This window comes from Macaca mulatta, chromosome 1 (assembly GCF_049350105.2).
Source record: "Macaca mulatta isolate MMU2019108-1 chromosome 1, T2T-MMU8v2.0, whole genome shotgun sequence".
Taxonomy (NCBI): Eukaryota; Metazoa; Chordata; class Mammalia; order Primates; family Cercopithecidae; genus Macaca; species Macaca mulatta.
The window spans coordinates 169,428,159-169,500,247 of NC_133406.1; the positions used below are offsets into that span (position 1 = coordinate 169,428,159).

At 37.9% G+C, this 72,089-nt stretch overlaps 1 long non-coding RNA gene and 1 other non-coding gene across 2 annotated transcripts; one reads left to right on the plus strand and one right to left on the minus strand.

Annotated features, from left to right (window-relative positions):
• Positions 1 to 4,458: 4,458 nt before the first annotated feature.
• LOC144332849 (uncharacterized) lies at positions 4,459 to 30,257 on the minus strand. The gene is made up of 3 exons (XR_013401036.1): positions 29,953 to 30,257; positions 5,574 to 5,700; positions 4,459 to 5,121 (listed from the first exon to the last, which is right to left on the minus strand). It is a non-coding gene; the product is annotated as an uncharacterized LOC144332849 (long non-coding RNA).
• A 36,099-nt stretch (positions 30,258 to 66,356) lies between these two features.
• LOC114675095 (small nucleolar RNA SNORA24) lies at positions 66,357 to 66,487 on the plus strand. The gene has a single exon (XR_003726193.1). It is a non-coding gene; the product is annotated as a small nucleolar RNA SNORA24 (small nucleolar RNA).
• Positions 66,488 to 72,089: the final 5,602 nt, after the last annotated feature.

Sequence of the window (72,089 nt, forward strand, 5' to 3'; positions counted from 1 at the left end):
ACTGGTCAACTCTAGTTGATGTCCAGATTGCATAGGGAGGAACTCATTGATTATGGTGTAAATGCTCACCTATGATTCAAACAAATTTAAAGGAGATACGTTCGCACTTTTCTAACATAGTAACTCTTGCTACAACCGTGTGAACAGTCAGTGGGAAAATTCCTGGAAATGGAGAAACAGGTAGTAAAAGCTATAGATGTTCACTAGAAGGAAGAAAAAGAAATAGGAATTTTAGCATAGATGTGTGAGATAGCACAAGTCCTGTGAAAATAGAGACCCAATGTCTCAGCCAAAGAGTCTGTCTCATAGGGTTTGCTGAACTAATACTCTAACTCTCATGAAAGTCTCACCAACCTAATCAGTGTCCTAGTTATGTTTTTAAATCTCTGACATTCTCGACCAAAAATTTTAAAGTGCTAAATTTCTGGCTAATTAAAGCCTATCTCTCAGTCAAAGGAGAGAATGCTCTTTGCATGAGCATCTACTGTATGCCTGGTATTCACATATATTTATTTATTCAACAAATATTTGTTGAGTGCCTCACATGTGCCATTTACTGTGTTAGGCAATGAGTATATGCATCAGCCAAACAGACTGTTATCCTGGCCATTGGGTAGATTACACTCTAGTAAAGAAAAGTTGACCATAAGCAAAAGGTAAAAGGCAAAAAAAAGGAATATCAGCAAGGAAGGGAGATAGATTCTTTGAAAATGAATGTCAGAGTAGGTTTTACAGAAGAGGTGACATTTAAGCAGAAATCTGAAGGAAGTGAGGAAGTGAAATATTGGGGGAAGAAAAATATGACAGGAAAGAAAAAAACATGGACAAAGACTCAGAAACAAGGCTGTGTTTGTTGTTTTAGAGTATTTGCAAGAATGTGGCTGAAGAATAAGCTTGGAGAAAATGAGGAGAAATTGAGATTGGAGAAGAAACAGAATTCCAGGTTCAAAAGTTGCTTTGTAGGTGGTTTTAAAGACTTAGGGTTTTACTCTAAGAGAAACCATATCAATTAGAGCAGAACAGTAATGTGATTTTGACTTATGTTTCTAAAATGTCACCCTGGGTACTCTGTTGAGGACAGACAGTGGGGGAACAGAGGGATAAAAGCAAGGAAATGGTTGAAAAGCCATTGAAATAATCTAGGCTAGAAATAACCATGGCGGCAATGGTAGAGCTGTTGTCAAATTCTGGATATTCTAAAAGCAGAGCTAGTAAGATGTACTAATGTGAAGTATAGGAGAAAGAAAGGAGTCAAGGATGAGACTATGGTTTTTGACCCTACAACTGGCACTTCAGAGTTGCCATTTACTGAGATGAGTTAAAAAACTGATTTGGGAAATTGATTACAGAGTTATGCTTTAGGCATGTTAGATTTGAGCTGCCTGTCAGCTATTCATGTAAATTAGTCTGGATTAGAGAACAAGGACAGTTTAGAGATGTTAATCTGGGAGTCATCAGCTGTAGGTGCTATTTAAAGCCACAAGACTAGATGAGATCACAGAGTGATTAAATGTGAAGAAGAACCAAGACCTGAGCCCTAGGACACAAACAACAGCCCTCAAATTGAATATTATTATCTCCATTGTACTGATGAGGAAACAGAATCCCACACATAGTAAATATCTTAACAAGATCATACAGTTAGTAAACTGCAGAGCCAAATATCAAACAGAGACTACCTTAGGCCATTAAATCACACTGTATATGGTGGTAAACAAATCTGAAATCTATCAATGGAAGCAGCAACCCTAGCAACACATTTCCAAATGATTCTCTAGGTCACTGCCTCTCAAATGTTTTTCCACACACCAAGTGCTTACTGAGGAGTTTGTAAAAATGCAGAGTTCTAGGCTCCACTTCCTACACTTGAAAAGGAATCCATGAAAGATATTTTTAATGTTATCTAGATGAAGGTAATGCATAGCCAACTGTGGGACAACGTCAAAAAATAATGTGACCCAAAGGGAAAAATAAAACCTCACACCTTCCCGAAGCCTAGTGGAGAGATGCCATCCACTCTAGGCTGAGGAAGTGATAAGGTGATAAGAGCTGAAGGAAAAGCAGGGCTGGCTCCAGATACCACACCTCTCCAGGAAGAGAAGTGATGTTGTTTCTCGAGAAACACTTCACTTATGGCCATTCACACAGAGGAAGATCATTCTGCTAATGTTACCTGAAATCAAATTGCCCTTTTGATTTCCACAGGTGAGTTCTATGAAGCTTATTGGCCAGTAGTCCCCAACCTGGACAAACTTAGGACTAATCAATGATTTTTTATATATATAAATATAGATTCTTAAGATCTGCTCAAGACTCAATGATTCAGAATCTCAGGAATCTCAGAGTATGTCTTTTCACATTTTCCAAGGGATTCTTACCAGTATCATTATCAGTTTGTGAACTCATGTATTAGAACCATTGTTGTAGAACATTAAACATCTCTAGGTGTTTTTCCAATGTTCTTGGCTTAAGCTAGGAATTCCTCATTAAATAGAGCACAAATACTTTAAGTCAGCACTCCCCAAACTTTTTGGCTGAGGACTGGTTTCAGGGGAGGCAATTTTTCCACCAACTGTGTGGGGAGCAGGGTATGGTTTGGGGATAGTTAAAACACATTACATTTATTGTACACTTTATTTCTATTATTATTACATTGTAATATATAACGAAATAATTATATCACTCACCATAATATAGAATCACAGGGATTCTTGAACTTGCTTTCCTGCAACTAGAGAGTCCCATATGGAAGTGATGGGAGACAGGGACAGGTCATCAGGCATTAGGTTATCATAAGGAGTGCACAAAACCTAGATCTCTCACATGTGAGGTTGACAATAGAGTTTGCACTGCTATAAGAATCTAATGCCTTCTCTGATCTGACAGGAGGCAGGGCTCAGGTGGTAATGCGAGAAATGGGTAGTGGCTGTAAATAGAGATGAAATTTTGTTCTCTGGCCCACCACTCACCTCCTCCTGTGTGGCCTGGTTCTTAACAGGCCATGGATCCATACCAGTCTGTGACCTGGGGGTTGTGGATCCCTGCTTTAAGTCTTTTTGAACGTAAGTGCAGACTTATGGTTGCATTGCTCAACATAGTAGTCGCTAGACTCATGTGGCTACTGAGCACTTGAAATGTGGTTAGTCCAAATTAACATGTGCGATGGTAGAAAATAGACACTGAATTTCACAGACCTAGTGAAGGAATGTAAACTATCTCATTGATTGATACACTAATATCTATTTATGTTGAAATTCTATTTTAAATCTATTGGGTCAAATATATTATTACGGTTAATTTCATCTGTGTCTTTTTACTCTTTTCAATGTATTTCCTAGAAATGTTAAAATTACATACGCAACTTTCATTATTTACAGCACTGACTAACATGTATACTTATTGATCTTCTCATTATTTATTTAATCGCACTATATTCTGGACTTCCACAGCCCTTTGCTCATAACTCTATAAGAGACTTATCATAATATATTCTAATTATCTTTTTTCCATCTCAGTCTATACTACTAGTGTGTTAGCAGTTGTAGGGGGCTGGATCCCAGTCTTGTTCACCTATCTCCTCTGGACATGGCACAAGGCATGGCACCTGACAGATGTTCATAAACACCTAATTTCTTTGTTTTCTGATCCTGGACCACACAGATTGTTCATTGCAGAGCACAGGCTCTAACTAAGGTTGCTTGACTTCTGCTCTCATTTGCTATCCATGACTTCCTACTGTCTTAAACCCTTTCTCTAAAGATTAGCACAAGAAACAAATCAAAGTAAAACTCAAATCCATCCAATTTACCACTCATTAGCAGTTTTTATGAAGACTGGTTGTGGAAGAGATTGAAACTCAAAGCTAAGGTGACATTTTGAATTATCTCAAGTTGTCACTTTTCCATGCTGTGCTTCACTTTCATTAGGAAAAGCAATCAAGATCTGGGACTACTATTAAACTATGTCCCTCCCCATTATTAAAGCTTAGCACTCGGAGGTATCTAATTCTCATGTTGCTACTACCCTTTTCTTACTGGCACAAAAAGTTGTCTATTCGTTTTTTCCCTGATTAATTTTTGGAGTTTTTTCTCCTTCAGACTATGCCCTCAGCCTATCAATTAGGAATACATATTGATTTTCTCTGAAAGCATTTGTGTTTCCATAACGTGATGAATACATTCAGGTCCCTTTATAATAGAGACATCCTATAATACCTTCTATTTCCTCTGGGACTGTCTGCTAATATCAGGGCACCTCTGGGACATGCAGGACCCTGAGAAAGTACCTTTTATATACATTATAATATAAACAATTTAACCTTAAACTTATTTAGAAATTCACAAGCCTGTGTTAGGTATAGTCAGTTATCTGAATAAAGTTTCAAAATAGTGGATAGAGAAGAAATATTTATTTGTTTATGATCCAATCACTGCATGTAAAGATAATTCATCGTGTGCACCCAAAACCTCTTCCTGTTCAGGTCCAAGAACAATCTTTTTGTGTTCTTTCTTGTCAAAGGTTACATTCCTGGCTAATTTCATATCTCCTACTAAAAGAAAAATGCAGCAATGCCGTTATTACTCACAATGCCATGGCTCTTTGGTAACTTTTGTATTGAAACATGATAAATTTTCTTGCCTCTGCAGTTCTCTAATACCATTTATTTAATGCTGGTTACATTATTACTCATGTAATAATGCAATCATTCATTGTGCCACCCATGAACATTGGCTTCCAATGATTCTCTCAAAGGTTGGTGCTGTTTCATTAATGATGATCACGAATGCAGCTCTTACCCAGGTTATTGAGGGAAACATGAATCACAATTCACTTTCTGATTATTGAATTTACTGTTTAGATTTTTTTGCAGCCTAAACACAAGAAAATATTTCTTCCAATTATATCTTCTCTTGAACTCATGAAGCCATTTTCACTGCATTCCTGAAGTGTGATCTCTTTTTATGTCGATCATCCCTGCTTTCTGCATACCACCACCACCAGCAGGGAGAATACATGAAGGGCCCAATGGCATGGTTAAAAAAAAAATCTCGTTCATTGAAGGAATGGTCATTCAGAAGGCACAATTTAAGATCATCCAGGAAGAGCAAGCCATTGCCATATCTGTCAGAAGCAGGAAAAATCCTTGATTAGAATGGCCCCCTAGTGTTGCAAAACAATGATTTCAAAAGTTCTCAAAAAGAGGGTTAGAGAGTTAGGTGAGGCCATCCCAGAAGTGCCTGATACCTGGCATAGAACCTGCAGAGAGGTTGGGATGGTGCCCTGGTTGTCAGTGGTAGACTATGCTTACAGATTTAAAGATACCTGCTGCCTTCATCACAGCCCTTTAGTGCCATGGACCACATGTGGCACCACAATTAGAACCTAGTTGGGCCTGAGTGGATGCATGGGCCCATTCGTGAAGCACAAGGCCAAGGACTGGAGTTGAATCCCAACTCTTTCCATAGCCAGAGCCCTGAGCTCATCCTATCTCATTTGTGAATGACAATCATCTAAAATCTCACTTGATCCTGCAAAAGAAATACCATGCTGGCCAGCAGGAACAATCTTCTTACCATGCCACTCTTCTGGCTCTGAGTCCCAGTCCAGGATTCTAAGATGATCTCAGAGGCATACATCCCAGAGCTCCTCAGGGAATCTGGGTGGCCACGTCATGAGGTCAGAGAAGAGAATAGGAGAGCACTGCAAACGGGATAAAATGGGACCAGGTCAGAGGCACATACCGATCCAGTAATGGGGCATTCCTCCCTAATGGCACTGCAACCCTGGCCAGTCTCAGTATTGGGAGAAAGAATTAAAAGTTTCAAAGGAGGCCCCCAAAGTGTTAAGTAGTCCCTGAGGGATTTGGGTGGCACTGGCTACAACACATTGAATTCAGGGATAAGGGGCTGTGAAATACTTTCAAGAGTAGACTAAAGAGGAAACAATATATTTAACGGAAACTATAACATCTTAGAGGAGAAAGGGAAATTTACGGGACATTCCAGGTGATGACACATTTGTAGCTACGTCCCACTCACCACCACTGTGGGTGTATCTTAGGTATTTTTATAATAATCAAATAAATGTAACTGTGAACCTCCAGCTTCCCACTGTGAGAATGTTCTAAAACTCTTCGAGTCACCTCCCCAGGGTTTATTCATGATTTTCAGCCTCGGTCCCTTTTGTTTTGCATTGTAATAAATAACACTTACACATCCACATGTGTCTGGTGCTGAAACCTGGCTTGGAAATTTGCAACGTTTTCTCTCCCAAAAAGCACTTTGGGCTTTTATGAAAATCTGTAAACTCCCACTCTATTCCTCTGGGGCTTGTCAAATCAAAACTACATCTTATCTTACATTCTATTTCATCATTGCTCCTGATTTCCAGTCTAATAAAATTGTGTAGTGGTGCGCAAGTATTTGTGACATAAAATTGTGATGTGTCAAAGTTTGTTTGTATCACCTCTTTTTCCCTTCTAGGCTGTATAATATGCTAGTAAAAGTAGGGTTTTTGAGTCTCCAAGAAAAGGATTCAAATTTTGCCTTCATGATTTATTATCTGTGAAACACTAACAAGTTACTTAATCTCCTAGATTTGCTGGGGAGTTTAAAGGTCACCTCGACCCATCCTTTTTTTTTTTTTTTTTTTTTTTTTGAGGTAGAGTCTCACTCTGTTACCCAGGCTGGAGTGCAGTGGTGCCATCTCAGCTCACTGCAAGCTCTGCCTCCCGGGTTCACGCCATTCTCCTGCCTCAGCCTCCTGAGCAGCTGGGACTACAGGCGCCCGCCACCAGGGCCAGCTAACTTTTTGTATTTGTAGTAGAGACGGGGTTTCACCGTGTTAGCCAGGATGATCTCGATCTCCAGACCTCGTGATCCACCCGCCTCCGTCCCCCAAAGTGCTGGGATTACAGGCATGAGCCACCGCGCCTGGCCTACCCGTCCTAATTCTTAAATGGGATCTTCAGCTGGGTCTAGGAATCAAATGGACACGAGACAAATTAAGAGAATATCATGTAAGTGTCATTATTTTTACATGTGCACAGGGATCATTAAGAGAGTAAAGACCTGAAGAAAATGGTCAAAGCAGAGATCTTTTATACATTTTAGACAAAGAATGAGAGATTTGTGAAGAAATGACAGGACAAAAGGATCTGGCGAGAGGCAGTAAATTCTAGGGAAGTCATTAGGAGGCCTATGGTAGGGGTGTGTAAAGCTAGCGGAAGATAACAGTTTCTTCAGTAAGGTCATTTGTACAGGTCCATTGCAGCAATAATTCCCAGTCTCTGGTGATATAGGTTATTTTTGTAACACTGGTACAAGGAAGGCACTCTTCTCAAAGGAATTTTTATGGCTTACTATATGTAGGGAAGGACAGGTCTGATAGCCCTTTCTGCAAACACAGCTTCTCAAGTGCTTTCAGCTTAAAATAATTTTATCCATGTATTTGTGGGTGATCATCATTAACTCCTGCAGCATTTTTTTCCCTGTAAAATAGAGTTAATAACATCTTCCTAGAATGGTAATTGTGAAGATCAAACAGTTCACGAAAAGTCCTTGGCAAATAAGAGGTAAGCAGTTCATATGAGTTAATATTCTTCCTACTTTACTCTGCCAATGCCTTCTGGCCTTCCATATCCAAGCACAGAGCCCTCCAGGTTACCCAGTGCCCATTGATGTGGTATCTTGGCTTCAGACAAGTCCATGCTCACACTTCTAGCTATATAGTCCATTCTTCCAAAGCAATTTATGGTATTTGATTCTCTTGGGAATTCTATGTTGTTCATGACAATGTCAGGAATAAAAGGTTAGTTTAGAGGTTAGCCAGGTTCCAACCTATGCTAGGAGCAAGGTCTGGTTTCACCACTGATTAGTGATTACCTGGGTTAACCACGTAAATCTTGCAATTCAGAATATAACATGGTCTGGATCTTTTTGTCAAAAGCAGTAGCAACAAATAATGAATATTTGGCTTTGACCTTTCACCCAGTGGACTATCTGGGATCCCAAGAACTCCTAGTTCCTTTTCCCAACTCAATCACATTAAAGTGAACTTGCTGCAGCCAATGTGCCAATATCCATTCCCTTGAATTTGGGGATGGAAAATTTGTAGGGAGTAATTACTTGGGACAATTCTGGTCCTTCAGTCTTCCTTGAGTCAAACATTGCTTTGAGACCAATGTTTCTCAAACTATACTCCTTATTACAGTATGCCGCACCACCTTCTCAAAATGTACATGCACACTTCCCACCCACTGAGATTCTGAATTAATCCATCTTGGGTAGAGCTTGGGCATTGCTATGTTTTTTCAATTCAAAGGTGGTTCTGATGTATACCAAATGTTAAGAACCATTGTTGGAGACTGACGATTATATCTGGAGATAACGATATCCCTGCTTTATATCTGGATCTAATTCAGATCCCAGCCCTTCTAGTATTTTTTTTAACTATTCTTCCATTATTCAAAACTCAGTTGCCAATTCAGACACCCTATCATTTGGAGTACGTAAGAATGGGGAGATATAGAAATTCAAATTGGAAAATTAATTAGCCCCTCTAGCCTGTAAGAAAGAAGGATTATATGAGAACAGATAATCTTGAGTAGGAGGTTTGATTCATAAACTAGTCTCTTATTCTATCTACATGCTCCAAGAAGATTTTGAAAGTTCATAATTTTTCTCTTCAACATCAGAGAAGAAGCCATTAGGGTATTTTATAAAACATCCTTGAGCTTCTTAACAAATTATATTTATAAATGCATCCTTTAATGTAGCTGAATCTCTTTTGAAATCAGTTATATATTTAGCCTATTCCACTCTTTAAAACAAAGAGTATTTAAAGTTTACTACTGTGCCAATCATTGTATCTGTTCCCAAACATTTGGATCCCTTTTTCTTTCCTAGCATGTGATAGAATTGCATTTCCCCACCCTTTGAACTCAGGCATAGTCCTGAGGCTTGCTTTGGCCAACAAAATGCAAGTCAAGTGAAGTGTGTCACTACCTGGAAGAAGATTTAACAGGAAGTTCATGCTTTACCATATGCCCTTTCTGTCTCCCAACAATGTTCCAGATAGTGATGGTGTCATCAGCGTGGGTCCCAGAGTAACTAAGATAATGACAGGAAACAGAATTCCTGTTCAGTCCTTGATGAGCAAAACTGTTATTGTTTTATGCCACTGAGATCTGGAGGTTTAAACCTCAGCAACTACCTTAGGTAAAAAATATTTAACCTAAAAAGTAGTTACCTTTACGTTTTACTTTTTTCCTCAGCTTCCTTAAAATTTTGCATGTGTTATTTAACTCTTACAGTGTTACAGAAGTCAGTCTTCCTTTTACTCATATTGTTTATGATTTTCTGAATTTTTATGATATATTTATTCTGCCATTGAAATTTTTAGTTATACTTTATCATTCCACTTAATTTTCTAAATTTTTGCTCTATTATAATGCAGGTCTTTATTCCCTGTTTTTAAGTGTCCATGTCTGAAACTTACGTATTTCTCTTATAACTTGTGTGAGGTGTTGACTAAGATGACCTGAAGTAATTAAAATGCAAAGGAGAATAGAATGGCATTTCCTGTTTTGGTTCCAATATATATTTCCCTCCCACCCCCAGGAAAACAGTAGCCTACATTCCTTAAGTTATACTCTGGATGCTTTTAAGGAGTTTCTGCCAGACCCAGTCAATGAGAAGTGGGTTTTGCTATTTAAATCTCTTTATCAAGTGCTTGATCTTAACTCTCACTTATTTCTCTATTTCACATTTTATTTCATTTGACTCTTAGAAACCTGATACTCAGTAAACTATTTTAGCTTCAGTTTGACTCTATTCTTTCCTCCCATCTTAGCTTTGGCATTTATTTGACACTTTTCTTCTAATAAGGATGGGAGACAATGTTACTGTGGGTTCCACTCTATCTCACCTCATGGTCAGCAGAATGGACCCCATTCTTGTTGGTATCCAACTTTCTATTGGCCCTATAGTACTTCGTGAGCACATTAACAAATAGAGATGAATATTGCATATTCTTCTTAATCGATGTAAGCCTAATTGCTCCTGCAGCATAGCTGTTAATTTTACCCTTACATCCGATGTTTAACGAACTATTTTTTGAAATAGATTTCTTGTTTTGAATAACAAATTTGAAAACTTAAGCCCAGAAAACTAATTTTTTCCTGAAGATGAGAATATTCCTAGCCAATGGAAAATGGCTTCAGCATTTATACATATTTTAACCAATCAAATCTAAACTGCTTGAAATTCCAAGTGTGGGGCAATGGCATAAATATTATTAATAATTCTATGGGTTAGTTCATGGTATATTTTGGTGAGCTACTTAAAGATACAGTATATGAGTGAACTGAAAGATATATATATAGTTCTATATATAGAACTGAAAGTTTTGGTTGGGCATGATGGCTCATGCCTGTAATCTTTGCACTTTGGGAGGCTGAAGAGGGAGGATCTCTTGAGGCCAGGCGTTTGAGACCAACCTGTGCAATATAGTGAGACCCTGTCTCTACAAAACATACAAAAATTAATCATGTGGTGGCGCACAGTTGTCATCCCAGCTACTGGGAGGCTGAGTAGGGAGGATGACTTGCGCCCAAGAGCTTGAGGCTTCAGTGAGCTATGATCACCATTGCACTTCAGTCTGGGTGACAGAGGAAGACCCTATTTAAAAAAACAAAATCAGACTTTTAAAAATAACTCAAATAACTCTAATTCCATTGATAGGAAATGGGAAAATATCAAACCAAATAAATGGTTTTTTTTAATAGAACTGATATGCTCTAATTGCTTTTGTCTTCTGTATCTCTAGCAACTAGATCAGTTTTTGGCACATAGTAGCTATTCCACAAATATTATGTTAATATATGAATAAAAGAATAAATGAATAAATGAATAAATCAGCTCTTCCATTTGTTGAATAAGCTGAATTAGTTTAAATAAGTGTTTTATCCTTTGGGTGACTTGGTATATTAACTTCATAAGTAAACGTTTACTATTAGATAGTTAAGTAATAAATTTCTCAAGGTCTAGAATCTTCAGTTACATATAACCAATGTCTAGAATAGTGCTCAATAAATGTTTGTGGAGGCAAAGAAAAAAGGAATAAATATCAAAAAAAGGAGAAAAGAAAGAAGGAAGAATAATAAAAATGATGGGGAGGAAAGGAATAAAGAATGAAAGGCAAAATAGAGAAGGAGGAAAGAAAAACAGTTATAAAAATAAAGGTGAGCATTCAATTAACAGTTTTATACAGAATATGAAAGAAAATGATAAACTTGTATGTTGGTGTCTGAGGTGTGGAGTCAGGGAAAGAAGGGACAACTTTTGATAGGGATGGGAGGAGTTAATTATTTATTTGATTAACATGAGTAGTAAAACTTACCTTTAAAAAGATTTCTAGAGACCACAGCAATTTTTATATTGGAGATTTGGTACTCTACACTTAGGTTGGCCAGAGAAAAGAAACATATACCAATGGACATGATAATATTGCCTTACTTGGACTGCTTCCAGAATAAATAAAATGTCCTTGTCTAGTGGTTAAAATTTAGTCCTCCCAGGCCAGGCATGGTGCCTCACGCCTGTAATCCCAGCACTTTGGGAGGCTGAGGCAGGTGGATCACCTGAGGTCAGGAGTTCGAGACCAGCCTGACCAACATGGTGAAACCCCGTCCCTACTAAAACTACAAAATTAGCTGGGTGTGGCAGCCCATGCCTGTAATCTCAGATACTCCAGAGCATAAGGCAGGAGAATTGCTTGAACCCAGGAGGCAGAGGTTGCGGTGAGCCGAGATTGCACCATTGCATTCTAGTCTGGGCAAGAAGAGCAAAACTTCGTCTCAAAAAATAAATAAATAAAAGTTTAGTCCTCCCTAGAGGAAGTTGTGCTTGATAACACCTCACAAGAAACCTCTCAAACCTATGGCCATTTATGTGAAATCTCATAGAAAAAGTGTTTTGGACTATTTAAGAAAGATGGCCTGAAAATTAATGTAAATATGCTGGTGAAAATGAATGGAAAATTGTTCCAACTTCAAATTCCACCAGAACTCAGAAGGGGTCTTTCTGAAAGTTTATAGGGCAAAACTTTCCTTTATCTTATGAAAAAATCTTTGCCATCTTTTAAAAACATAGACTTTTATTCACAAATGTTGGCCAACTTTTGTTGTATGTTGACACTATGTATATAGCTAAACATTTTGGCCAAAGCTAAAATGTTCAGCACATAGCTAACTTGGTTACAGGTATAACCATGTGGAGATCAATGAACATTTTGCACTGGTTTAAAAAAAAAAAAAAAAAAGGCCGGGCGCGGTGGCTCAAGCCTGTAATCCCAGCACTTTGGGAGGCCGAGGCGGGCGGATCACAAGGTCAGGAGATCGAGACCACAGTGAAACCCCGTCTCTACTAAAAATACAAAAAAAAAAAAATTAGCCGGGCGTGGTGGCGGGCGCCTGTAGTCCCAGCTACTCAGGAGGCTGAGGCAGGAGAATGGCGGGAACCCGGGAGGCGGAGCTTGCAGTGAGCTGAGATCGCGCCACTGCACTCCAGCCTGGGCAACAGCGTGAGACTCCGTCTCAAAAAAAACAAAAAAAAACAAAAAACAAACAAACAAACAAAAAAAAAAAGTAGAAAAAAACATGATTTTTTCCTATCAACTGGGTAAAAGTTTAACATACTCATTTGTTCATCAGTGATTAAACATCTGCATACGTGTGTGTACACACACATATGATCTTTAATTAAAAGCTTTTAATCCAGGTAGAGTTCAAAAACAAAATTAAACATTTTGGAGGATGATGAAACTTAATGTTAGATTGGCTGGGCATGATGGCTCATGCCTATAATCTCAGTACTTTGGGAGACTGAGGCAGGCTGATTGCTTGAGCCCAGAAGTTCGAGACTAGCCTGGGCAACATAGCAAGACCCCATCTAAAAAAAAATACAAAAATTAGCTAGGCATGGTGGCACATGCCTGTAGTCCCAGCTGCTTGGGAGGTTGATGTAGGAGGATCACTTTAGTCCAGGAGTTTGAGGCTTCAGTGAGTCATGATCACACTACTGCACTCTAGCCTAGAGTGAGACTCCATCTCAAGAAAAAAAATTAAATTTCTTTTCAAGGACAGCAATTCTCCTTTACACCTTGCATTTCCCGTTTCATAATATATAGTCATTCGTTAATTTAATAAATATTGTGTACCTATTGATACAGACAGGAGACAGGAAAATACTGGGTAGAAGAGGGTGGTTCCCTAGCAAAGGCCCCACCCTCAACCCTGGAAACCCATGACCCTAAATGGGAACAGGCATTCCTGGTTTTGCACACAAAATGTTGCCTTTTGGTCCACCACGTCACCTATCCTGTACTCATATAAACCCCAAACCCATGGCTCCACAAGGAGATAAGTAGAAGAGCCAAGGAGCAGAAGAATGGTGTGACAGAGAAGGAAAAAAGAGAAGGAGCATCTGAGCATCTAGAGGAGTCCAGCTGGGGACAGAGAGGAGTTTGGCCATGGGACAGCCGAACTCCAAGGGAAGATTATCTTCCCACTGCATCCTCCTTCCAGCTCCCCATCCTGCCAACCGAAAGCCACGTCCACCACTCAGTAAATCCCCCACATTCACCACTCTTCAAGTCCGTGTGTAACCTGATTCTTCCAGGATACTAGACAAGGGTCTGCGTACCAAGCAGGCACTGAGCTGGTTAACACTTAAGCCTCTTCTGAGGACAGCAGAGCCAAAGGAGCACTGTAACACTGGCATTTCAAGCGTCACAGACACCCAACCCTAGACACTGCCATGGGGCCAGAGCCAAAAAACACTCACCCTAGTTCCTGCAGCTGCCCATCTGCATGCTCCCTTTCCTGTAAGGGTTTTGAGCTCATGGTAGCCATACAGAGAGCCACATCCCTGTCACACATCCTGCAAGGTGGGTCAGGGAACGCTCTCATCTCACTATTATGTATCAGACACTTAAACATACTTCACAATGGTTTATGGAGATAGGAGATTTAAAGAAAAGACATGATACAATGTCAAATAGTAATACGTTCTGTGAAGAAAAATAAAGCAGGGTGATATGGTTTGGCTATGTCCCCACCCAAATCTCATCTTGAATTGTAGTTCCCATAATTCCCACATGTCATGGCAGGAACTTGGTGGGAGGTAATTGAATCATGGGAGTGGTTACCTCCATGCTGTTTTCATGATAGTAAGTTCTCATGAGATTTGATGGTTTCTAAGGGGCTTTTCTTCTTTTGCTTGGCACTTCTTCCTGGTCCCATGTGTATAAGGAAGTGTTTGCTTCCCCTTCTAATATGATTATAAGTTTTTTGAGGCCTCCCCAGCCATGCAGAACTATGAGTCAATGAAACCTCTTTACTTTATAAATTATCCAGTCTCAGGTATGTCTTTATTAGCAGCATGAGAAGAGACCAATATGGTAAATTGGTACCACAGACAGTGGAGTGCTGCTATAAAGATACCCAAAAATGTGGAAGCAACATTGGAACTGGGTAACAGGCAGAGATTGGAATAGTTTGGAGGATTCAGAAGAAGACAGGAAAATGTGGGAAAGTTTAGAACTTCCTAGAGACTTGTTGAATGATTTTGACCAAATGCTGGTAGTGAGATGGACGATGAAGTACAGTCTGAGGTGGTCTCAGATGGAGATGAGGAACTTGTTGGGAACTGGAGTAAAGGTCACTCTTGCTATGCTTTAGCAAGGAGACTGGAAGCTTTTTGGCACTGCCCTAGAGATCTGTGGAACTTTGAACTTGAGAGAGATTATTTAGGGTATCTGGTGAAGGAAATTTCTAATCAGCAAAGCATTCAAGAGGTGACAGAGCATAAAAGTTTGAAAAATTTGCAGCCTGATGATGCAGTAGAAAAGAAAAATCCATTTCCTGGGGAGAAATTCAAGCCTGCTGCAGAAATTTGCATAAGTAACAAGGCGCCAAATGCTACTCACCAATACAATGGGGAAAATGCCTCCAAGGCATGTCATGGCAGTCCCTCCCATCACAGGCCTGGAGGCCTAGAAGGGAAAAATGGTTTCCTAAGCCAGGTTCAGGGCCTCCCTGCTGTGTGCAGCCTCAGGAGTTGGTGGCTTGGTGCCCTGTGTCCCAGCTGCTCCAGCCATGACCAAAATTGGCCAAGGTACAGCTCAAGCCATTGTTTCAGAGGGTGCAAGCCCCAAGCCTTGGAAATTTCCACTTGTAGTTGAGCCTGCAGATTTACAGAAGACAATAACTGAGGTTTGGGAACCTCTACCTAGATTTCAGAGGATGTATGGAAACACCTGGATGTCCAGGGAGGAGTCTGCTACAGGGGTAGAGCCCTCATGGAGAACCCCGACTAGGTCAGTGCAGAAGGGAAATGTGGGGTTGCAGCCCTCACACAGAGTCCCCTCTGGGGCACTGCCTAGTGTAGCTGTGAGTAGAGGGCTACCATCCTCCACACCCTAAAATGGAAGATCCACTGATTGCTTACACTGTGCACCTGGAAAAACTGCAGACACTCGACACCAGCCTGTGAAATCAGCTGGGAGGCAGGCTGTGTACCCTGCAAAGCCACAGTGGTGGAGATTCCCAAGGCCATGGGAGCCCATCTCTTGCATCAGTGTGACCTGGATGCCAGACATGAAGTCAAAGGAGATCATTTCAAAGCTATAAGGTTTGACTGCCCCACTGGATTTCAGACTTGCATGGGGCCTGTAGCCCCTTCATTTTGGCCAACTTCTCCCATTTGCAATGGGTGTATTTATCCAATGCCTCTACCCCCATTGTATCTAGGAAGTAATTAACCTGCTTTCAATTTTACAGGCTCGTAGGTGGCAGGGACTTGCCTTGTGTCAGATGAGACTTTGGACTTGGACTTTTGGGTTAATGCAGGAATAAGCTAAGCCTTTGGAGGACTGTTAGAAAGATAAGATTGTGTTTTAAAATATGAAGACATGAGATTTGGGAGGGGCCGGGGCAGAATGATATGGTTTGGCTGTGTCCCCACCCAATCTCATCTTGAACTGTAGTTCCCATGATCCCCATGTGTTGTGGCAGGGACCCAGGGGAAGTAATTGAATCATGGGGGCAGTTACCTCCATGCTGCTCTTGTGAGAGTAAGTGAGTTCTCACAAGATGGTTTTATAAGGGGCTTTTGCCCTTTTGCTGGGCACTTCTTCCCCCCACCATGTGAAGAAGGACATGTTTGCTTCCCCTTCTGTCATGATTGCAAGTTTCCTTAGGCCTCCCAGGCCTGTAGAACTGTGAGTCAATTAAATCTCTTTCCTTTAAAAATTGCCCAATCTCAAGTATGTCTCTATTAGCAGTGTGAGAATGGACTAATACACAGGGGAAGGGTATAAATAAAGGTGGTGGAATATTGATTATAGTCAGGATAATAATGGAATATTTCCCTGAGGTAACATGTGAGCAGACTTGAAAGAAGTTGGGGAGTTAGCCAAGCGGCTATTTGGAAGCCATCATGGGCAGAAATAATGAAAAGCTAAAGTGGTGGCATCAGATTTAAGGAACATTCAAGAGCTGTCATGACTGACACTGAATCAGTAAGGGAGAGAGTAGGAAGAGAGTAGATCACAAAGATAGACAGAGCCTACTTCTTATAATTAGTGGTACTCAACAAATGGGAAGAAAGCAGTTCACCCTTCCAGATGCTGTTTGGCAGTGGGTAGAGACATTTTTTGTTGTTACAACTTACAGGGAGTTATGTTGACATCTAGTGGGCAGAGACCAGAGATGCTGCTAAACATCTTACAATGCACAGAACAGCCAACCCACAGCAAAGAATTACCCCACTCAAAATGTCAATAGTGCTTAGATTGAGAAACCCTGATAGAGGACACTGATTTTCAAACCTGTATGCACAATAGAGTCACCTAGAGAGCTTTTAGAAATATTGTACCTGTGGTCTTACCCAGAGAGTCTAGTTGGCTTTAGGGTCTAGGCATCAATCCTTTTTCAAATGTAGATAAAGGATTAGAAAACTAGTGTGGAACAAGATAAGCACTCACTATGCTTAAAGTCAATTAAATACCTAATTGCTTTCTTTCTTTCTTTCTTTCTTTCTAGACTGTAAGTCTCATGAGGCCTGGGACTCTGATTTTCTTGTTCTCAGCAGTATCTCATTCTAGCATAGTAACACACCATAGAAAGAAGAGAATTGAAATTGAAACATGAAATCAAAGCATTACATATAATGATTTAATGATCCTCATAAACAGCTTTATGAGTGACTTAAATTAAAATGGTCCATGAAAGAGTTAGTTAGAACTTCTTACTTAAGCAACAAGGTTTTAGCATCCAAGTTGCTGTAGTTAAAATTTTTTATTACCCATTTTCTTCCAGGACTAAGCAATATCACAAACCTCTATTGCTTCCAATTTCTTCTATATATTAAACACATATACCTGGTCATGCCCAATACTTCCTGTATCTTAAAATGGTTTGTCATCATGGTTGCCTGAGTTGATATACAAAGAATTCAAATTTTTATAGTTTTTTATTTTTAGACAGGGTCTTGATCTGTCACCCAGGTGGGAGTGTAGTGGCACTATCACAGCTCATTGCAGCCTCAACTTGCAGGGCTTAAAGGATCCTCCCACATCAGTCTCCCAAGGAGTTGGGACCTGTGCACAGCTAAATTTTTTTTATTTTTGTAGAGACAGAGGTCTTGCTATCTTACCAAGGCTGGTCTCAAACTCCTGGGCTTAAACAATCCTCCCTTCTTGGCCTTCCAATATGCCGGGATTACAGGCATGAGTCACCATGCTAGGCTGATATTTGCCTAATCTATTGATACTAGGCACCAAGAAATACTTTTGTCCCAAGATTTCAAGGGAAGCGTCAGCAATCAAAAGAGGATATAGAATGTCAAAAGATGCTAAGAACTCACAAGATTAAAACAGAGGAGAGGGGAGACGTCCAAGGGAAAGCATCTGCTAAATAACCAGCACTCTTCCTCTGTCTTCTTCTTGTGAATTTTTATCATTTTTTGACTTTCCATGTAGCAGCAAATGTGATCATTTTAAAATAGCAGTACCCTGCTTAGAACCTCCAATGATTTCCCACAGATTTACAATAAAATCTAAACTCTTTAATATGCCCTACAAAGCCTTAGATGATGTGTCTCCTGTCTGCCTCTCTCATCTCTTCTCTTACCAATCTTCCTCCTGCCTAGAACGCTTCAGCAATACTGGCTGTCTTATGTCCTCTGGTCTGACAACCTATATTTAGTCTAGCCTTAGGGCCTTTAGCCTACCAGGAATCTCGTCCTCCTAAAATAAAAATACACAGGGCTCTTCAAATGAATAACATGATTTGCTATTTAACTTGTAGCCTAACAACACCTCCTCAAAGAAGCCTTCCCTATTCATTTAAACAGCTCCAACCACTCTCTATCATACCACTCCACTTCACTGCATGTAACACTTGGCTTGATATTTTTCTTCCTTACTTACAAAGTTTTGTGTTTGTTTCCTGATATGGTTGGGCTCTGTGTTTCCATCCAAATCTTATTTTGAATTGTAATCCTCATGTGTCAGGGGAGGGATCTGGTGGGAGGTGATTGAATCATGGGGGTGGATTTCCCCCAGGCTGTTCTCATTACAGTGAGTGAGTTCTCAAGAGATATGATGGTTCTAAAAGTGTGGCATTTTCCCCCTCACTCTCTTTCCTGCTACCGTGTGCTTCTCTTTTGCCTTCCACTATTATTGTAATTTTCCTGAGACCTCCCCAGTCATGTGGAACTATGAGTCAATTAAACCTCTTTTCTTTATAAATTACCCAGTCTCAGGTAGTTCTTTACAGCAGTGTGAGAACAGACTAATATATTTCCCTACTCCATCACAACATAAGCTTTATGAGAGTTCAGACTTTGTCTGCCTTGCTCGTTATTGCTTTCTGAGTACCTCAAACAATTCCTATCACATAGTAGGCACTCAACTAAGTTTAGTAGATGAAGAACTCAAGATTGATCTCTGAACCTGGAACTCTGAATCTGGTCCCCAAATCCACTTCCCAAGCAACACAGAGAATGGCCTATAAAAACTAAATTTCACTGTCAAGCCAACAAGCCAGAAAAAAAAATCCATTGTTTCCAAAAAGACAAAACCAGAGACATGTTAATAAGGCAATAAATTTTCCTCCAAAATGAGTTTAAAGTGCATTGTATCAAAGTAAAAGTAATGGGATTCCTTTTTTTGGGGGGCGGAGGGGCAAGCCCACCAACAGCCTGGTTCTCATGAGTGAGAAGGCTGAGCTAGAATTGGAGGACCCGGGGTTATAACTGCTTTTAGCCTCTCTTGGACTTCAGTAGAAAGGAGTCTTCGGCCCTTTCAGAAGAAGGAATTATTATAGCTTGTGGTGGCACAGAAGAGAACAATACTCCTGGGAGCACAGAAGACACATACAAGAGAGGCAAGAAAAAGGGCCATTCTGAGGACAGTGGATACTAGAGGGAGAGAAAACACAGAGAAAGTTTTAGCTGAGGTCAAATTTCATTAAGCTTGAAATTTTATTTAGAAGCAGTTCTGAAGGTACCATTATTATTTACTTTGTCATGTACCTCTCATTATAGACATTTCTTCATCCCCAATATATATTTAGAAAAAAAAAGCCCTCAAGTTACTATACAGAGTTCTAAATGAAAAAATTAAAATATCATAAATGTGTAAGCTAGAGAGTATACTATGCCAATTTTTGCCTGGAATTTGCTTGCAACAAGTAAATGTCAACTCTAAGATCTCAAAATGGAACATAAGATGGTACTACTGTATTTAATTCATAATGGCATTCAAGCATGCTACAATGAGACACATTACCAAATTGCAAATGATTTCAGGTTCTGTACATACAGATGGATCTTGCCTAAGGTGTTTAAGTGCTAAGAGTCAATAGGTTAAAACAAATATACTCTAGATGGCATTAATTTAAGTTAAAAGTTTTAAAATGGAAAGTGCTCTTCCACTAAATGGTAATGTTGTTCCCTAACAAACTGCTAAATCATGCCCTTGTCAGAAGAAATAAGCCAGAGTAACAAAAGATGTGCCCCCAAGTGCCTGAGAGGCAGAGTGTAGCATATTAACTAAATCACGCCTTTCAAACTGCACTTTTCTTCCTTCCTGCTAGGTAGCATATCCAAACAGGATCTATACAGCTTCTATGCTCGCATAGCTCAGCACAAATACATGTTACAATGGGAGGGTTCAGACACCTGCACACATGCATAGGAATAAGGGGTCATACCACCTCTGGTCCTCTGAGATATGAGAGATGCCTTTTAAACCCTGTAAGATACCACCTGATCTAAGGTCTTGAATTCCCAAGAGTGAGAATTGGTGGGAATCAAAGAGAGTATTGTGCTCAGACTTTCTTGCTCATTGTAATATCAATAATTTAAAAGCATTGTCCTTACATCAAACCTCCCTAGAGTACATTTCTTCCATTGCATCATGGGATATTTCCATGATTAATTGGTCTTCTTTCTGATTCAAACACAGTCCTTCCCTAAAGACACAATACTTTCCTTCTAGCATGGCTGAACCCCTCCCTCCCAGTAGATTGCTTACCAAACAGATAAAAATGATATAAAAACTGATGCTTGATCTTATTATAGGTAGGTTTTCAATGAAAGCTTAAAGGTGTGCACAATTTCTCCAAGAAGGAAAGAAAAGTGTTAATTAATGTTCATACTTGAGGAGGAAGCCTGATCAGGAAGATTCTCGTTTTTATTTCCAGTAGTGACAAAGGCTTTGCAATGATTCTTCCCTTCTCTAAAAAGCCTACAAGAAGATGTTTGTGACTAGCTTTCTGTGGCTGAGGTCACTATACACAGGACCTTCCCTTGAAAATCAGGCATAATGACACAGTCATAGGATCTGGAGGATGGTATAGAGGAAGGTGAGGAAGGGTGGTGTGGAAAAATTCATATCAAGTGAGAAGACCTGCATTCAAGTTCCACAATTAATCAGTTATCTTCCTTTGCCTCAATTATTTCATCTCTCTGAGCCTCATTTACATCTGTAAAACTAGGATGATAATGACTAGCTTACAAAGGTTTTGTACTGTTACTGCTTTCACTGAACAGTTAGTGTCCCTATTCTAAGTGCTTAGAGCAAAGAAGGTGGAGGAGCAGGAGGAGAAAAAGACCTGGGCACTTTAAAGCCTTAACCATAGTAATGAGAACAAACATAGAAATAGATAATTGGGTGTAATATGATATGCCACGAGATAGATTCTGACAACTGGGACCAGATGGACATAATTCCTCATGAAACTATAAAAATATCACCACCACGATGACTGTCCTACCATAATTTACAGAGAAAGGAGGAGAGATTCTGTGAAAATTCTGAATTGATTGAAATTTAATCTGAAGTGACTACATTTATGTAGAATCTACTTGGAATAGTTTTTCTGTAACCAAACAAAACGGACATGAAAGGGAGATTAAGTGGTATTCTTAGATCAAGGTCTCTAGAAGTAGACGGTGCACCAAGCTCCATGCAAATGAATCATTAGGGAAGTACTCCTGAGAAAAATCAATAGAGAGAGGGGGAAGCAGAGCATGGAGGAGAAAGAAGCTAAGTAAGGCTTTAGGCAAAGTCCTATACAAAATAGCTTTAGCCTATGCCTCAGAGTGGTCCTGTCCCTTGATTGAGACTCTCTCACCATTCAGTCATTGGTTAACAGCCACGTGGGATGAATGTAGTTCCCAGGCACCACCAGTTCTCTGGGCTTCTGGGCAAAGGCATAGTAGTCCAGGGGCATACTCTGAAGAAGAATCACAGGTGCAAGTTGAGGAAAGCAGAGGCACACTCAAGTCAGGGGAAGAGGGCACAAAGTAGTACAAGGAATACTAGGGGCTACAGGAGGAGCATTGAACTGGAGGCACAGAAGTGCCAAGTTACACTCCTCACACCTCAGAATGTGCTCTCAAGTATTATTATTGCAATATAACCACAAGATAGAAATATTAGAAATATAAATAGAGGACAATCATGGAAGCACCAAGGAGGCAGTGACCAATTCTTTCTGAGGGAAACAAGAAGATGTTTAACAGACTGTATGATCCCTCCCTTAAGGGGCCTTTGGATTTACAGGAGTGTCTGAAAAGGTGACTGAGTCTGGGGTCAAGGCTCCATCCTGTGGAGTGATTATCTCACATGCCTAGGGACAAAGTCAGAAGTCAAACTCTATCTAAAATTAGCAGTGAAATTCAAGTCACAAAATCTAAATCCATTTTTAGAAACAAAAGGTTGGGAGTTCAGCCATTATAAGAAAAGTGTCAGAGACAAGGAGCCAGATGATGAAAATTACACATGAGACCTGCCCGTTTACCAGGGGCAGAGCAAGGCAGGGCAGGGTTGTCCTGGGAAACATGATGGGTAGGTGGTGAGAGACATCAAGGAGGAGCATCCAGATGTCAGGTCAGGGTCAAGTCTTAATGAAATGTATGTGTTTTCAGATACAAATAGAGCATATGGCATTAGAGAAAGAAAAGCTGTGCATGGAGCTAGAAATTATTGTGGCTTGAATTTAATGGACATGGTGAAGAGAGGGAGAGGAAGTTCAGGAAACTGAAGAGGTCATTTTTCAGCTGACTTCTCCAAGACCCTGTAAGCCATTCTGAAAGATTTTCACCTAGTCCAGTGGCCAATAGAGCGTTTGTTGTTGTTGTTGTTGTTTTTAATTTTTAGGAAGATTATATAGAGGATAAATTAGAGTGGAGAAAGAGAGAAACAGGGTTGAAGATTGTTGCAAAAATCGAGGTGAGAGATAATAGACAATGAAATTAACATTCTCCCCAAAGAATATGTAGATCAAGGAACTAACCCAAAGGAAAATATACCAGGCCATTCTTAAAAGTTCTTTATCTCTTTGCATTCTATTTGTGTAGTGGTTACTGCTGAGGGAGGAAACAAAAATTTCATCTATTTTTTAAAACTCTGCAAAAGGCTTGATCTTGCAGAAGATCAAGATACTTACTTGTGATGAAATAGAAACTCGATTCCTTTCTAGCAAATAAAAAACAGAAAACTACCTAATGAAATAAAATCCTGGCTCAGGTTTGGGATATTGGGAAAATGACAGTAAAGAAATGATTGAAATGTTTCAAACTGCAGAGAATACTAACATAAGTTGACTATACAATGGTCAAATGATAATTTTTAGTAAGTAAAAGTCATTAATGGATGATAACAGAAAATCTATAAGCACCTACCTACTAGATTTCAGGTAAGGGGCAAGATTAAGGAGTTACTTGGGGCTAGAATCAATAGAACTTTATTGCAGATTGCACACATGAAATGAGGGAGATGGAAGAGTCCACTGGGAGGCTTAGGAATTGGAACTGAAGGAGGAGGAGCAATATGGGAAGAGTGAGGCAAATGGAGAGTTCACTTTTGCCCATGCTCAGCATTCAAGTTGGAGATGCTGAGTAGGTGGTTGGAAATATATGTTACTTTAGGGAAAAGGTGGCTCTAGAGATATAAATGTAAGATTATCACTGTTTAGATTGTACCTCAGTCCTAGAATGAGTAGGAGTTTAAAGAGAGAAAATAAACATTCTAAGAACAGAACTATGGGAAGCTACAATATTTAAGCTACATTTCATGGAAAGAGGGAGATTTAATAAAGGACTTAAGGATTTTATTTGAGTGGCCAGAAAGGTTAGAAATGAGTGGTATTCTGTAAGCCAACAAAAGAAAAAGTGTCCAGAATGAAAATGCAACTATGACTGCCTAGGACTAATGATGGCCCCGCTATGTACTCACTGAAGGGCAAGTAACTTAATCTCTTTGTGCCTAAATTTCCTCATTTGTAAAATGGGAATAATAACGCCTACTCTATAGGGCTATTCTGAAAACTAAACAATTTAATAAATGGAAAGTGCTTAGTGCAGGGCTAGGCAAAGAGCAAATGCCATGTGTGTTAGTAAAAAGAAAACAAAGTGATGCCGAGACATCGCTTTCAATAAATTAGTTAATGCCCGAATACAGTTCATTGGATTTGACTACTAGCAGGTCACTGTTATGGGTGAAAGGTACTGTATATAAAAGCACACACTTAAAATAGTTATCATTTAAATTATTTTCCTTTTTGCTTATTATTTAGAATTTCTGAAGATAAGAGAGAAAATGATGGTAATGTCTTTATAAAGAAAAAATAAAACAGCTAACCCATGTTTCAAAATATACCGAAAACTAGATTAAAGGTGAATTTAATACAGTAAACTAAAGTATAGAATTATCACCCACACAAATGTAAAAGACACATGGGGTTTTTGTTACTAACAATATTAGGTGTCTGAAATCTCACTGGAGTTATTTTAGAAACACAGATGGTCAGACAGATGTATGCTGTATGTGAATATGTGAAAAGTAAGTGACACAAATTATAGCTGGGATAGTCACCTTAAATGTATACATCTTTCTTTCTGATTATGCCATTTAATGAAAAATGGATACATCTCTACAGAAAATAAATATTTATTTATAGCATTAATATGCGTAAGTATCATTTATATATTTTTATGGCCGGAAATTATTGTTATTCTTCATACTTAGCACTTATGGAATGTTTATTGTGTGTGAGCAATTACTAAGTATGTTATATGTATTCATCCATTTAAAGTTCACACCAACCCAATGAGGTAGTTCTTACTGACAACTCCATTTCACATGCAAGGAAACTGAGATACAGAGAAGTCAAGCAATTTGACTTTGGTTGCAATCCTAACAAGTAGCATGGCAAAGAATGAATCCAAGCAGGCTGGCTCCAGAGTCCATGCATTTATTTAGTTGTTATGCTACACTGCCTCTAGAATAAGGAGGAAATAAAAATAAATAATATAAAAAGAGTCCATGTTACCTTTCAGAGATCTGTCATATTTTGTTATGTACTAAATTGTGTCCCCTGCAAATTCATATGTTGAAGCTCTAACCCCTACTACCTCAGAATGAGGCAGTTTTTGGAGACAGAGCTTTTAAAGAGGTAATTAAGTTTAAATGACATCACATGGGTGAGCCCTAATCCAATCTGACTGGGGTCCTTATAAGAACAGAAAATTTGGACACACAGAGAGTCACCAGGGATGCACATACAGAGAAAAGACCATGCAGGGACAAAGAAAAACAAAAAACAAAAAAACAGCCATCTGCAAGCCAAGGAGAGAGGCCTTGATGGGCACCAAACCTGCTGACAACCTGACCTTGGATTTCTAGCCTCCAAAGCTGCGAGAAATAAATTTCTATGAAAACAAGTTTCTAATATATAGTTTATAATTCTTTGTTATAGCAGCCCAAACTGACTAAGAATCATGTGAGCCTATTCCTCATAATACATCTCCGTGTGTGTGTGTGTGTGTGTGTGTGTGTGTGTATGTGTGTATGTCTGTATTTGTACCAGTTTGTTTTCACACTACTGTAAAGAAATATTTGAGACTGAGTAATTTATAAAGGAAAGAAGTTTAATTGACTCACAGTTCCACATGGAAACTTACAATTATGGCAGAAGGTGAAGAGGAGGCAAGGCACGTCTAACATGGCAGCAGGAGAGAAAGAGAAAGAGCAAGGAATCGCCACTTAAAACCATCAGCTCTCATGAAAACTCCCTCACTGTCATGAGAACACCATAGGGAAAATCCGCCCCCATGATCCAATCACCTCCCATCAGGTCCCTCCCCTGACATATGGAAATTACAGCTGGAGATGAGATTTGGGTGGGGACACAGAGCCAAATCAAATCAGTATGTTTGTTTTCTTTCTAATTCTCTTTTCACATAACATGTATTTATTTTATATCATAGTATTTAAAATTGTTGATTTTATCTTATAGTATTTATATTATGGGATATTAAAAGGAAGATAAAACATCACTCAAGAAATTTACCTCCAACCAGGCATGGTTGCTCATACCTGTGATCCCAGCACTTTGGGAGGCCAAGGCAGGCAGATCATTTGAGGTCAGGAGTTCAAGACCAGCCTGGTCAAGATGGTGAAACCCCATCTCTACTAAAAATACAAAAATTCGCCAGGTGTGGTTGTGGGCACCTGTAATCCCAGCTACTTGAGAGACTGAGGCAGGAAAATTGCTTGAACCTGGGAGGTAGAGGTTGCAGTGAGCCAAGATCATACTATTGCACTTCAGCCTGGGTAACAAGAGCAAAACTCAGTGTCACAAAAAAAGGAAAGAAAAGAAATTTAACTCCTCTTCTGGGGAAAGGGTTAGTGTGTTTTTAGTTGTATACAGGATAGGTGTACTATGTTAGGTGGAATTATGACCTTATTATTGTCTTCATTTGGAGATTAAGTATGGTTTAAGAAGATGTGTCTGGGTCCTAAGTTGACATGGAGTAGACTTGTGGTGGTTAATTTTATGTGTCAACTTGAGTGGGCCACAGGGTCCCCAGAGTAGACACGTTTCTGAATGTGTATATGACGGTGTTTCTGGATAAGATTAGTAGTTGAATCAGGGGATTCAGTAAAGTGATTGCCTTCCCCAACACGAATGGCATCATCTAATCCACTGAGGTCCTGAATAGAACAAAAGGCAAAGGAAGGAGAGATTTCTTCCTTTTTTCCTGTCTCATCACTTAAGCTGGGACATCTCATTTTATGTTTTCCTTCCCTCAGACTAGGATTTACATCATTGGCTTCTCTGGTTGTAAGGCTTTCAGACCCAGACTGAATTACATCACTGGATTTCCTGAATATCCACCTTGCAGATAACAGACTGTGGTATTTGTCATTCACAACTGCATGAGCCAGGTCTTCATAATACATCTCATACATTTCTTTCTCTCTCTCTCTCTCTCTCCCCGCCCCCATGTATATAGAGGGCCAGGTACAAGCAGGCAATAAAAACTAAAGAAAAATTTTGCCTATATATAAACATAGATACATACATACATACATATCTATATGTGTGTGTGTGTGTGTGTATGTGTGTGTGTATTTTATTGGTTCTATTTCTCTGAAGAACCCTAACTGACACAGGTGCCTGGCTCAGCCCAGACATTTTGTTTACTTTTTTAACTTGGTGTCTAATATTGCTATCCTTCCTATGGATTTATTCAAGACAAATTCTTTCTATCTCCTATTCCAATGGCCACTTTCCAAATCCCTTTATCCAGAGATTGTCTCCGATTCACATATATACTGTCCAAGCATTTCATGTATCTTCCGTAAATAAGCAGTGAAACATTTTTTAAAAGTTCTTCATGAAGTGTCAAGCAAAAAGACTGAGGAAAAATTGGTGTTTCCCTTTAAAATACTACGGGTCAACCATTTGAGGGTACAGGGATTCTGTAACAAGTTATATGGTTACGTCCTAATTGAGTTCTGTGTAAAGGGGTTACCATATGCTTTTTTCAGCTGGCGAGCACTTACCCAGGATTCGTTGGATCTTCTCTTTTTAAGTGAGTAACTCACTTATGGCTCCCTGAGATCTTTTTTCTAATGACCCCTCACAAAAGTTTCAGAAACTTTTGGAAAGTGACATTTATAACCTCTTTATACTTTTTGAGGTAAATGGAATGATTAAATCCTCAGTAGACCTTAATAAGGCTCTATTTAATCAGATTTGGCCTACAGAGAAATAAATCATGAGGGCAGTTTTGTAGTAAATACTATTGTAATGAATGAAGAAGGGTGATACATAGCAAAAGAAAGTAGAATCCACTGAAAGAAAAACCATTTCAGTTCACAACATTTTTGGAGACACATTGCCAGAATGGAGATGGATAGAAATTGTAATTCAAGGATATCCTGCCTAAATAAAGTGAGTTTACATGAAGGACATTGTATTTACAGTATAACTTAAGACTTATTAGCTACCCCAGGATATGAAGAAAACTCAGTTTAGCTATTTTTCTTTTAAAATATGCAATGTGTGCTTGGCTATGTAGATCTTAGCCATTTAAGAAAGCTCAGTTTTGAAATCAGTTTGATTTTTTTTCTATTACATTGTAAGTTTCAGTATATTTTAAGAATTCTCCTACCTCCCTATCTTATGTCAATTTTTAAAAGATTATGTTACCCCACGTTTTGCCATACCCTGAAAATATTGCAACACTACAAAGTTGGCCACGCAGAAAAGCAATTCAAGGTATAAAGTGCAGAACTGACATTAGCACACAAAGTAGATTTTTGCCAGCTAAGAAGGAAACAAGGTCAATAGCTCATTGATGGCAGAGCAGAATGGTGTCACATCTGGTACACAGAGCATGGGACTGAGATTCAAGCAACCTTGTCTATATCCCAGCCAGCCAGCATACTGGTGTTAGAATAGTGTTAGAATTAGTGGCTTCTTATGGGACTTAGTGGAATAAGAATCTGGGTCATGTACAAGCAGGTAATGAAAAGCAAAGAAAAAATTTGCCTGTCTTTTATATTTAATTTACTTTTTTCAAGACAATCCAGTGTTTTCTGGATTATAATGGAGAATAATCAATGTACTTGCCCCAGAAATTCTAATACTATTAAGAGTTCAAGACCATGCAAATAACCTGTGATCATGCAAAACTAAGTTGATTAAACCTACTGCAACAAGAGAAAAAGTAATCTAAAGTGAAGCTTCACAGTTCTCAGAAGAGGTAGGGCATAAAAGAATATATACACATAGGGTTTTGAGGTCTGTGTTCAAACAAGCAAATCTTTCAAGGAGGACACCTTTCAAATCTTTCCAAAGAAGACAACTTGTTAGGATTAAGCAAATTAATTAATGATAATCTGTAACAGACGTGTGGAGAAAACGGTCTTGAGTCTTCATAAGTAAGCTCCTTTGGATAAGCAAGCACTGTGACCAAGTGAGATAACAATTTTCCTGGACAAATTAGTAATTTCCTGAAGCAAACAGTGAAATTACTTACTAGTTTACAAGTCATATATTCCTAGATAAAAAAAATTCCTGGAACAAACAGTTAAGTCGTGTTAAAACAGTCATTCTCAAATCTCAGTCCTAATGGTTAAATTATACAACCACGAAGGACCTTAACTGTCACAGAAAACATATTCTAGTTACCACATTGGGGGTCTCTGTGAAAAGAACAAAAGTGAAAATGAAAACAAATGGTGAGAAGGGAGAGATACTAAAGAAAGAAAGGAAAAAGTGGTATATGATTTTCCAGTAACAAAACCAGTCAAGTGCAGGAGCCAAAAGCAACCGCCGTTGTCACATAAGTCTGTAATTATTCCCAAGGGTATCATTGTGATATGGACAGGAGACAGGGAAATACTGGGTAAAAGAGGGCAGTTCCCCACAAAGGCCCCACCCTCAGGCCTGGATACCTGCAGCCCTAAACAAGAACAGGCATTTCTTTTTTCACACCCAAAAAGTTACCTTTTGGCCCACCATGTCCCCTATCCTGCCCCCATAAAAACCCCAAACCCCAAGCTCCAGGGCAGAGCAGCGGACTGGCAGACCCGCAGACCAGCAGGTGAGAAGATGAAATGACAAACCAGATGGACAGCAGGACACACGGCAGACAAAGAGGAAAGAGGAGGTGCGAGGGGAATCAGGGAACTCTCTGTTTCTATTGCAAGGGTAATCATATGATTTCCGTTATTTGAAAGCGGGTGTTAAAATAAGTTACACGTTTTAACATATTTACAACTGGTGTAACCAGGAACCCAGGCAAACCTGTGGTAATCCAAGTTAAGGCCTAAAAAAGCAAGCTCTACTATAAAATTTAAAAGAAACAATAAATGTCATTACTGTGTGGACTTTAGTTTCAGCTCTGACATGCAAGGAGCTTGGAAGCTACCATTCCCATCCTTGCAATAAGGAAAAAGCTGAACAAATAAAAACTCAACAACTTTTCTTGAACTCATCAGAAAATTGAGATCTCAGGGCAAACCACCATAGTAAAATCTGCAGAAGAAGGAGAAGAAAGAAAATCACAGCTGGCATCACCTTACCTGGAGAAGCAGGCTAGCAGAAATGGTTAACCAGTAACTTGGATGAATTGCTGGAGGCTAAGTTTTGTCTAGCGTGAGAGTGAGAAATTCCAGGGGGTCACAGTCCTAGGGGCCCCACATCATTGGTTTTAACTCCAGGAACTGCATCAGGTTCTCATGGTGAGATGCTAACAACAACAAATCCACACATGGCAATGTCAAGAAGAGGAGAATAACCATTTTGAAATATGCCCAGAACATTCTCCACAGCAGAAGTCTATTCAGTGTAGGCTCCCAGTTGCTGTGGAGAACATTCTAGGCATACTTCAAAATAAGGGAAAGTATCGGGAAAAGACTTGAATAGAGCCTTATCTGAACTGAGAGAAGAGCAATTAGGGCCATTACATAACTCCAACCTTCTCTAGCTCACCTAATGACTCAGTGGGACAGGGAGGGCAAGAGGAGAAGCTGATAAACACTTACAATGGTTACAGACCAGGGATGCAGGCCCACTAAGAGACTAAGACTGAATCATAGGATTACAGAATGTGTCCCCTCACCTACATTTACCACTCCTTAACAGGACTGTAGCATAATAATGGTGGACAATAGCTGAAAGAACTTGAGATGCAGACTCAATTTAAGACAGAGTTGTTAGGAAAACCCAAAGACAATAAGGAAGACAAACATAAGTACATTAGAGGAAAAGAAAGTCTTTCATACCTAGAGCTATAGCAAACATTAAACATGACCTAACTCCCAGTAAGATTAACATAAACCCTCACAATGAAGAGATGTTTACTTCCGTTTCTATTACCTGATACATTATATCTAACTTTCCACAAAATTACAAAGCATGCTACGAAGTAAGAAAAAAACAGTCTGAAGAGATAAAGCAAGTATCAGAATAAGACTCAGAGACAGCACAGATTTTGCAATTATCAGACAGGGAATTTAAAATAACTCTTGTTAATAGGTTAAGGGCTCTTGTGGCAAAAGTAAACAACACACAAAAGCAGATGGGTAACATAACCAAGGAGATGGAAACTAAGAAAGTATCCAAAAGAAATGCTGAAATTCAAAAACAGAAACAAAAAATGCCTTCAATGGACTCATCAGTAGATTAGACAGGCTTGAGAAAGAATCAGCAAGCTTGTAGATATGTTCATATAAACTTCCCAAAGTGAAATGCAAATAGAAGCCTCTACCAATTAGAAGCCTCTACCAATCATCCTCCCTGCAGAAACACCAAATTGAACAACTATTTACCCTAAAAATCACCTTCATAAGAACAAAAAATCAGGTGAGCAATCATAGTACTTTGTTTTAACTTCATATCCCTGAAAGAGGCATTAAAGGGGGTAGAAAAGATGGTCTTTTTTGGGGGGACAGAAACTTACTTTGTTACCCAGGCTGGAGTGCAGTGGCACAATCACACTGTAGCCTCAACTTCCCAGGCTCAAGCGACCATCCTACCTCAGCTTCCTGAGTAGCTGGGACCATAGGTGCATGCTACTATGCCTGGCTCTTTTTTTTTTTTTTTTTTTTTTTTTTTTGGTAGAGATGAGTAGAGATGAGGGTCTCACCATGTTGCCTAGGCTAGTCTCAAACTCCTGGGCTCAAGCCATCCCCCCACCTTGGCTTCCCAAAGTGCTGGGATTACAGGCACCAGCAACTGTGCCCAGCTAAAAGACAGTCTTGAACTGACAATGTCACCCCTCCTCTATCCCCACCAGTGACTGCATGGCACACAGAGAGATTCTGTGCACTTGGAGAGTGACAGCGCAGTAGTGGCGGAGCTTTGCATTGGAACTCAGTGCTGCCCTGTCACAGCAGAAAGCAATATCAAGTAGAAATTAGTTGGCACCCATGGAGACAGCATTTAGACCAACCCTAGCAAGAGGAGAATTACCCATCCCAGTGGTTGGAACCTGGGTTCTTGCAAGCCCCACCTCCACATTCTAAAGAGATATGAGGTCCTAAATAAACTTGAAGGCAGTCTAGGCCATGAGGACTACAATTCCTGGGCACATCTTGGTGCTGTGCTGGGCTTGGAACCAGTAGACTTAGGGGGCACAATATCTAGTGAGATGCCAGTGTGGGCAGCCAAGGGAGTGCTTGCATTGCCCTTCCCCCAACTCCAGACAATGTAGCTCACAGCTCCAGGACAGTCTCCGTCCCTCCACGTCAGGAGAGGAGAGGCAAGAGTAAAGAGGACTTTGGCAACTTGGATACTTGTTCAGCCTTAATAGGATAGGGTACCAAGCAGAGTCCTAAGGCCCTCATTCCACGCTCTACTTCCTGGACATTTCTAGACATACCCCGGGCCAGAAGGGAACTTACTGTCTTGAGAAGAAGAATGCAGTCTAGCAGTTTACTGTATGACTGCTGACTAAAGAGCCCTTGGCCCTGGATAATCAGCAGCAATACACAGGCAGTTCTTGCTATGAGTCTTGGGGGAGACTTAGAAACATGCCAGCCTCAAGTGTGACCCAGAATGTTCCCAGCTATGGTGCCCATGGGAAGGGACTCCTTATGCTTGAGAAAAGGAGAAGGAAGAGTAGATGAGACCCTGTCTTGTAGCTTAGGCACCAGCTTGTACACAGTGAAGTATAGCACCAAGTGGGCTCTTGGGGCTCTGATTCCAGGCCTTGGCTCTTGGATGGCATTTCTGGACCTGCCCTGGGCTAGAGGGATTACTGGTCACATCCCAGCACTTTGGGAAGCCAAGGTGGGAGGATGGCTTGAGCCCAGGAGTTTGAGACTAGCCTGGGCAACATGGTGAGACCCCCATCGCTACAAAAAAAAAAAAAAAAAAATGAGCCAGGCATGGTAGCATGCACCTATGGTCCCAGCTACTCAGAGGGATTACTCTTAAGGAAGAGTCCCAGGCCTGGCAACATTCACCACAAGCTCACTGAAGAGCCTTTGGGCCTTGAGCAGTAGCCAGGTAGTACACAACACCAGTCTGGTGTGGTGGTGGCCATGGATAGAGATTCCTGTGCTTGTGGAAAGGGGAGAAAAATGTGGGAGGGACTTTGTCTTGTGGCTTGGGTGCCACAAGACAGTATGGGTGCCAGCTCAGCCACAGTTGAATAGAGTACCAATTAGACTCCTAGGGTGTCCAATGACAGGCTCTACCTCCCAGACAGTGTTTCTGAACCTGACAGGCATTCAGGGGAACTTGCTGAGGGGAAGGACACAAACCTAGCTAGTTTCACCACCTGCTGATTGTAGAGCCCTGTGACCTTGAGTAAACATAGGCAATAGCCAGGCAATGGTTGCCATGGCTATGGGTGAGACCCAGTGCTGTGCTAGCTTCAGATCTGACCCAGCGCAGGCCACACCGCATGTGGCACCCTCCCTTAGCTTAAGGCAGCTTAGCACAGAGAAAGACTCCATATGTTTGGGAGAAAGAAAGGGAAAAGAATAAGATTCCCTGCTTAGTGATCCAGAGAATGATTGTGAATCATATAAAAGACTACCAGTGTGGAACCTCTATGAGTCTGCAAGACCCACAGCATTACTAAGCTTCGGGTACCACTTTGTTGCTGGTGGCAAATTTGTATGGGTCTACAGCAACCTCAATTCTTGCCTCCTCAGAAGAAAGAATTTGACTGAGGAGCATAAGGCAGAAGGATAGACTGAGGCAAGCTTTAGAGCAGTAGTGAAAGTTTATTAAAAAGTTTTAGAGCAGGAATGTAAAGAAAGTAAAGTACACTTGGAAAAGGGCCAAGAGGGCAACTTGAAAAAACAAGTGCATCATTTGACCTTTTGACTTGGGGTTTTATATGTTGGCATACTTCCGGGGTCTGCATCTCTTCTCCCTTGATTCTTCTCTTGGGATGAGCTGTCTGTATGTGGAGTGGTCCGCTAGCACTTGGTAGGTAAGCATGCACAATGTGTTTACTGGAGTTGTATGCATTCTCACTTGAGTCATCCTTCCCTTACAAGCTGAATATTTCTGGAAGGTCATATACCAGTTAAACTCTGCCATTTTGCCTCTCTCTGTACATGTTTGAGCCTACTTGCCCAACTCCTAGGATCTTATTGGGAAGCTGCTGATCACCAGTTTCAGGTGTTTCAGATTATTAGAAGACTGCCTTTCTCTGGTGCTGGCTGTGACCAATTATTATTTTAGAGAGACAGTTAACAACCACCTGATCATCACCTGGTGGTTGCCTGACATTCTGGGTGTGTGTGTAGTGGGTGGTTGGGGGAGCCCTCTTCTGCTCTGCTCATGTTAGACTAGCTACCTACTGTAACACCCAATACAGGTATAAGTGCCGTGACAAAAAACTTCTATCACAACACCCAAGTCCTTTTGAATACCTGGGAAGCCTTAAAAGAGGGATGGGTATAAAGAAGCCCAGACTGCAAAGACCACAATAAATACCTAACTCTTCAATGCCCAGGCATCAATGACTGGATAGCATCTAGACTATCCAGGAAAACATTACCTCAACAAACAAATTAAATAAGGCCCCAGGGACCAATCCTGGAGAGATAGAAATATGTGATATTTCCAACAGAGAATTAAAACTAGCTGTTTTGAGGAAATTCAACAAAATTCAAGATAACAGAGAAGGAATTCAGAATCTTATCAGATCAACTTAAGAAAGAGATTGAAATAATTTTAAAAAATCAAGCAGAAATTCTGGAGCTGAAAAATGCAATTGACATACTAAAGAACGCATTAGTGTCAAAACAGTAGAACTGATAAAGCAGAAGGAAGAATTAGTGAGCTTAAAGTCAGGCTATTTGAAAATAGAGGAGGAAAAAGAATAGAAAAAATGAAGCATGCCTACAAGATCTAGAAATAGCCTCAAAAGTGGGAAATCTAAGAGTTATTGGCCTTAAAGAGGAAGTAGGAAGAGAGATAGGGATAGAAAGTTTATTCAAAGGGATAGTAACAGAGAACTACCCAAACCTAGAGAAAGAGATCAATTTTCAAGTAGAGGAAGGTTTTAAAACACCAAGCAGACTTGATGCAAAGAAGACTACCTCAAGATATTTAAAAATTAAACTCCCAAAGGTCAAGAATAAAGAAAGGATCCTGAAGGCAGCAAGAGAAAAGAAACAAATAACATGCCATGGAGCTCCAATTCACCCGGCAGCAGACTTTTCAGTGGAAACCTTATAAGCCAGGAGAGAGTAGCATAACATATTTGACATATTTAAAGTGCTGAAGGAAAAAAATACTTTTATCCTATAGTTGTATATTCAGTGGAAGTATCCTTAACAGCCTGAGAAATAAAGACTTTCGGAGACAAACAAAAGCTGAGAGATTTCATCAACACCAGACCTGTCCTACAAGAAATGCTAAAGAGAGCATTTCAACGTGAAAGAAAAGGACATTAATGAAATGCAGTACGAAATCATCTGAAAGTACAAAACTAACTAATAGTAGTAAGTACACAGAAAAACACAGAATAGTATATAACACTGTAATTGTGGTATGTACACTACTCATGTATGAACCAATCAAAAATGACAATTACAACGTTTCAAGACGAAGTATAATAAAATATAAGTAAAAAGAACAAAAAGTTAAAGAGTGGGAGGATGAAGTTAAATCATAGAGTTTTTATGTTTTTTCTTTCTGCTTGTTTACGGAATCAGTGTTAATTTGTCATCAAACTACTCATGTATGAACCAATCAAAATAATAATTACATCTTTTCAAGACACAGTACAATAAAATATAATTAGAAAGAACAAAATGTTAAAAAGTGGGAGGATGAAGTTAAATCATAGAGCTTTTATTAGTTTTTTCTTTTTACTTGTTTGTGTAATCAGTTGTTAATTTGTCATCAGTTTAAAATAATCGTTTAAAAATATCATTTGCAAGTGTCATAATAACCTCAAATCAAAAAAATACAATGGATACACACATACAAAAGCAAGAAATTTAAAAAGCAAGAAATTGGCTGGGAGCTGTGGCTCACGCCTGTAATCCCAGCACTTTGGGAGGCCGAGGCGGGTGGATCACAAGGTTGGGAGATCAAGACTACGGTGAAACCCCATCTCTACTAAAAAACACAAAAAATTAGCCTGGCGCAGTGGCGGACGCCTGTAGTTCCAACTACTCGAGAGGCTGAGGCAGGAGAATGGCGTGAACCTGGGAGGCGGAGCTTGCAGTGATCCGAGATCGCGCCACTGCACTCCAGCCTGGGCGACAGAGTGAGACTCCATCTCAAAAAAAAAAGAAAAGCCAGAAATTAAAACATACCACCCAAGAAAATCACCTTCACTAAAATGAAGACAGGAGAAAAGGAAGAGAATGCCACAAAACAACAGAAAACAAATAACAAAATATCAGAAATATACTTAATTTTCAATAGTAACATAGAAAGTAAAAAGTGAACTAAATTCTCCAGTAAAAAGACAGAGTGGCTGAATGAACTTTGAAAATTAGGCCCAATGATCTAGTGCCTACAAGAAGCACACTTCACCCATAAAGACACATGAACTGAAAACAAAATAATGGAAAAAGATATTCCATGTAAATAAAAACAAAGAAGAGCAGGAGTAGCTCTACTCATATCAAACAAAATAGATTTCAAGACAAAAACTATAAAAGTTGACAAAGTCATTATACAATAATAAAGAGGTCAATTCAGCAAAAGAATATCATAGTTGTAAATATACATGTACCCAACACTGGAACACACAGATATATAAAGCAAACATTATTAAAGCTAAAGAGAGATATAGACCCCCAATACAATAATAGTTGGAGATTTTTAACACCCCACATGAAGCACTGGACAGATCATCCAGACAGAATATGAGCAAAGAAACACTGATTTAATCTGTAGTATAAACCAAACGGATCCCATAAATGTTTACAGTACATTTCAACCAACATCTTCAGAATACACACTCTCCTCCTCAGTACATGGATCATTCTCAAGGGTAGACCATATGTTAGGCCAAAAAAAAAAAGGTCTTTAAAAAATTCCAAAAACTTGAAATTATCTCAATTATGTTCTTGGACCACAAAGGAATAAAACTAGAAATTAATAAAAAGAGGAATTTGGAAACTATACAAACATTGAAATTAAACAATATGCTCCTAAATGGCCAGTAGGTCAGTGAAGAAATTCAGAAAGAAATTAAATATTTCTTGAAACAAATGAAAATGGGGATACAACATAGCAAAGCCTATGAGATATAGCAAAAGCAATACTAAGAAGAAAGTTTACAGCAAAAAGCACCTACATTAAAAAAGTAGAAAAACTTCATTCAAATAAACAACCAAATAATGCATCTTAAAGAACTAGAAAAGCAAGAGAAAACCAAACCCAAAGTTAGTAGAAGAAAATAAATAATAAAGATTGGAGCAGAAATAAATGACATTGAAACAAAAAATATGAAAGATCAACAAAATGTTGCTATTTTTCTAAAGATGAACAAAATTGACAAAATTTTAGTTAGACTAAGAAAGAGTAAAAATTAAAATGAAATCAGGGATGAAAAAGGAGACATTACAACTTGTATTAATCCATTCTCATGCTGCTATGAAGAAATACCTGAGACTGGATAATTTATAAAGAAAATACGTTTAATTGACTCACAGTTCTACATGACTGGGGAGGCCTCAGGAAACTTATAATCAGGTCAGAATGCATCTCTTTACAGGGTGGCAGGAGAGAGAATCAGTGCAAGCTGGGGGAAAGATTAGATACTTATAAAACCACCAGATATCATGAGAACTCACTCACTATCATAGAATAGCATGAGGGAACTGCCCCCATGATCTAATCATCACCTACGAGGTTCCTTCCTCAACACATGGGGATTATAATTCAGATTACAATTCAAGATGAGATTTAGGTGGGGACAGAGCCAGGTCATATTATTGTGCCTCTGGCCCCTCCCAAATCTTATCTTTCTCACATTTTAAAACATAATTATGTCTTTTCAAAAGTTCTTCAAAGTCTAAACTCATTTCAGCATTAACCCAGAAGACTAAATCTACAGTTTTATCTAAGACAAGGCAATTCCCTCTCACTTATCAGCCTGTGAAGTCAAAAGCGAGTTAGTTACTTCCAAGATATAATGGGGATACAGGCATTGGATGGATGCACCCATTCCAAATGGGAGAAATTGGCCAAAACAAAGGGGCTACAGGCCCCATGCAAGTCTGATATCCAATAAGATAGTCGTTAAACTTTAAAGTTCCCAAATGATCCTTTGACTGCATGTCTCATCCAGGACATACTGATGCAAGAGGTGGGCTCCCACAGCCTTGGGAAGCTCTGTCCTTGTGGCTTTGCAGGGTAAAGACCCTTGCCACCACCCCTTGGCTGCTTTCATGGGTGGCACTGAGTGCCTGAAGCTTTTCCAGGCACACAGTGAAAGCTTTCAGTGGATCTATCATTCTGCGGTCTGGAGGACAGTGGCTCTCTTCTCACATTTCCACCACCTAGTGCCCCAGTGAGGACTCTGTGAGGGCTCCAACCCCACCTTTCCCTTCTACATTGCCCTAGCAGAGGTTCTCGCTGAGGGCTCACCCCTGCAGCAGACTTCTGCCCGGACATCCAGGCATTTCCATACATCCTCTGAACTCTAGGAGGAGGTTCCCAACCTCAATTCTTGACTTCTGTGCACCTGCAGGCCCAACACCATGTGTAAGCTGCCAAGGCTTGGAGCTTGCACCCTCTGAAGCAACAGCCCAAGCTGTACATTGGCCCATTTTAGCCACAGCTATAGCTGAAGCAGATAGGGTGCAGGGCACCATGTCCTGAAGCTGCATAGAGTAGTGGGGCCCAGGTCAGGCCCACAAAACAATTTTTTTTTAATGGATCAAGATCATTTGTTATTGCACATTTGCTTATATGTCTGCTGCTTTTGGGTAGAGCTAAACCTGAAATATTGAGTTAGTTTCCATCATTTTACATCAACTAAATTATAGCAGTGAATTGTTTATGTGTCTCCCAGGCTTATCTTCCAGAAACTAGAACATTAGCCTTTCCAATTTATCTAGGTACTGGAGCACAAATTTAACATTGTTTTTGAAAAGTTTAAACACTCAGAAGCAAACCAAACAACATCCTATAAAGAAAACAATTTTTATGTCTAGATGTACAACCAAAGTTCAGAGAACTTCTGATTATGCAGTATTGTAAAGGTAATAATAATCCAATCCTCTTCCAAACTGTTTAATTCCTGTATGTGTAATTAAGCATTTATTTTCGGAAATTTTAACACTTGCAGAAATTGAGTCTCTCAAAATTAGGTGTTTTTAAGATCCTCCATCCCACCAAAAATAAACGACCCACAATGACTCCAAATGTTGTTTAAAAAATAGTTATTATCTTGGGACTAAATTGTTCAGAATAATCAGTATTCTTATTCCCTTTCCACTACACATACTCCCTGAACAGCCAAGAGAGAATGAAGCTCCACAAGTCTCTGGATCAATTCCTTGACATGTACAGGTATGATTTTCATTGAGGGTGCATCTTCGGTCAGTAGGATGCCCATTGTATGACTTTAGATTCTCTGTGAGCTCCCACAAAACAATTTTTGCCTCCTAATTCTACAGGTTTGTAATGGGAAGGGCTGGCATGAAGGTCTCTGACATGCCCTGGAGATTTTTTTTTTTTTTTTTTTTTTTTTTTTTTTTTGAGACGGAGTCTCGCTCTGTCGCCCAGGCTGGAGTGCAGTGGTGCGATCTCGGCTCACTGCAAGCTCCGCCTCCCGGGTTCACGCCATTCTCCTGCCTCAGCCTCCCGAGTAGCTGGGACTACAGGCGCCCACAACCGCGCCCGGCTAATTTTTTTTTTTTTTTTTTTTGTATTTTTAGTAGAGACGGGGTTTCACCGTGGTCTCGATCTCCTGACCTTGTGATCCGCCCGCCTCGGCCTCCCAAAGCGCTGGGATTACAGGCGTGAGCCACCGCGCCCGGCCTTAATGCCCTGGAGATATTTTCCCCATTGTCTTAGTGATGAACAATTGGCTCCTCATTACTCATACAAATTTCTGCAGCCAGCTTGAATTTTGCCCCAGAAAATGGGTTTTTCTTTTCAACTGTATCATTAGGCTGAAAATTTTCCAAACTTTTATGCTCTTTCACCACTTGAATGCTTTGCTGCTTAGAAATTTCTTCCACCAGATACCTTAAATCATCTCTCTCACCTTCAAAGTTCCACAGATCTCTAGGGCAGGGGCAACAAATCTCCAGTCTTTTTGCTAAAGCACAGCAAGAGTGACTTTTACTCCATTTCCCAACAAGTTCCTCATCTCTCTCTGAGACCACTTCAGCCTGTACTTCATTGTCCATATCGTTATCAGCATTTTGGTCAAAACTGTTCCACAAGTCTCTAGGAAGTTCCAAACTTTCCCACAGTCTTTCTGTCTTCTGAGCCCTCCAAGTTTCTAGGAAGTTGCAAACGTGCCCAGATTTTTCTATCTTCTTCTGAACCCTCTATATTGTTCCAACCTCTGCCTATTATCTAGTTGTAAAGTTACTTCCGTATTTTTGGGTATCTTTATGGCAGCACTGTATTCTCTGCCGTACCAATTTACTGTGTTAGTCCATTCTCATGCTGTTATGAAGAAATACCTGAGACCAGGTAATTTGTAAAGAAAAGAGGTTGAACTGACTCACAGTTTTGCATGACTTGGAGGCCTCAGGAAATTTACAAACATGGTGGAAGGCACCTCCTCACAGGGCAACAAGAGAGAGAATTAGTGAAAACAGGTGAAATGCCAGATGCTTATAAAACCACCAGATCTTGTGAGAACTCACTCAATATCATGAGAACACCATGGGGAACTACCCCATAATCTAACACCTCCTACGGGGTCCCTCTCCAAACATGTGGATTACAATTTGGATTACAATTCAAGATGAAGTTTGGATGGAATAGAGAGCCAGATCATATTACAACTGGTACCACAGAAATTAAAAGGATCACTAGAGGCTAGTAGGAGCAACTATATGCCAGAAAATTGGAAAACTTAAAAGAAATGAATAAATTATTAGACACATACAACCTACCAAGATTGAAATATGAATAAGTCTGAAGCCCAAACAGACCAATAACAAGTAATGAGATCAAAGCCATAATAAAGTTTCCCAGCAAAGAAAAGCCCAGGACCTGATGGCAACACTGCAGAATTTTACCAAGCATTTAAAGGAGAACTAGTACCAATCCTTTTCCATCTATTCTGAAAAATAAGGAGGATAGAAAACTTCCAAATTCATTTACAGGGCCAGTATTATCCTGACACCAAAACCAGACAAAGACAAAGATAGAAAGAAAAATGCATGCCAATATCCCTGATGAACACTGATGTGACAATTCTTACCAAAATACTAGCAAACTGAATGCAACAACACATTAAAAAGTCATCCATCATGACCAAGTGAGATTTACCCAGATATGCAAGGATAGTTCAACATATACAAATCAATCAATGTGATATATCAACAGAACAAAGGACAAAAACCATATGATCATTTCAATTGATGCTGAAAAAGCATTTGATAAAACTCAGCATCCGTTCATGATAAAACCCTCAAAAAACTGGGTACAAAAAAATACTTCAACACAATAAAACCCATATAAGACAGAGTCACAGCCATAATCATACTGAATGGGGAAAAACTGAAAGCCTTTCTGCAATATCTGGAAGATGACAAAGAAGCCCACCTTTACTACTCTCATTCAACATAGTACTGGAAATCCTAGCTAGATCAATCAGACCAGGAAAAGGACATCCAAATGAAAAGAAGTAAAATTGTCTCTGTTTGCAGATAATATAATCCTATATTTGGAAAAACCTAAAGACTCCATCAAAAAACTATTAGAACTGATTAACAAATTCAGTAAAGCTTCAGGACACAAAATCAACATACAAAAATCAACAGCATTTCTACACGCCAAGAGTGAACAATATGAAAAAGGAGTCAAGAAAGTAAATCCTATTTACAATAGCTACAAATAAAATAAAATACCTAGATATTAACTTTACCACAGGAGTGAAAGATATCTACAATGAAAACTATAAAACATTGATGCAAGAAATAAGAGGACAGCAAAAACTGGAAAGATATTCCATGTTAGTGGATTAGAAGAATCAATATTGTTAAAATGTCCATACTGCCCAAAGCAATCTGCAGATTCAATGCAATCTTTATCAAAATGCCAATGATATTACTCACAGAAATAGAGAAAACTATCCTAAAGTTTATACGGAATATGGAACCACAAAAGACCCAGAATAGCTAAAGCTATTCTGAGCAAAAAGAACAAGCTGGAGGAATTACATTACTTGACTTCAAATTATACTTCAGTGCTATAGCAACCAAAACAGTATGGTACTGGCATATAAACAGACACATAGACCAATAGAACAGAATAAAGAACCCAGAGATAAATCCATACATCTACAGTAACCTCAAAGGTGCCAGGAACATACGTTGGGTAAAAGACAGTCTCTTTAATAAATGGTGCTGGAGAAACTGGATATTCATATGCAGAAGAATAGACCTCTGTCTCTTGCCGTATACAAAGATGAAATCAAAATGTATTAAAGACTTAAACCTAAGGCCTCAAACTATGAAACTACTACAAGAAAACATTTAAGAAACTCTCCAGGACATTGGAGTGGGCAAAGATTTCTTCAGCAATACCCAACAAGCACAGGCAACCAAAGCAAAAAAGGACAAATGGGACCACATCAAATTAAAAAGCTTCTGCACAGCAAAGGAAGCAATCAACAAAATGAAGAGATAACCAACAGAATGGGGGAAATTATTTGCCATATAAGGAGCTTAAGCAACTCTACAGGAAAAAACCTAATAATCCAATTTTTAAAATTGGCAAAAGATCTGAAAGACATTTCTCAAAAGAAGACATACAATTGGCAAATACATACATGAAAAGGTGCTCAACATCATTGATTATCAGAACTACAAATGAGATATTATCTATATGATAGCAAACAAAACTACAATGAGATGTCATCTCACTCCGGTTAAAATGACTTTTATCCAAAAGACAGGCAGTAACAAATGCTGGTGAGAATGCTGGTGAGAATGTGGACAAAAGGAAACCTCATTTGAGAATGTAAATTAGTACAACCATTATAAAGAACAGTTTGAAGTTTCCTCAAAAAACTAAAACTAGAACTACCATATGATCCAGCAATTCCACAGCTAGTTATACACCCAAAAGAAAGGAAATCATCAAATAGATAACTGTGCAAGTAATAATACTAAGAATGTATTGAGCTGTTATAATATATGGGTAAGTAGAATGCATGACAGATATGTTATAAGACAGGGAAGGGGAATTGACAATACTCTAAGGTGAGGTATCTTCACTGCCCATGAAGCAGCATAGTGTTATTTGAAAGTCGACTTACTAGTTCATATAAATTATACATTTGTATTGAAAACTCTAGAGCAAGCACTGAAAAATTTTTAAAAGACATATAATTGATCCACTAAGAGAAGAGACAAAATAGAATCACAAAAAATGCTCAATTAAAACCAGAAAATGTGGAAAAAGAAAGAAAGCACTAGGGCCAAATGGTTTCACTGGTGAAGTCTACCAAACATTCAACAAATTAATTCTCTAAAATCTCTTCAAAAAACAAAAGCAGAAGGAACACTTTCTAAATCATTCTATGGGGCCACCATTTCCTTACGAACAAAATCAGATAAAGATATTACAGGAAGGGAAAATATAGATTTATATTTTAAAATATTACATATAATATTTTCTATAAAATCCAATGATAAATAAGAAGAATGATAAACCATGACTAAAATGAGATTTATTACATGTATGCAAAGGCTGGTTCAACATTCAAAAACCAAATAAGTTAATCTACATCAACAGGCTACCGAAGAAAAAACATGCAATCGTATCAATTGATGCAGGAAAGCATTTGACAAAATCCAACATTCATTCAATCCAACACCATATAAAAGGTCTCAGCACAACAGGAATAGTGGGGAATCTCCCCAACTTGATAAGGAACATCTACAAAGAACCTTCAGCAAACATATCACACTTAATGATGAGAACCCGGATGTTTCCACCCCTAAGATTGGGGAAAATGTAAGCATGTTCCTTCTCTCCATTCCTATTCAACATCATACTGGAGGACCCAGCTAGGGCAAACAAGACAAGAGAATAAAAGGTATACAGATTGGGAAGGAAAACGTAAAAACAGTTTACGAACTATTGTCTATTTATAAAATTACACATGATCTACAACAATAACAACAAAAACCTCCAGGAACTAATAAGCAAGGTTGAAGAATGTAAGATTAATATACAAAAGTCAACTATTTTCCTATCTATCAACATGAAAAAATTGATATTTCAAATTAAAAACACAATACCATTTATAGCACCCCCCAAAATTATATATTTAAGTATAAATCTAACAAAATATGTAGGGGATCTATTTGCAGAAAACCATAAAACTCTAATGAAAGAAATAAAGGAAAATCAAATTACTATATTTAAACTATTCTCCATTAAGGAAATGAATATAGTGCTAGAATGTGAAAGAAACTAATTAAAATCAGTGTGACTTTTTTCATTAAAAGTAATGGTAAAACCCACAGTTACTTTTGCACCGACCTAATAGTTGAGCATCTATTGTATTCCATGTATTACAAAAATCCCACCTGTATAGTTGAGGAAAGTAAAGCTCCGAAAAGAGTTGCAAGTGATGAAAATAACTTTATGATAAAATATTATCCAGCCCAATTAACAATCAATCATCTTCCTGATTAATAATAATGTAGGCATGTTATAACATTAAATAAAAAGTTTAAGGAGCAATATTCAAATCTCTGTATACCATATGAACCCAATTTTATTGAGTTATAAAAATTGTAAACATCAACTTGGAGATATTCTGTGAAAAATGTATTAAAACATCAATATGTGAATCAACTGGAATGCTCATATGTTGCTAGTGAGAGTGTAATTGGTACAGCCACATTGATAAACTGTTTGAAAATATCTATAAAATTTACAAATATGCATACCATAAAATATGCCAATCCCAATCCTAGGTATATACCTAACAGGCATACATTCTGTTCAGCAAAAGGTATACACAGTAATGTTTACAGAAATCCTATCCTTAATATCCCTTTAAGGGATGTAGATAACTCAATGATCATTCACCGTAGAATGGGTAAATAAATTGTGCCATGTTCATACAATGAAAACCTACAAAAAGATAATGAGTGAACTACAACTACACGCAATATGAATAAATCTTGCGAAGGTATTTTTGAGCTAAAGAAACCATACATAAGATAAACAATTCCATGTGATTTCACATACATATATAAATACATTTATTTATTTATATATTATATGTAGAGATAATTAAAAATAGACAAAACTAAGCTCAGGTGTTACTGGTTACAATGCTTACTGCCTAGAAGGAAGCATGAAATATCCTTCTGGAGTGATAGCAATGTTCTGTTTCATGATATGGGTGTTCACTTTAAAAATTCATCGAGTTGCACAACTATGATTTTTCACTTTCTATAGTATTCTATTCTTCAATTACTAAAAATATTAATAGTAGTTAGATGATGAGAAAGAAATTTTCCTTTGATTCATTGTGTTTTCCTGTATTTTCTAATTATTTATGATAAGCATTCCCTTTTTAGGAACTTTATTGAAACATAACTTACATAGAAAAAATCAACTCATTTTAAGGGTACAATTTAATGAAGTCCAACAAATGTATAAAACTGTGTAACTACCACTGCACTCAAGATACAGAACACGTCCATCTCTCAAAAATTCCCTAGTGCTCTTTTGCATGCATTCCTCTGCCAAACTCTAGGCTGATCTCTGATCTGCTTTCTGTTGCTACAGTTTTTCCTTTTCTAAAATTCTGTATAAATGAAATCATACAGCATGAAGTTTTTGTGTCTGGTTTCTTTCACTTAGCATGATGTTTTTAACATCATGTTGTTGCATGTATCAGTAGTTCTTTCCTTTCTATTGCTAAGTAGGATTCCATTGTAAAAATATAGCATATTTATGTATTCAGTAGCTAATGGACATTTGGGTTGTTCTCTTTTTTTCTTTTCTTTCCTTTGATATTGTGAATAAAGCTTCTAGGAGCATTTGGATACATTTCTCTTTCTTTTGGACAGATAACTAGGAGTAGAATTTCTCAGCTTTGTGGTAAGCATATATTTAATGTTATAAGAAATTGTCAAGCTGTCTTCCAAAATGGCTGTAACATTTTGTATTTCTCCCAGCAATGTATGAGAGCTCCAGTTACTCCACCTTCTTGTCAACACTTAGTATTATTGGTCATTTTCATTTTATATAGTAGTATCTCATCGTGATTTAATTTGCATCATCTGCATGGCTATTGGTGTCATTTGTGTACCTTTTTTAGTGAAGAATCTGATAAAATATTTTGGCTACATTTTTATTGTGTTGTTTAGTTACCTATAGTTCAGTTGTAAGAACTCTTTACATATTCGTATCAAGATATTTGTATATTTATCAGACATGTGATTTGTCTTTTCATCTCCTTAATGATATCTTTCAAAAAGCAGAAGTTTTTCATTTTGATTTTTTTTCCTTTCTGATCTGTGTTTTTCATAAAATGTTACCCTGATAGAAAAAAACATGTTGTATAAAAAGGAGTTGATAATGACTAAAAGAGTAAAGAGACATAATTTTTATGACTCTGAAGCTATCTAAATCCAGAAATTTAAACTATTTGCAAGACTATAGTGGGCTGCTTGGATGTATAGCAGTATGAAGGTGAAGTAGGTTGCACAACCTTGATTACAATGCATGAATAATAAAGTATTTGGTTTAAGGTAGAAGAGAAAAGAAAAATATCAATTCTATATAGAAGTTACTGTCTTAAGATTACACTGAAAAGTAAAGCCAAACATGCCTACCTTTGCTCAAATCCTCCCTCAAAATAAAGGCTCTATTAGAGGGAATCAGCTCTCATAAATTACAAAGAGTCAAGAGAGAAAAATTCTTTTTTGTAAAGAAAATAGTAGGAAAAATAACAGAAAGAAGACTCTGGAAAATGACTTAGCTAAAATATTAAGCCATATTCTAGTCAGGAAAAACAGAAAAGGGTATAATATTAAAGTGAAAACACAAATTCATTTCTAGAACACCACCAAGTTAGGACTGTATGTGGAACAGCCAAATCACCTAACTACTGTTAGAGGAAGGAGCCGTTTGAGAATGGACTTTTCTAATTATGAGTTGTATTTTTAATATCCCATATGTCAGTGAGGTAATATTTAATATCCTCTCAAAATATGCGTAGACAAGGCAACTATGCCTTTCATTGCTTTTAATTCATGTTGTAAAACCCAAGAAAATATAATTTTTAAAACCTTAAAACATTAGTAGGATTTACAGCTGAATTAAAAATAAAATGAGAAACTTATCTGTTTTCCTAGTATTCCTTGCATTTGCAAAAACACCCTATTCAATCACAAGCACAAAACCAATTGCCAAAGTTTAAAGATAGACAATATTTAAAATGCGCTCTGCCTCAAAATTGTAACTTCAATTTAAAAATGTGGTATTTTTCCCCCTTTGCTAGGCAACTACATAAGAATAATTTATTCATCTCTAGGAAAAAAATCGATAGGTTTAATGCATATTGTAATATTATTTCTATAGAAAGAGTAGATGGTAAAACAAAATGTTATACAAAATCATTTGATACTTGCAATATAATTTTGATACAGATAGGGAATGCATTTTTAAAGATGCTTTTTCAACATATTGAGAGGTTTTTTTTAAGATGGAAATGCTTTCCTAAATTAGGATTTCTTTTTAATTCTTCAGGATACTAAAGAAACAAGGGAACAGCTTGCCTTTGATAAGAGTCTATCTTTTAAATGAGACAGAGCTCCAATTTTCCTAGGTAACTAGATTAGAGTAATCCTAAATAATTTAGCCTCCATTTACAGTGTGGGAAAGTTCATTATATGTGCACTCCTAGCATCTTCTCTCCTTAAACTCCTTTTGATCAATTAATACACACTTCTAAGTAAGAAATGTACAAAATCTCTATAGACTATTTTACTGGTTATTTTTCTTCATCATTTTATTCATGTCTTTATGCTAAAACGTGAACTACAATTTGTTGAGGCCTAAAATGTAAGCTCCTCACTATCATATAAGCTCCTCACTATCATATAAGCTCCTCACTATCATATAAGCTCCTCAATAGTGTGTCAGTTTCCCACTACATATAAACTCCTTACTATTATAGAATGTAAGCTTCTTGAGGGTAGCAATTTTTTAAATTTTTTCTTGTTTACCACTATAACTCCAGTATCTAGAACAAAACATGGAACACAGTAGACATATTCAACAAAAAAGTATTGCTCTCTGCTTGGTATATACCAGGAGTGTATTAGTAACTTTAATGCATTAATACACTAATATCTATAAAAACATGAAAACAGATACTATTCCTTTTTTCAGATGAAAAACTGATTCTCAAAGAAAAAGGTCCTTTCCCCAAATCTTTCAACTGTTAAGTAGTGTTAGTTTATCCAAATCCAGGCTTTATGAACTCCCAAACATGGTCCTGACATCTGGGTTATATAAACAAACAAACATGGCACTCACCTGTGGTCCTAGCTACTCAGGAGGCTGATGTGGGAGGATCACTTGAGGCCAGAAGGTCAAGGGCTGCAGTTTGCTATGTTTGTGCCTATGAATAGCCACTGCACTCCAGGTTGGGCAATATAACAAGATCTCATCTCAACTGTATCTCAGAGACACATTTTGTTGATCCTTCTTTCCATACACACCAGGTAGGAATTGTTTTCCTACATATTTATGACTTCATACTCTGATTCCTTTTCCAATGACAACAATCTTCTAATATCATTTTATAAAGAGAGAATAAAATGGTAATTTAGCCTTATCTCTAGTACCATTGACTTAATTTTTTATTGTTGACAATTGATTTCTTTGAAATTTACACCTTAGTATTTTTTCATATATGTTTAAGTTTTGGTCAAATTGGTAAATTCTGTGTGATAAGAGTGCAATAAAAGACCACAAATTCTTTGAAGTAACTCCCATCAAGCAGTGGTGTCTCTAGTTCTTGAATCTGGATTGATCTTGTGGCTTTCTTTGAGCAGTAAAATGCAAAAGTGACATTGTGTGAGCTATGAGCCTACTCTTCAAGAGACCTTGCTTATGCTTTCATCCTGTGAATGTAAATCGCCCTGTGCAGCATCATGAAGGACTCAAGACTATGGAGAGAGAAGAAAAACGCACCAGCCGCCCCAGCTAAGACCCCAGACTTAATGTGTGAGCCTCAGCAAGTACCATGTGAAGCAAGATGAGCCATCTTAGAAGAGCCTAGGCCTAACTACTGACCATGGAATAATGATTTTTGTTTTAAGCCAGCAGGTTTTAGGCAGATTTGTTTTGCAACAGTAAATAACTTATACATTCTCTCTAAAGTTTCTTTCATATATAGCTACTATAAGTATAATAAGTATTTGAAAAATACTACATATCTGCCCAGGAATTGTGAAAAATTCTTTTTCCCCAGCTTTATTGAGTCATAATTCACAAATAAAAATTGTATACGTTTAAGGTATATAATGTGACATTTGATATATTTGTATATGTTGTGAAATGATTACCACAATGAAGTTAAACACCATATCCAATATCTCACATAGTTACGATTTGTGCATTTGTAGTAAGAACATTTAAAATTACTTTCATAGCAAATTTCAAGGATGCAATTCTGTATTATCAATTATAGTCACTATGCTGTACATTAGGTCTCCAGAATTCATTCATCTTGCATCACTGAAATTTCTTACCCTTTGATCAGCATTCCCTCATTTCCTCTAACTCCAACTCTTGGAACCATTACTCTACCCTCTGCTTCCATATATTTGGCTTCATTATAATTTGTATAGAAGTAAAAGCAAAGCAGGGCTTGTCTTTCTGTCTAGCTTATTTCACTTGGCATAATGTCCTTCAGGTTCATCCATGTTGTCACAAATGACAGAATTTTCTTCTTTTTTAAGGCAGTATTCTATTGTGATATATATATTACATATGTCATATATATGTATATCATATATCACATATATACTCTCCACATTTTTTATCCATTCATTCATTAGTGGACACTTAAGTTGATTTCATATCTTGGCTATTGTGAATAGTGCTGCAATGAACATGGAGTATAGATATATCTTCAAGATACTCAAATCATTTTCTTTGGATATACACCCAGTGACAGGATTGGTGAATCATATGGTATTTCTAGTTTTAAGTTTTGAGGAAATGCAATACTATTTTCTATAATGTTTGTACCAATTTACATTCCCATCCACAGTGTACAAGGGCTCCCTTTACTTTACATTCTTGCCAATGCTTATTTTCTCTTGTATTTTTTATGAAAGCCATCCTAACAGATGTGAGGTGAATCATTGTGGTTTACAGTTGGATTTCCCTGATGATTAGTGATGTTGAACATTTCTTTAGATACCTGTTGCCTATTGGGCGTTTTCATTTGAGAAATGTCTAGTCATGTTCCTTGTACATTTTTTAATTGAGTAATTTTCTTGCCACTGAGTTGTTTGATTTCCTTATATATTTTGGAGATTAACCCTGTATCAGATGTATGGTTTGCAAATATTTTCTCTAATTCCCTGGGTTGCCTCTTCACTCTACTGCTAGTTTCCTTTCGTGTACAGAAGCTTTTTAGTTTGATACAATTCCATTTGTCTATTTTTACTTTTGTTGCCAGTGCTTTTGGGTTGAAAAATCACTACCAAGTCCAATGTCAAGAAGCTTTTTTCTGTTTTCTTCTAGTAGTTTTATAGTTTCAGATCTTACACTTAAGTCTTCAATCCGTTTTGAGTTGACTTTTGTACATGGTGTAAAATAAGGGACCAGTTTGACTCTTCTGCATGTGGATATAGTTTTCCCAACACTATTTATTGAAGAGATTGTCCTCATCCCATTGTATGTTCTTGGCACCTATGTCAAAGATCAATTGGCCATATATGTGGATTTATTTCTGGAATCTGTATTCTGTTTTATATGTCTGTTTTCATGCCAGTATGTTGTGGGAAGTCAGGGACCCCAAATGGAGGGACCAGCTGGAGCTGTGGCAGAGGAACATAAATTGTGAAGATTTCATGGACATTTATCAGTTCCCAAATAATACTCCTATAATTTCCTACACTTGTCTTACTTTAATCTCTTAATCCTGTTATCTTCGTAAGCTGAGGATGTACGTCACCTCAGGACCACTATTGTACAAATTGATTGTAAAACATGTGTGTTTGAACAATATGAAATCAGTGCACCTTGAAAGAACAGAATAACAGCAATTTTAGGGAACAAGGGAAGACAACTATAAAGTCTGACTGCCTGCTGGGTCGGGCAGAATAGAACCATATTTTTCTTCCTACAGAGAGCCTATAAATGAACATGCAAGTAGAAGAGATATCGCTAAATTATTTTCCTAGCAAGGGATATAATATTAAGACCCTAGGAAAAGATTGCATTCTTGGGGGAAGGTCTGTAAAGGGCCTCTCTGGGAGTGTCTGTCTTATGTGGTTGAAATAAGGACTGAAATACACCTTGGTCTCCTGCAGTACCCTCAGGCTCACCAGGGTGGGGTTTTTCCCTACCCTGGTGAATTTGAGGTCAGACCAGTTCTCTGCTCTCAAACCTTGTTTTCTGTTGTTTAAGGTGTTTATCAAGACAATACATGCACAGCTGAACAGAGACCCTCATTAGTAATTCTAATTTTGCCCTTTGCCCTTTGCCTTGTGATCTTTATTGGCCTCAGAAGCATGTGATCTTTGTGACCTACTCCCTGTTCATACACTCCCTCCCTTTTTGGAGTCCTTAATAAAAACCTGCTAGTTTTGCAGCTCAGGTGGGCATCACAGACCGACCAATATGTGAGGTCACCCCCAGAGGCCCAGCTGTAAAATTCCTCTCTTTGTACCCTTTCTCTTTATTTCTCAGACCAGCTGACACTTAGAGAAAATAGAAAGAACCTATATTGAAATATTGGGGGCGTGTTCACCCTATACCAGTATGGTACTGTTTAGATTATAGCTTTGTAGTATATTTTGAGATCAGGAAGTGCGATGCCTCCAGTTTTGTTCTTTTTGCTCAATATTGCTTTCAGGGTCATTTGTGGTTCCATATGAACTTCATGATTTGTTTCTATTTCTGTGAAAAATGCCATTGGAATATTGATACGGATTGCATGGAATCTGTAGATCATTTTGGGTAGAGGAGGCATTTTAACAATATTAATTCTTCCAATTCATGAACATGGACTACCTTTCTATGTATTGTGTTTTCTTCAATTTTTTTATCAGTGTTTTATAGTTTTTAGTCTACAGATCATTTCCCACTTTGGTTAAATTTATTATTTTATGCTAACATAAATGGGATTGTTTTCTTAATTTCTTTTTCCAATGGCTCACTGTTAGTGTATAGAAATGTAATTTATATGTTGAATTAAGTATCCTGAACTTTACTGAATTCTTTTAATAGTTCTAACCACCTACTGGTGGTATCTTTAGTTTTGTATATGTAAGATCATGTTGTCTACAAATAGACAATTTTACTTCTTCCTTTCTGATTTCATTTTTTTTTCTTTTTCCTGCCTAATTACTCTGGCTAGGACTTCCAGTACTATGATGAAGAGAAGAGTAAAGAAAAAACACTTTTGTCTTGTTCCTGATCTTAGAGGAAAGGCTTTCAGCTTTTCATCATTCCATGTGATGTTACCATATATGATCTTGTCATATATGGCCTTTATTACGTTTAGCTACATTATCTCTATATCCAGTTTGTTGAGTTTTTATCATGAAAAGATGTTAAATTTTGTCAAACACTTTTTCTGCATCTACTGAGATAATCATACAATTTTTTATCCTTTATTCTATTAATGTAAAGTATCACATCTATGAGCTTGCGTATATTGAACCATCTTTACATCCCAGGGATAAATTCCACTTGATGATGGTATATGATCCTTTTTATGTACTTTTCAATTCAGTTTCCTATTATTGTGTTGAAGATTTTTGCATCTATGTTCACCAGGGATTTTGGCCTGTAATTTTCTTTCTTGTAATATCCTTGCCTGGCTTTGGTGTCAGGATAATGTTGGGTTTGTAAAAGGAGTTTGGAAGTAATTCTCTCTTCAATTATTTGGAAGAGTTTGAGAATGATTGGTGTTAATTCTTTAAATAATTGGTAGAATTTAGCAGTGAAACCATTGGGTACAAGGCTTTTCTTTGATGAAAGACTTTTTATTATTGATGCTATCTTCTTATCCATTTTTGATAAGTTCAGATATTCTATTTCTTTATGATGCAAGGATTTATCCATGTCTTTTGGGTAATCCAATTTTTAGTATAAAATTACTTCTAGTGATCTCTTATGATCCTTTGTGTTTCTGCGACATCAGCTATAACGTCTCCTCTTTCATTTTTAATTTTATTTATTTAAACCATCTCCTTTTTTAGTCTATCTAAAGGTATGCCAATTTTGTTTATTTTTTCAAACCAACTCAGCTCTGTTGATCTTTTCTACTATTTTTCTAGTCATTATTTCATTTATTTCTGCTAGGGTCTTTATTGTTTTCTTTTTCCACTAAGTTTGAGGTTAGTTCATTCTTCTTTTTCAAGTTTCCTGCAGTATAAAGTTAGGCTATTTATTGAGATCTTTAACTTTTCTTAATGTAGGCAATTATTTCAATAAACTGCCTTCTTAAAACTGCTTTTGCTGCATTTCATAAGATTTGGCATGTTGTGTTTCCATTTTCATTAGTCTGAAGATTTTTTTTATTTCTCTTTTGATTTCTTCTTTGATTCCTTGATTGTTCAGACGCATGTTAATTTTCATGTATTTGTGAATTTTCCTTTTTTTCCTATTATTTCTAGTTTTATATCATTGTGGTTGAAAAAATGCTTCATATAATTTTAATCATTTAAAATTTTTTAGGATTTGTTTTATTGCCTAACACGTGATCTATCCCAGAGAATGTTTTGTTTGCACTTGAGAAGAATGTGTATTCGGTTGCTATTGGATAGAATGTTCTGTGTATGCCTGATAGGTTCATTTCTTTTACGGTGTCATTCAAATACATTGTTTTCTTATTTTTGGTCTAGGTGAGCTATCCATTGTTGAAAGTTGTGTATTGAAGTCCTGTAACACGATTGTATTTCTGTCTATTTCTCCCTTCAATTTTGGTAATATTTGCTTTAGATCTTTAGGTTTTCTGATGTTGGTAGCATATATATTTATATGCATTTTTTCTTCCTGATGGACTGATCCTTTCATCACTATAAGATGAAATTTTTGTCTATTTTTATCATTAAAGTGTATTTTATCTGATGTAATTATAAGCACTCCTGTTCTCTTGTAGTTACCATTTGCATAAAATATCTTTTTCAATCTCTTCACTTTTAACCTATGTGCCTTTAAATCTAAAATTAGTCACTTATAGGCTGTAGATAAGGAATATTTTATAGTTTTTAAAAATCAGTTCAAAAACCCTATGGCTATTAACTGGCGACTTTAATTCATTTATATTTAAAGTAATTTGTTCATGGTTTCCTGACTGTTTTGTACCTACTTTTTTCCTTTTTCCTTTCTTCCTGACTGTGAATTGATGGTTTCATGTAGTAGAATGCATTAATTCCTTTATCTTTTGTGTATCTTCTACAAGTTTTTTCTCTATAATTACCATGAAGCTTACATAAAACATCTTAATAGTTACAGCAGTCTATTTTAAGCTGATAACCACTTAACTTCAATGGCATAAAGAAACTACTTTTTAATTTCTCTTCCTTCAAGATTTTGTTATGACTGTCACAATTTACATGTTTTATATATTATATCTCCATTGACAAATTGTTGCAGTTTTAGTTATTTTAATACTCTTGGCTTTTAACTTTTATACTAGAATTAAAAGTGATACATACACTACCTTTCCAGTATTATAATACTCTGAATTTGACTATATTCTTACCTTTACAGTGAGTTTATACCCTCATATATTTTCATTTTGTTAATTAGCATCCTTTCATGTTATTTGAAGAAATCCCTTCAACATTTCAGGTAAAACATTTCTCACAAGTAGTAATAAATGCCCTCAGCTTTTATCTGAGAAACTCTTCGTTTCTTAAGAACAGATTTTCCTGGCATAGTATTATTGATTGGCATTTTTTTCTTTCCACAGTTTGACTATATTATCCCACTATTTCCTGGCCAGCAGAGTTTCTGCTGAGAAAGTCTTATGGGGCTTCCTTGTATGTGATGGTTCAATATTCGCTTGATGCTTTCAAAATTATTTGTCTTTGAATCTTGAGAATTTGATTATAATGTATCTCAGTAGAGATCTCTTTACATTTAATCTATCTAGGGTTCTTTGGAAATCATGGATCTCGCTGTTTATTTCTCTCTCTGGATTTGGGGAGTTTTTTGTCACTATTTTTTAAAAAGCTTTCTTCCCCTTTCTTTTTTTCTACTTCTTCTGGGATTCTGAGAAGATACAATTTGTAAATTGACTCACTTGGTGGCTTCCCATAAGTCTCATAGGCTTTCTTCACTCTTTTTCATTATTTTTTCTTCCTGTTTCTCTGACTGGACAATTTTAAATGACCTGTCTTTGAGCTCACTGTTTCTTTCTTCTGCCTATTCCAATATGCTGCTGCTGCAGCTCTCTGTGTAATATTTCAGTTTAGTCATTTTGTTTAGCTCCAGAATATCTGGTTAGTTATGATGGTTTCTATGTCTTTGCTGAATTTCTCGTTTTATTCATGTATTGTTTTCCTGATTTCATTTAGTTGTCTGTGTTCCCTTGTAGTTCATTGAACTTCTTAAAGAGATTATATTGAAATATTTGTCAGGCAATTCATATATCTCCATTTCTTAAGGTTGGTTACTGGCACTTTATTTTGTCCCTTTGGTTATGTCATGATCTCTGTGTTCTACAATTAGTGTCTGAATATTTGAGGAAGTAGGCATCTTTTCCAGTCTTTGCAGACTGGCCTGGCAGGGAAAGCTCTTCCTCAGTCATCCCATCAAGAGAGTCTGAGTAAGCTAGCTAGTTGAGTTTGCAAGCAGGCTTGCCTGGTGTATGAGTCATTTCATGGTGGGCCTGGAGCCTAAGTCCACAGGGACAGGCCAGCACTCAGATTGAATAGGGTAGGCATGGCCCCTAAGCCTATTGAAGCGGGCTTCAACACTGGGTCCACTGGAGTCTAGTATCACAGGAGCCAGTCTGGAGCCTGGGGCCATGGGGACTTGCCTGACATTAGGGCAGGCTTGAAGCCTACATCTGTGAAGGCCAGTTTGGCTCTGAGGTATGCCTGGAGCTTGAGGTTACAGAGGTATACCTGGAGCTTGGGGCTTCAAGGACCAGGCTGATGCTGAGGCAGGTCTGGATCCTGGGTCTGTAGGGACCAACTTGTAACCTGGGACCGTGAGGACCAGCCTGGCACTGAGATGGGTCTAGTGCTGGGGATGCTCATTTCACTCTCCTTCCCCTATGGTGAGGGTATCTCTCCCTGTGCTGCTCTGTGCAGGATTTGAGGAGTGGCACAGATAATGGGAAACTGTCCTTTCTACCATCTTTAGTGTGTATTTTCTTATTTCTGTGTTCTACTCAGGCGGCATTATTAACTGAATTCATTGTGAAGTTATTTTTATTTATAAATACTTATTCAAATTGATGTTTCTCCAAGAGGATAAGCACTAAAATTCCTATTCTGCCATCTTGCTGATGTCACATGGTTGTTGGCTCATCACAAGTTCATAGTGTACACAGGTTTCTATAAAGGTACATTCAGGTCCCAGTAACGCATGTCCAAAGCTCTGACACTTCTGATCTAACTGAAGACTTCAACCTCAGGCCAGTAGCAAGATGGTATACAGCCACTTGAATGTTACATACACCCTGACAAATTCTATTTCACACAATTTCCACCAGAAAAAAATTTTAAAACATGTTATAAAATTACATACTGCATCATTACATACTGCATTATTGACACTATTTTTGAGAATATTGATAGAAAACAAATTCTCCAATTATAGTTTATACCCATGATCATTAGAAAAATTCTCCACAGACTTATTTCTGGAACCATACCATGCAAATATTGTTTTTGTTCCATTAGACACATAGTTTAGAAGCTGATCAACTTAAATATATTCATATCACATATTCATATTACTTTGGTTACATACTAGTGAGTCACGACATTAATCATGTTGGCAGAGTGATCAATAGGAGTACATCTGGAAGCTATTTGTATGCTAGAATGAGGAAGTGGTAACTTAAATATATGTGAAGTAATTGTCTGAAACATTTAAATATATTCCACTAAACCAAACTAAAATATATGTTCCACCCAAATTTCCTTAGAGACACAATGTATGGGGTCACTCCCAAACCACAGAAATGTATTGGAAGAAAAGTCAGAGAGAACAAAACAGACCCAATTGGTTGCAGTTAAATATCTTGCAAAAAAAAATTAAAATTGGTATGGTCAAGTTAACATATTGCTAGGGTAGCTCTTGAGGCATTCTTATACGTAATGGGCCCTAAGGTTCAAGTTTTATTAGCTTCAAGGTAGAGCCACCTCCAATCTGCCCCCTTCTTCCTGGTTTTCTTCCCTTTTCAGTCTCAGAAGAAGCAATAAATTATTTGAGCCCCTTTGGAATCTTACTTTTCTAACCCAAGCGCTTTTCCAATTTGTGGTCACATTCATTTTTTTTCCCTTCTCTTTGCTTCCACACTTCAGAACCTGAATTTCATGGCATTGCAAGCCACCAGAAAAGGTAATTGCTTGGGTGTGATAATGGTAACTGACAATTTCATCTCCATGCTATTTATCAGTTCACACTCCATATACCAGGAATCAAGAAAACATGACATCTCTTGTCAGTAAAACAAAAAAAAGTATTGTGACAGTATATCAATTGAATTTTTCACCTGGCACTCAGCACATTATTATTCAGGTAAAATACCTCCATTTATTATTCCAAAAAATTTTTGATGCACTAGACAAAGTAAATGAATTTATACACAAATATACAAAAGCTGATACTCCACATGATCTAGGTTTTCACCATTTTCAAAGTAACCTGTATTGATTATTACAACTTTTTTCATTTGCTTGCAACAATAAGTCAATTACAGGTTCTTTTCTATAAGTGAGTTATTCTTTTCAGCAGAAGATGACTATTGTGCAAAACAGTAAGCAAAACATGTCAGTCTCAAAGCTCAACCTAAAGTGTCTCTTCATTACTTCTAAATTATGGTAAAGATGTCAGTCCAAAATTTATGTAAACTCTCAAATGGCCTGACTGCTGTCTTTGTCTAATGTGAAGCTCAGATTTCTGATGGTTTGGGTAACTTCTCAAAAGTTGTCTGAAAAGTAGACTGCCCTGTATCCCAATACACTCTCCTCTTTTATTCCCAAGGATACTTCTTAGCCTTCAGGAATCAGTGGATTGTGGTGGTACAAGTCATGAGCTGAACTAGAAAGTCACATGCAAGTGTGTTTACTTTATAGCTCTGCCATGATCGGTGGTAACTAGGAAAACTGATCAAATCCTGTGACCCTGAATTTTTTAGTTTATAAATTTATAGTTATTTTATAAATTATAATATTCTTTGTGAAGTAGTTGAATAGATTGAGTTAGCCGATATACATAATTTAGCACATTGACTGGCAAAATGTATAATCACTTTGAATTATGCTTTCCCGCTTATATTTTCACATTAAAATTGTCATTTTGTTCTCTGAAAGAGCATTAGAAAGTGACCTAATAAAAATGGAAAAGCAAGTCAACCTGTTCTTATAGAATTGACCCTAGTTTTCTATCCTAACCACCCGGGCTGAAGCACTCCAAAGCGAAAGCTTTCTATCACTCTTACCTTGCATACCACTTTAGTTTTTTGATAAACCCATCATGACTATCAAAACTCACCTGTATAATAAACAATTTTTGAGGGATTTTAAAGTTTTTTTTAAAAAAGACATTTTATGACACAGACTCTGTCTCTTCAGTTTTTCATGTATATCTTATTCCAAATATATCTTCTCTTCATACATGTTTTTCCAAAGAACAAGTACAAAGATGAAAAATAAATTTAGCTCATCAAGTTGTATTAAAAATACTAAACCAAACTTCCAGTTCCAAAATGGCAGCACAGAAGCAAGCTAGCCTCATTCCTTCCCTCACTGAAAACCAAAACCAAGTATACACTGCCAAGATTCTCACCAGCAATATCTAAAAACTCAAATATGAGGGAAAACAGTTCCCAGGGTCATAGAGAAGTGAAAAAACTCCAAGCAGATGACAAAAGAATCAAACTTATATATCTATATCCCCTCCCCACAATCTACCCAGCACTAAGTGTGTGGAAAATTTCCCCTTGACTCACAGTGCCTACAATGGAAAAGGCAAGATTGAGGTGGACAACCAGCTTCTCCACCATCTTAAGTTACCTGGCAGAAGATCTGTCTTTGCCTTAACCCATGAGAAACACCAAGAATGCCTGATGGGAGAAACAACCCTGAGGACAGACTGAGCTGCCGGTGCGGGGGCGGGGCAAGACTACCATCCCCAGCCCTGGAAACTCTGCTCTATATCTTCACAGATTGGCCAATGGAGATGTCAAATTGAAGTGGCTGTTCAGAAGCACCACATTGTAGAAGGTTCACTCCACAGGCTCTCTTGGCACAAACCCCTAGCCAACCTTCTCACACAGCTAGGATAACCATTTATGGACCTTTCCGATTCAGGGTGGGTAGTGCTCTGATCATTTACTAGAGCTGAGGCAAACTGAGGCTTAAGGCACCAAGCAGTAAAAAGGAGGCAGTAATATAGTGGGGAAAAAGACAGAAATTCAACAGGTAAATTACAAAGTATCTCTAAACAAATGTATCCAATGAAAACAAACCAAAAAAAAAAAGTGAACAGAGAAGAAATAAACAAATAATGCTTCAATGCAAAGACATAGACATCTATCCGTAAGAAACAACAGCAAACAGGGAACCATGACCTCAAACAGACAAAGTAAGGAACCAGTGACTGACTCTAGTGAGATGCCAATATGTGAGCTCTCTGACCAAGAACTCAAGATATCAGTTTTAAGGAAACTTGGTGATCCCCAAGAAAGAACAGAAAAGCAATGCAGAAATTTGTCAGAGAATTTTAACAAAGAGATTTAAATAATTTTTTAAATAGAAATTTTAGAACTGAAAAATACATTTGCCAAACTGGAAAACTTATTAGATGCTCTCAACAGCAGACTGAATCACGCAGAGACAAGAATCAGTGAATCGGACAACAGCCTATTTGAATATACACAGTCAGAGGAGAAGAATCAGTGAAAAGGAATGAATAAAGAGCACCTACAAGATATAAAAAATTACCTCAAAAGACCAAAATTAAGAATAACTGGTGTTCAAGGGGAGCTGAGCAAGAGAAAAGGCAAGAAAGCCTATTCAAAAAAATAATAACAGAAAACTTTCAAAAACCTGAGATCTAAATATCTAGGTATAGGAAGATCAGAGAACACCAAACAGATCTTACCCAAATAGGACCACCACAAAACATATAATAGTCTATCTCTTAAAGGTCAAGGACAACAAGAGGATCTTAAAAGCAGTAGAGAAAGCAAGCAAATAACATATAAAGGAGCTCAATTTGTCTGGCAACAGACTTCTCAAAAGACACCAAATGTACCAGGAGGGAATATTATGACATTTTCAAAGCATTGAAAGAAAAAAATAAATAAAAAGTTATTGCAAGAATAATGTAGCCAGAAAAGCTATTCTTCGACATAAAAGAGAGACAGAGTTTTATCCAGATAAACAAAGATAATTCACCACCACCAGACCCATCTTACAAGAAATGCTAAAGGGAGTTCTTCAATCTGAAGAGAAATACACACACACACACACACACACACACACACACACACACACACTTATATTCAAACAAAAAGAAGAAGAAGAAGAAACATTTGAAGACATAAAACCGACTGGTGAAAGTAAGCACATTGACAAACCCAGAATACTCTATTGCTGTAACTGCTATGCAAGCCATTCATAAGTCTAGTTTGAAGCCCAAAGCAAATCAATCAAAAACAGTAACAATTACAGCAACCTGTTAAGAGATATGTAATGGAAAAAATATGTAAATTGAGACAACAAAATTTCAAAATGTAGGAAGGATAAAGTTAAAGTGTAGAAGTCTCTTTTTTTCTACTTTTTTCTCTGCTTGTTTCTATTGTTTTTTGATATACTTTAAGTTCTAGGGTTCATGTACACAATGTGCAGGTTTGTTACATATGTATACATGTGCCATGTTGGTGTGCTGCACCCATTAACTTGTCATTTACATTAGGTATATCTCCTAATGCTATCCCTCCCCTCTCCCTCCACCCCACAACAGGCCCCGGTGTGTGATGTTCCCCACCCAGTGTCCCAGGGTCCTCATTATTCAATTCCAACCCATGAGTAACAACATGCAGTATTTGGTTTTCTGTCCTTATGATAGTTTGCTCAGAATGATGGTTTCCAGCTTCACCCATGTCCCTACAAAGGACATGAACTCATCCTTTTTTATGGCTGCATAGTATTCCATGGTGTATATGTGCCACATTTTCTTAATCCAGTGTATCATTGATGGACATTTGGTTCCAAGTCTTTGCTATTGTGAATAGTGCCACAATAAACACATGTGCGCATGTGTCTTTATAGCAGCATGATTTATAATCCTTTGAGTATATACCCAGTAATGGGATGGCTAGGTCAAATGGTATTTCTAGTTCTAGATTCTTATGGCCAGTGATGATGAGAATTTTTTCATGTGTCTGTTGACTGCATAAATGTATTTTTTTGAGAAGTGTCTGTACATATCCTTTGCCCACTTTTTGATGGGGTTGTTTGTTTTTTTCTTGTAAATTTGTTTGAGTTCTTTGTAGATTCTGGATATTAGCCCTTTGTCAGATGGGTAGACTGCAAAAATTTTCTCCCATTCTTTAGGTTGCCTGTTCACTCTGATGGTAGTTTCTTTTGCTGCACAGAAACTCTTTAGTTTAATTAGATCCCATTTGTCAGTTTTGGCTTTTGTTGCCATTGCTTTTCGTATTTTAGTCATGAAGTCCTTGCGCATGCATATGTTCTGAATGGTATTGCCTAGGTTTTCTTCTAGGGTTTTTATGGTTTTAGGTCTAACATTTAAGTCTTTAATCCATCTTGAATTAACGTTCGTATAAGGTGTAAGGAAGGGGTCCAGTTTCAGCTTTCTACATATTGCTAGCCAGTTTTCCCAGCACCATTTATTAAATAGGGAATCCTTTCCCCATTTCTTGTTTTTGTCAGGTTTGTCAAAGATCAGACAGTTGTAGATGTTGGTATTATTTCTGAGGGCTCTGTTCTGTTCTATTGGTCTATATCTCTGTTTTGGTACCAGTACCATACTGTTTTGATTACTGTAGCCTTGAAGTATAGTCTGAAGTCAGGTAGCATGATGCCTCCAGCTTTGTTCTTTTGGTTTAGGATTGTCCTGGCAATGTGGGCTCTTTTTTAGTTCCATATGAACTTTAAAGTAGTTTTTTCCAATTCTGTGAAGAAAGTCATTGGTGGCTTGATGGGGATGGCATTGAATCTATAAATTACCTTGGGCAGTATGGTCATTTTCACAATATTGATTCTTCGTATCCATGAGCATGGAATGTTCTACCATTTGTTTGTGTCCTCTTTTATTTCATTGAGCAGTGGTTTGTAGTTCTCCTTGAAGAGGTCCTTCACATCCCTTGTAAATTGGATTCCTAGATATTTTATTCTCTCTGAAGCAATTGTCAATGGGAGTTCACTCATGATTTGGCTCTCTGTTTGTCTGTTATTGGTGTATAGGAATACTTGTGATTTTTGCACATTGATTTTGTATCCTGAGATTTTGCTGAAGTTGCTTATCAGCTTAAGGAGATTTAGGACTGAAAAGATGGGGTTTTCTAAATATACAATCATGTCATCTGGAAATAGGGACAATTTGACTTGCTCTTTTCCTAATTGAACACCATTTATTTCTTTCTCCTGCCTTATTGCCCTGGCCAGAACTTCCAACACTATATTGAATAGGAGTGGTGAGAGAGGGCATCCCTGTTCTGTGCCAGTTTTCAAAGGGAATTCTTCCAGTTTTTACCCATTCAGTATGATATTAGCTGAGGGTTTGTCATAAATAGCTGTTATTATTTTGTGATACATCCCATGAATAACTAGTTTATTGAGAGTTTTTAGCATGAAGGGCTGTTGAATTTTTTCAAAGGCCTTTTCTGCATCTATTGAGATAATCATGTGGTTTTTTTGTCTTTGGTTCTGTTTATATGATGAATTACATTTATTGATTTGTGTATGTTGAACCAGCCTTGCATCCAAGGGATGAAGCCAACTTGAATGTGGTGGATAAGCTTTTTGATGTGCTACTGGATTCAGATTGCAGTATTTTATTGAGGATTTTTGCATCGATGTTCACCAGGGATATTGGTCTAAAATTCTCTTTTATTGTTGTGTCTCTGCAAGGTTTTAGAATCTGGATGATGCTGGCCTCATACAATGAGTTAGGGAAGGTTCCCTCCTTTTCTGTTGATTGGAATAGTTTCAGAAGGAATGGTACCAACTTCTCTTTGTACCTCTGTTAGAATTCAGCTGTGAATCTGTGTGGCCCTGGCCTTTATTTTGTTGGTAGGTTATTAATTATTGCCTCAATTTCAAAGAAGGAAAACTAACAAACAGAAAGGACATCCACACCAAAACTCCATCTTTACATCACCATTGTCAACGACCAAAGGTAGATAAAACCACAAAGATGGGGAGAAATCAGAGCAGAAAAGCTGAAAATTCTAAAAATCAGAGCACCTCTTCTCCTCCAAAGGAACACAGCTCCTTACCTGCAATGAAACAAAACTGGACGGAGAATGACTTTGATGAGATGAGAGAAGAAGGCTTCAGACGATCAGTAATAACAAACTTTTCCGAGCTAAACGAGGATGTTCAAACCCATCACAAAGAAGCTAAAACCTTGAATAAAGATTAGATGAATGGCTAACTAGAATAAACAGCATAGAGAAGACCTTAAATGACCTGATGGAGCTGAAAACCATGGTGCGAGAACTATGTGATGCATTCACAAGCTTCAGTAGCCGATTTGATCAAGTGGAAGAAAGGATATCATGATTGAAGATCAAATGAATGAAATGAAGCGAGAAGAGAAGTTTACAGAAAAAAGAGTAAAAAGAAACGAACAAAGCCTCCAAGAAATATGGGACTATGTCTGATTGGTATACCTGAAAGTGACGGGAAGAATGGAGCCAAGTTGGAAAACACTCTTTAGGATATTATCCAGGAGAACTTCCCCAACCTAGCAAGGCAAGCCAACATTCAAATTCAGGAAATACAGAGAAAGCCACAAAGATACTCCTCAAGAAGAGCAACTCTAAGACAAGTAATTGTCAGATTCACCAAAGTTGAAATGAAGGAAAAAATGTTAAGGGCAGCCAGAGAGAAAGGTCGGGTTACCCACAAAGGGAAGCCCATCAGACTAACAGCAGATCTCTCCACAGAAACTGTAGAGCCAGAAGAGAGTGGGGGCCAATATTCAACATTCTTAAACAAAAGAATTTTCAACCCAGAATTCACATCTAGCCAAACTAAGCTTCATAAGTGAAGGAGAAATAAAATCCTTTACAGACAAGCAAATGCTAAGAGATTTTGTCACCACCAGGCCTGCCTTACAAGAGCTCCTGAAGGAAGCACTAAACATGGAAAGGAACAACCAGTACCAGCCACTGCAAAAACATGCCAAATTGTAAAGACCATTGATGCTAGGAAGAAACTGCAGCAACTAATGAGCAAAATAACCAGTTAACATCATAATGACAGGATCAAATTCACACATAACAATATTAACCTTAAATGTAAATGGGTTGAATGCTCTAATTAAAAGACACAGACTCTCAAACTGGATAAAGAGTCAAGACCCATCAGTTTGCTATATTCATGAGACCCATCTCACGTGCAGAGACACACATAGGTTCAAAATAAAGGGATGGAGGAAGATCTACCAAGCAAATGGAAAACAAAAAAAAAAAGCAGGGGTTGCAATTCTAGTCTCTGATAAAACAGACTTTAAACCAACAAATATCAAAAGAGACAAAGAAGGCCATTATATAATGGTAAAGGGATCAATTCAACAAGAAGAGCTAACTATCCTAAATATACATGCATCCAGTACAGGTGCTCCCAGATTCATAAAGCAAGTCCTTAAAGACCTACAAAGAGACTTAGGCTCCCACACAATCATAATGGGAGACTTTTACATACCACTGTCAACATTAGACAGATCAATGAGACAGGAAGTTAACAAGATATCCAGGAACTGAACTCAACTCTGCACCAAGAGGACCTAAGAGACATCTACAGAACTCTCCACCCCAAATCAACAGAATATACATTCTTCTCAGTACCACATTGCAATTATTCCAAAATTGACCACACAGTTGGAAGTAAAGCACTCCTCAGCAAAAGTAAAAGAACAGAAATTATAACAAACTGTCTCTCAGACCACAGTGCAATCAAACTAGAACTCAAGATTTTAAAACTCACTCAAAACTGCTCAACTACATGAAACTGAACAACCTGCTCCTAAATGACTACTGGGCACATAACAAAATGAAGGCAGAAATAAAGATGTTCTTTGAAACCAATGAGAACATACCATACCAGAATCTCTGGGACATATTTAAAGCAGTGTGTAGAGGGAAATTTATAGCACTAAATGCCCACAAGAGAAAGCAGGAAAGATCTAAAATTGACACCCTAACATCACAATTAAAAGAACTAGAGAAGCAAGAGCAAACACATTCAAAAGCTAGCAGAAGGCAAAAAAATAACTAAGATCAGAGCAGAACTGAAGGAGATAGAGACAGTAAAAAAAAACCCTTCAAAAAATCAATGAATCCAGGAGCTGGTTTTTTTGAAAAGATGAACAAAATTGATAGACTGCTAGCAGGACTAATAAAGACAAAAAGAGAGAAGAATCAAATAGACACAATAAAAAATGAGAAAAGGGATATCATCACCAATCCCACAGAAATACAAACTACCATCAGAGAATACTATAAATACCTCTATGCAAATAAACTAGAAAATCTAGAAGAAATGGATAAATTCCTGGACACATACACCCTCCCAGGACTAAACCAGGAAGAAGTTGAATCTCTGAATAGACCAATAACAGGCTCTGAAATCAAGCTTGTTCCTAGTATTTTCCTTGTGGTGTAAGATAAGTTGCTGTGTCTTTAAAATAACTTGTTCTCCATGTATCTTTGGGACCTGTCAGTTGTGGCAGTCTCCTTTCCTAGCCATGGAAGAGCATATTCTTGTTTATTGGCAAAGCTGTCACCTTTTAATTGGTATCAGATTCTGACTTGCACAAGTAACATTATTCACTGTTAAAAACCTGGAAGGTGCCGAATTATTGGGCAAACTTTTCTAAGCCGTTGTTCAAATGTTTCTAGGAAGCTGAACTGAACACATTACGGTGGATGATGGAAACATAAGACTATCAAGAAATCCAAAGTGGTAATGGGCGAAATCTATTCAGCATCCGGCAATGGATTTATCTTAGTTGGGGAAACGGATGTTCCGAATAATGTTCTGGAAGTTATCAGGATACCTATTTTCAATATAGGCCTGAATTTTTTAAAGTAATTTTTAAGGTGGTCCTTGATAATTAAATAAAATGCTGAATTCGTGTGGCTAAAATAAATAAATAAAAATAAAATAACTTGTTATATCTATAAGATTTTTAGTAAGCCTTATGACAATCACAAGGCAAAAGGCTATAATAGATTCATTTAAAATAAAAGCAACTAATTAAAACATACTATGAGAGAAAAATCACTTAGCCACAAAAGAAGACAGTGAGAAAGGAAGAGAGGAGTTACAGAACAACCAGAAAATAAGCAACAAAATGGCAGCAGTAAGTCCTTCTTCTCAATAATAGCACTGAATGAAAATACTAAATCAATTTTTAAGAGAGGTAAATATTGAGAAACATTTTCAAAACAAAGTTTTGAAGACAGTTTTCATTAAGGAAAAAAGTCCTACCTCAATAGTACCATCTGTAAACTAGGCAATTTTATCATCAAACTTTATTGTCTACTCAATGCCAAATACTATGTTGGATCCTAGAAATAGAAAGAGGTAAATGACAAGTTACCTGCCTCAGAAAAGAACACTGTGCAGTTACAAACATAGAGCCAAACATGAAAAGACACTACAAGGCTGGCCAGGTGCCGTGGCTCATGCCTGTAATCCCAGCACTTTGGGAGGCTAAGGCAGGGGGATCACTTGAAGTCAGGAGTTCAAGCTCAGCCTGGCCAGCATGGCAAAAGCCCATCTTTACCAAAAATACAAAAAAATAGAATAAAATTAGCAGGTGTAGTGGCATGTACCTGTATTCCAGGTACTTGGGAAGCTGAGGCAGGAGAATTGCTTGAATCTGGGAGGCAGAGGAGCCAAGCTCATGTCACTGCACTCCAGCCTGAGTGACAAAGCAAAAGTTATTAAAAAAAAAAAAAAAAGCTACAAGACTGACAAAAAAAAAGTGCCACAGTGCCTCAGCAAATGAAAAGATCAATCGATTATAGGATCATCAGTAAACGTTTTACACAGAAGTTACAATTAAGTCTTGCCGTACACTAAAACGTGAAGTCATAAAACGTCAGACTTTCTCAAAGACTGACATCAGCAAAATGTTTCTTTCTGGCCTTCCAGAGAGGAGTTCCAGATTTCATTCACTTCTGCTGTCTACTCCAAGCCACCCTCATCCCACTGCTGACCTGGATGTTATACTATAGCCTCTTAACTGTATCACAATGGAGTGTTCAAAGAGGTCAAGGCCACATATTTGTGTGATGTCTCTCCCTTCTAAGATATTTTAATAGCAATAAGAGAAACAAAAGCCTAAATCTCTCCTCTATCTTTGTTTTTCTGGACTCTGACTTCCAGGAGTGTAGTGAAGTAAGGCTAAGCTTGGGATCTATTCTCCTTGGGAGAAAGCCTGCTCCTGTCTCTTTCTCTTTTCTCCATTTTTCTTTCTCTTCTCTCCCTTCTCTTTCTTTTTTCCTCTTCAGCTGGTCTATTTCTCATCCACAAAGAAGCCAAATCAGTTGGCTTACTAATGCAGCCCAAGAGAGTCCAGGGCGGGCTCTCTCCATCTCCATCTGTCCTTGTCCTTATGTCTCACACACTGGGACCTGTGAGTGGAGTAGTCACCACATGGGAATGATAAGACCTAACTGTGGATTGAATATTGAGGTAAAAATGGTCTGAAGGTCCTTTTGGTCTTCTTTGCTTCCAGTATATTCAAGCCTGTATATACTGTATAGTTTGATATATACTGCATAGTTCAATATATACTTCAATATATAGTTCAATATAGTTTAGAATGTTTCATGAAGTCTTGATTAGTTCTCTTTTATTCTGCTTTGGAGTTTGAGAGTCAAGTCTGTTTAATATGATGTCACTGTCCTCTGTTGGTCAGTGTACCCTGCATGGATCCTCTGTTGGTCAGTATATCCTGCATGGATCCTTATCTTGGGTATTTCTCAGAGAAGGATAGACAAGGCAGGACAGGGCTTGGATACTCATGAGTCCCCTGGCCAAATGCCATCCAAGTATCATGTTGACATCAATTCAACAGCTCCTGTTTCTTTATTTTGAATAACTCTGTACAGAAGGCATAAGAACAAGTAAATGGGAACAATCTAGTCTGTCACGAATATGTCCTCCCTTTGCCTTTTCAAAACATGAGCAACTAGTTGAGGACCAGAGTTGACTTCTAATTTCTCTGACAGAAGGACCCCAAGAACCTGAAAGATATTCCCTTTTATTTTCTGTGATTACATATTGGCCAAACAAGATTTTCTTCATCTTCAATTATAGCAATAAAAAATAGCCAGATTCACCTGAAAGATCATATTCACTTTAATAAACAAGTTTTTAAAAGAAAAAAAAATGGCCCCGCAGATTGATGGCAGTGGGCCCAGACCTGCTCTCTCTTGGTTGGCCCTGGGGTAAGTTTCTGAACCTAATTTTGGCTTCCTTAGCAGCAATCTCTAGAATCTGAGGAATTTAGCCCCTCTTCTGCTCAGTTTTTGGCCTTAACTAAAAATCTGAGACAATGAGAAAGTCCTCCTTAACCTATTATATACTCTCTCCAAATTTGGTAGAATGTCAGCGAAAACAGCAATGTATAATATAAACTCTGGAAATGTCAAAATAATCAATGAAATATCATAATTATTAAAGTTTTCTTCACAGCTGGAAAATTATCAAACCTCTTTGCCATGAGCAGTTCTAATTTTATTCTCAAAGTCTCCCTGACTATTAAAAATATGTATATGCAATATATTTATAGATGTGTATCACACTCAGAGGATGTGCCAGATAGATATGCCTACTTGGAAAAATGATAATATTCACAAGTCAGTTGCTGACTTTCCCTTCAAACCCTCTGAGCTGGCTATATGTCATTTGGCTCACAACAACCTTCCCAGCCTTCTGGAATCTCCTCTGTATCACAAGATGGCTGGGAGCCTGCAAACTATATCTCACAGACTTTCTCACCAGCTGCTTTCCAGTAAGTTTCTGCCAACGGGAGGCACTGTTGGGGAACCGAAAGGCAAAGGGAGGGAGAAATCTCTCTCTCTCTCTCTCCCCCTCTTTCTCTCTCTCTCTCATTCTGTGTGTGTGTGTGTGTGTGTGTGTGTGTGTGTGTGTGTGTGTGTGTTTGTGTGTGTCTGTTGTTTCTGGAGGTGCATGAAAGCATTAGAGAGGGGGCAGGGCAAGTGCATGCTCTAGGTCCTGCTCAAGCAGTGCAATTCCACAGCGGTGGCAGACCTGGTGCTCCTGCATCGCGCTTTTGGGCTCTGGCTCTAGCAGCAGTAACTGCAGCCTCTATAAAAAGAGACTATAGACCTGGGTTGTGCAGCCCAGCAGGCGTATGGGCTTCCAGCTGCCTGCAAGAAATGGTGATAGTTGCAGCAGCCGCAGAAGTAGAACCTCAACAGCCTCTTCATCACAACAATCCTGGGTTCTGGGTAACTCCATTTCCTTTGCTGCTTCTGTTGCCAGACGGGTGGTAGGTAGGGATGACTTCACCTTCCCCTCGTCACTTCTTCAGTCTTCCAACAATTTCCTAACCAATTCCTTAAATGCTTTAGCAGTTTCCTGAATGAGCACTTATTAATATGCCACTCTATCTTTCTTAATTACAAAAAATCAAGAGAAAATAATAAAGATATATAATTTTGTTGATTCTTCATATAGGCATGTATATACTTGCTGAAAGCTGTGAAATCTTGTAATGTAAAAATAACCTACAGAGGCAGAATTAGTAAATCCCTTAAGTGCAAAACATTAAAAAGTTACAGAATGCAGGTTAAACGTAATGGATTAAACACATACATTTAATCTTGAAATGGCACTAAAATTACAGTAAAGGAAGTAAGAATGTATAAAACCACAAAGACAAAGAAAATGGAAGAGGGAAAGAGACATCAGGGATAGTAGACAAGAGAAATCAACACAATTTTGTAAGATGAAAAGGGCATGGATTCGTTTTGTTGTGGTGGTTGTTTCTCTTTTTCTTCTTTTTTTTTTTTTTTTTTTTTTTTTTTGAGACAAGGTCTTACTCTAGGCCTAGGCTAGAATGCAGTGGTGTGACTATAGCTCACCGTAACTTCAAATTCCTGAGTTCAAGCAGTCTTCCCTCCTCAGCCTCATGACTAGCTGGGACTACAGCAACACACCACCAAGAACAGCTAATTTTTGTAATTTTTATAAAGATGGGGTCTCACTCTCTCTCTCTCAGGCTGGTTTCAAATTCCTGACCTCAAGTGATCCTCCCACTTCAGCCTCCCAAAGTGTTGGGATTACAGACATGAGCCACTGGCAAGCATGAACCACTGTCCTGTGGTCTGCCAGAACAGGGATTAGTTGAAATTGATTAGCAAAACTCAGAAAACTGAAGCTGAAGATTCAAGTAGCAAACCCTCAAAAAAATCTCTGTATAGGAACTCTGTACAGTTCTGAAGGCAGGAGTATGAGATAGAGTAGGGCTGAAACAGGAAGACAGATTGAAAATTTATATCAGGCATGGTTTGCTCCTTAGAGCCCTCACCCCAGCCCTTGCAATTATGCTACTGTCCCACCCCACTTATCTTTTCATTCTTTAGAAAAGATGGACAAAAGTGTCTAGACTCAAGGAAAATAGCATAATTGACATTAAGAGTGAGGCCGTAGTCTAGATTTGGTTATAAAATGAAAGTTTTTATACTGAACATTGACATCACCACTCCCACTGACCAACCATTTTTTGCACAGTAGATCACCTGGGTTTTTCCCTCCAAGAAGAAAATTGGAGGACTACCCTCTAGAGAAATTTGCCAGAATAAAAGAAAAGATCTACAGAGACTAATATTTTGATGTCCCCCAAGGAAATTGCCTTACAATTTCTTACATGTAAGAAGTTCTATCTATCAATGGGCTCAGAACTTCCAATTCAAATTTTTCTGCCTCAATTTAAATAGGAGAAAATGGTCAAGGATGACTAGATATGGGAAGGAACTCTCTAACCTTAAAAACAGAAACCAAAATAAAAGAACAGAGAAGAAAAACTGAGTAAAACAAAGGCAATATTGAAACAAAAGTCTAAATATAGTATGAATATTCCCAGGGAGAAGATATTATACCCATGAAATAAGACCGAAATACTTTAAAAAATAGTGTTTAAAAAATGAAAGAAAGAAACATTTACAAAAAGAGCTACGGGAAATTAAAAATATAATTGCAGAAATTCAGTAGAAGAATTGGAGATAAAGCTGAGAATGATTCTCAAAAATATAAAAGACAAAAGGATGGAAAACAGAAGAATAACATTTTTTTCAAATTAGGCAATCATGCCTGGAAGTTCAAAATCCAGATAGAAGTGTCAGAGAGCAGGAAAAATAAACAAAAAACTAGTTGAAGAACTTAACAAC